The 72,089-nt window shown below is 37.2% G+C and overlaps 11 non-coding genes across 11 annotated transcripts; 1 reads left to right on the top strand and 10 right to left on the bottom strand.

Annotated features, from left to right (window-relative positions):
• Positions 1-30,940: 30,940 nt before the first annotated feature.
• On the bottom strand, positions 30,941-31,027 carry trnay-gua (transfer RNA tyrosine (anticodon GUA)). Its single transcript is given in 2 exon segments — positions 30,941-30,976; positions 30,991-31,027. It is a non-coding gene; the product is annotated as a tRNA-Tyr (tRNA).
• A 922-nt stretch (positions 31,028-31,949) lies between these two features.
• trnay-gua (transfer RNA tyrosine (anticodon GUA)) lies at positions 31,950-32,036 on the bottom strand. Its single transcript is given in 2 exon segments — positions 31,950-31,985; positions 32,000-32,036. It is a non-coding gene; the product is annotated as a tRNA-Tyr (tRNA).
• A 1,175-nt stretch (positions 32,037-33,211) lies between these two features.
• On the bottom strand, positions 33,212-33,298 carry trnay-gua (transfer RNA tyrosine (anticodon GUA)). The gene is given in 2 exon segments: positions 33,212-33,247; positions 33,262-33,298. It is a non-coding gene; the product is annotated as a tRNA-Tyr (tRNA).
• Positions 33,299-34,466: 1,168 nt separating this feature from the next.
• Positions 34,467-34,553, bottom strand: trnay-gua (transfer RNA tyrosine (anticodon GUA)). The gene is given in 2 exon segments: positions 34,467-34,502; positions 34,517-34,553. It is a non-coding gene; the product is annotated as a tRNA-Tyr (tRNA).
• Positions 34,554-35,450: 897 nt separating this feature from the next.
• trnay-gua (transfer RNA tyrosine (anticodon GUA)) lies at positions 35,451-35,537 on the bottom strand. Its single transcript is given in 2 exon segments — positions 35,451-35,486; positions 35,501-35,537. It is a non-coding gene; the product is annotated as a tRNA-Tyr (tRNA).
• Positions 35,538-36,688: 1,151 nt separating this feature from the next.
• On the bottom strand, positions 36,689-36,775 carry trnay-gua (transfer RNA tyrosine (anticodon GUA)). The gene is given in 2 exon segments: positions 36,689-36,724; positions 36,739-36,775. It is a non-coding gene; the product is annotated as a tRNA-Tyr (tRNA).
• A 692-nt stretch (positions 36,776-37,467) lies between these two features.
• Positions 37,468-37,554, bottom strand: trnay-gua (transfer RNA tyrosine (anticodon GUA)). Its single transcript is given in 2 exon segments — positions 37,468-37,503; positions 37,518-37,554. It is a non-coding gene; the product is annotated as a tRNA-Tyr (tRNA).
• Positions 37,555-39,183: 1,629 nt separating this feature from the next.
• Positions 39,184-39,270, bottom strand: trnay-gua (transfer RNA tyrosine (anticodon GUA)). Its single transcript is given in 2 exon segments — positions 39,184-39,219; positions 39,234-39,270. It is a non-coding gene; the product is annotated as a tRNA-Tyr (tRNA).
• Positions 39,271-40,454: 1,184 nt separating this feature from the next.
• On the bottom strand, positions 40,455-40,541 carry trnay-gua (transfer RNA tyrosine (anticodon GUA)). Its single transcript is given in 2 exon segments — positions 40,455-40,490; positions 40,505-40,541. It is a non-coding gene; the product is annotated as a tRNA-Tyr (tRNA).
• A 3,943-nt stretch (positions 40,542-44,484) lies between these two features.
• trnay-gua (transfer RNA tyrosine (anticodon GUA)) lies at positions 44,485-44,571 on the bottom strand. The gene is given in 2 exon segments: positions 44,485-44,520; positions 44,535-44,571. It is a non-coding gene; the product is annotated as a tRNA-Tyr (tRNA).
• A 445-nt stretch (positions 44,572-45,016) lies between these two features.
• trnay-gua (transfer RNA tyrosine (anticodon GUA)) lies at positions 45,017-45,103 on the top strand. The gene is given in 2 exon segments: positions 45,017-45,053; positions 45,068-45,103. It is a non-coding gene; the product is annotated as a tRNA-Tyr (tRNA).
• The last annotated feature ends 26,986 nt before the right edge of the window (positions 45,104-72,089 follow it).

The following is a 72,089-nucleotide window of genomic DNA, read 5'->3' on the forward strand; positions in this document are numbered from 1 at the left end:
AGGCCACAGGGAAATGTTTTAAAGAAGAATCTTTACTTTGTCAGTCGTAGTTTTTGTCACACACGTAAACATGCACCACACACTGAAATTTGTCTTCTGCCTTGAACCCATCACTATGTCATGCATCACACACACTGCATGCCAGGAGCAGTGGGCTTGCCATGTCAGGCGCCCGGGGAGCAAATGGGAGGGTTGAGTGCCTTGCTCAAGGGCACATCAGCCAACAACTCTCTGCCAGTCCAGGGAATCGAACCAGTGACTCTTCAGTCACAAGCCAACTCTCCAGCCATCTAGACCATGGCTGCCCCCATGGAGTTTTGAAATGCATAATTCCATTTAAAAAAAAGCAAAATATCACTTCTTTAAGGGTCATTTTTGGCATTTCACAAATTCATCCCATGGGCTGGAAAGGACCCTTTGGCGGGCTGGCTTTGGCCGGTATGTTTGACACCTGTGCTCTAGTATAAGATAAGATAATTAAGTAAGTAAATTTTATTTATAGAGCACTTTTCACAGACAGAGTCACAAAGTGCTTCATCAAATCAAAATCAAATCAAATTTACAGAAACCCAACATAATCCTCCAGGAGCAAACACTTGTCATTGGTGACAGTGGCGAGGAAAAACTTCCCTTTAACAGGCAGATAAGATAAGATAAGATAAGATAAGATAGACTTTATTTTGTATTTGCTGCTATCAACTGAGAAATTTCCCCATGGTAGGATCAATAAAGTGCAGGAAAGAGTTTGATAGACCAATCAATCATTTCGATGGGCCAGTTAAAAGGATTGGATGGTGTTTTTTCAGTCCTGTCCGTTTCCACAGGTGAGTAAAATATTTTATTTTTGTGCTAGGGCATTTAATTAATTGGTTGGAATCGGGGTGTGAAGGAGATTTTAAGCAACATAGTAAACAAAAAAAAAGCTCCAGGAAAACATCTTCTACGCTACGTTTAAGATCTTCAGTGTAGTTTTTCGCACTTTTTAAATTTATCCCACGGGAAAGATTAAACCCTTTGGCGGGCCGGTTTTGGCCTGTGGGCCACATGTTTGACACACCCCTAGCCTAACATTTCCACCCACTGACAGGTCCCATTGGAATGAGATAATAGAGAAGGTTAGTGTAGTTGTTCTTGGGATTGTTTTGTTTTTGTATACATGTAAAAAAAAAAAAAAAAATAGAATTTGTGCAACAATTCATTTTCAATTGATTTGTCACATATGATACACTGTTTGTATTGCCCAATTTCTGCAAAACTCCAAATAAAGGTTGGAATGAGACAATCTACATTAACCCATTAAGACCCAGTGCTACTTTTTTGTCAGTTCCCAAATGAATTTTGCATTATTTTCAGTGAAAATCTGGTATTTTCCTGTATTTAATTCACTGGTCATGAAGATCTCCATAAAAGCTCAGATAACAGTTAAGGGTTATTCTATCAAAAACAAAGAAAACTGAGGAAAAAGTGAGTTTTTTTTTAAAATATATCATTAACTAAACAAACCCAGTGTGTCCATCCACTGTCATCGATCCAACTTCATGGGTTCTACTGGTGAATCTATGTTGTAGAAGATGACGGTGTTTCCACGGTAACTATGGAGCCTCTGAATGTCCAAATGGGTCATATCTGATGACCATGAAAAGATGAATGAGTGTATGTTATTACACTAATTATTTACATGTATTGATAGGATTAATGGATGAACAAGTACTAGACATTTTAGATCAGTAAATGGTTTTGGTCGCTGGTGGATATCTGGGTCTTTATGGATTAAATATACAAAGGTGTTTCTGTTTTTGTTGTCAGAATTCCACACACTTCATTAAACGCCCGTCGTCTGCAGCAGACTTGACTTCATTTGGTTTCTGTCGCCTTTTCACCTGACTGTGTTTGTCATCTTGATTTCCTCTTCACTCTCTATCTTTTTTGGAGCGGGATGTTTTTAAGCCTCTGGGGGTTTCTGGGTCTACAGGCACAATAGTTTGCCTTTCCTCTGTTTTTTTTTTTCCCCATTTGCATTAATGTGGGAAACCTGAATCCAGAATTTATTTTCAGAGTGAAATAAAAATGTGTTTATCTGCAGATGCTTCATATTCACAGCTCAACTCCAACTGTAAGCGTCTGTGAGCAGGCGCTGGTTTGTTTGTAGATAAGGAGATGACTTCACGTGGAGGTATCAGCCCGTCTAAAACACTGCAGACATCCGGTATGATTGGCTGGGTCTCCATTTGCAGCTGCTGTTTTGGGTGTTTATGTGTACTCAGATTGTCATTTATAACAAAATACACCCACATGCTATGCAACAGTTAAAAAGTTTAGTGTAGAACAGCTGAGGTTTGTTTATTTTTTATTTTTTTTACAGGCGCCTCCCTGCAGTGTCGGTACCTTCACTTTGTTTGTTTAGCTTAAGTCAACAGATATTTGGTGGGTGACAATTGTTGCGATAATGCTTCATCTGTCTAGAACACAGGTGTCAAACATGCGGCCCGGGAGCCAAATCCAGCCTGCCAAAGGGTCCAGTCTGGCCCGTAGGATCAATTTGTGAAATGCAAAAATTACACTGAATATATTAACAAGTAGAAAAGCACTCGGAGAGCGCATACCTCCGCCAAGGCAGATCAGTGCCCCCACCCCCCCACCCCCGATCACCACCAAAATTTAATCATTTGTTCCTTGTGCCAGTATCAACATTTCCTGAAATTTTCATCCAAATCCATCCTTAACTTTTTGAGTTATCTTGCACACGGACGGACAGACAGACAGACAAACAAACCAACGCTGGCAAAAACATAACCTCCTTGGTGGTGGTAACTAGAAAAGCAGACCTCCGCCAAGGCAGATCATTTGCTTGTTGTGCCAGAATCAACATTCCCTGAAAATTTCCTGAAAAACCATCCATAACTTTTTAAGTTATCTTGCTAACAGACAAACAAACAAACAAACAGACAGACAGACAGACCCCAATGAAAACAAAACCTCCGCTGTTTCACTTGGCGGAGGTAATCAAGGATGTCAACATGATTTCAATTCCACATACAGACCAGTTAGATCTTAAGTGGGTCAGACCAGTAAAATGCTATCATATTAAACCTATAAATAATAAAAACAGCAAATTTTCTCTTTGATTTAGCATAAAAAAGTAAAATTACATGAAAATATTTATATTAACAAACTATTATTTAACAAAAAAATGTGAATAACCCAAAATGTCTTAAGATAAGTAAATGCAGTTTTACAAATATTCTGTCTGTTATGAAATATTTTGTGCATTTGTAACTAATGTAAGTTGTAATGGGGGGGGGGGGGGGGGGGGGGGGGGGGCTGATCTGCTTTGGCAGAGGTCTGCACTTTTCTAGTTATTACTAGTGTACATGGCAATTGCTATATTATCTTGATCACTGATTTATTTATGTATTTGCTCTGCTATTAGTTCCTTGTGCACATAAAAGCTTTGTTTTTTCTTCTCAACAAATAAATAAATGAATTAATGAGAAAAATTTAAAAACACACTGACAGAACAGACTTTGCACTTTGGATGGACTTCTGAGCATGCTCAGTGCACCCCTTCTGTGTAATGTGGGCTGTTCTTTGCGGGGGGGGTTGATGAAATTTTCAGGAAATGTTGATACTGGCACAAGGAACAAATGATTAAACTTTGGTGGTGATTGGGGGGGGGTGATCTGTGCTGTCTGAGTGCTTTTCTAGTTTCACTTTCTTTCTGCTTCATATTCTGTAAATGTTGCTGCAGACACTTTTAGAGCATATTTTCTCCTTTACCAGATCATTTTATTTCTTACCCATGTAGGCAGTTCACTTTGAATCTACAGTCTGACTGATTTCAGTCTGGTTGAACAACTGATGCTCATGTAACTCCAGCTATTAAGAGGTGATATTACCCAGCACTCAGCCGCCTTGCTCCCTCTGCACTCCGATCATTTCATCTATTTTTCCCTTACCTACATAAACACACCCTCACAAATGACCATGTTCCCAGCTCCCAGCATCCTTTGCTGCAGTGATCCTCTCTGTAATCATGTTGATTGGCACCCACTGCAGCGCCTTTGATTAACACTACAAATCCTCATTAGAGATGCAGGAGTTGCATGTTCAAAACGCAAACATTGAAATTTAATCGTGAGTGGTACATGACCCCCCCCCCCACCACCCCCCACGCTCACACAAACCCACTCCCAATTACTTCAGTGTTCTCAGTGTTAGTGTGGGACTCCACATAGCAGGGCCTTTAATGAAGCACTAAAAATAGATTTCATTTTTGGTCGGCATGGAGGATTAATTTGCTGCTGAGAGTGGAGGAGGAGTCTTGATCAGAATGTCCTTGAGAAAACGTCCACAACTACAAGTTTATGAAAATGCTTGTGGGGGAAATCAAACTGCGTATAGATTACTGCGTCTTCTCTGAGCTCTGTTATTGATAGTCGACTAAGAGGCTCCATCACAAACCTGGGTCAGTCTGGCTACTTTTCAGTCATCGATTGTTATGGATAAATGAATTCGAACCTCAGTCACAGTACACCTCTGTCAAATGACTAAAATCTCTTATTCCAATATCTATTTTTTTTATTCAGATATCAATATAGTATATCATCATACAGTATATCTAAGGCTGAGAGAAACAACTCGACTGTTTTTTTTAATCGATAATGTCTGGTCTTGTACGGTAAAATATTAGAAAATTGGAAAAAAAAAAGGTCAGTGAGTGTTTCATTGTTTGTTGTTTGCTTCCACAAAACAGATATACAGTTCACAGAAGGATCAAGACACTTAAAAATATTCAGATTTTAGAAGGTGGAATCAGAATTTTTTTAGTTTTTAAGGGTGTTTGTCGATAACCCTGTCAAGACTGATATAACAGGCCGCCTAGGTGTCTTCATGTTTTCTTTGCAATAAAAGTGTCAGAAAATTCTGTTGTTTTACATGGTATTTTTATTTCACTGTTTTTAATTGTACAGCTGTTTTTATGTCTTTTTAATCTATTCTTGTATTTTAGTCTGTCATTTTGCTTTTTTTATTCTTCTGTACAACACTGTTTTTAATTGTACAGCTGTTTTATGTCTTTAATCTATTCTCGTATATTATTCTTTTATTTTGGTTTTTCCCCTGTAAGTCGTTTTGGAAAAAAGCGCATAAAAGTAAATTTAATGAAAATGTCTTTTTTTTTTTTAAACAGTTCTTTTGCACCTTTGTTTTCAGGATGAATTTAACTTTCAATATCTGTCCATTAATTATCATTATCATAAATAATAAATGCTTAAAACAGTGCATTTGAATAAAAAAGAAAAAAACGGACTTGAAGTTTTTAGCATATTTATCATTGGAAAAACAACTATAAAATAAAAAAAAAAAAAAAAATATATATATATATATATATATATATATATATGTATATAACAAAACTTTTTGAGATGGAAAAATAAAGTTTCAACTATTTCACATTTGCTCAAACATGCTTTTCGGTTTTGAACATTCAGTATTCATATTATGGCTTCATATTTTTTGTTATTTCCAGGTGTATTTTAGCTTGTGTGGAAGTCTCTGACAGTTCTTTTCTACTTGTAATAGAGTCCCACATTACTGTCATAAAGTGTTATATAGTGTCGGAAAGCTCAGGATCTCAGCTTTCCAGTGCCATTTGAATTTTGTGGATAGTGGAAATGATTTAGGAGTAACAGTCATTTGAAGGCTGTGAAGCGCAAAATGTAGCGCCGGAGAGATTGCTGTTGTTAAAGGGTTAAAGAAAATGTTTGATCTCTGGAAATGTTTGATTTAGGAACCCACCAACATGCAGTCCCCAATGTGGTGGTGCAGCATCTACCTGAAAAATGATGGTTGGTTGAAGGTCATCCAGTTGTGATACCACATATTCAGTCCGAAGGTCAAAGTCAACATTTGCACTAATTGAAGAAAAATGGACCAATTACTTGATTACACACAATCCCACAATGTGATTAAAAACTGTGATAATTACTGTGAACATAGAACAAATCTGATGAACATACCTCAGCAGTTGGTTTTGGAATTGACTTTATGGACACCCTGTATATTCTTCAAAATAGTATAGAAAAATTTGGAGTTGTCATTATTTATTACCTCTGCCAAGGAGGTTATGTTTTCATTGGGGTTTGTCTGTTTGTTTGTTTGTCTGATGATGTCTTCAGGAAATGTTGATACTGGCACAAGGAACAAATGATTCAATTTTGGTGGTGATTTGGGGGGGGGGGACTGATCTGCCTTAGTGGAGGTCTACGCTCTCCGAATGCTTTTCTATTTTTTTTTTTTTTTTTTAATTAAACCAAGAAGAAATTTGGAGTCATTTATGGCTTATTATGCTATTATTTGACTTGAAATCACAATTGGGTTGAATGTAGTCCCTGAACTAAAACCAGTTCCACACTTTTGACTCTTAAAGGGGTCATATTTTGCTAAACCCACTTTTATTAGTCTTTGGTACTTTTATTTGTGTATTTGGGGACCCTAATAGTTTAAAAGTTTGAATTTCTAGTTATTTCTAGGTTATTATCAGTCATTACATTTAAAAGGATGTTTAAAAGTAAGGTATTCAATAAATATAAAATATTAGGATAAAGTTAGCCAATTATCAGTATATATCTAACATTTTGCTTCGATTATATTATTTGTTTAGTGTTTCAGTCAGGGCTCTATAAAGGGTTAACATATCTAACCAACTGCTTTTGTAATAAATATTTTAAATTGTAGATACTTTGTGGACCCCCTTTACAACAGCCCTGATCTGGTTTTTCTCCACCATATTCGTCTGTATATAATTTAGGCCATCAGACATGCAGTATACACCTCAGTAATAATGACATCAAATTAGCCTTTCTGCACAAGACTGAGCTGCTTTTCCTCTCCTCTTGTTGTTACCTTGAGAGAAGCACCTACTGGCGATCCAATTCCCTCTGCTCACCTAATTTGTGGAGCAGACTTTGTGCAGAATATTCATTAGCAGCCATAAATATCTTCTTTCTGAATATTCATGACTGCAGGGAGAACGCAAGAGGGAAAAACACAGAGGTAATTGTTGAAGTTTATTTTCCTCTAAAAAAACAGACGTTTACATTTGCTGTATGGTTACCATTTAGCGATTTGTCAGAATTCACCTTTTTGTAAAGTAGGACAATCAAGGTATTATCGCTCACTGGTTTTTGAAACATATAGTAAATAATGCGAAGGAAAACCACTCTGCTAATGTGGCTTGAAAAAAAAAAAAAGATCAATAAGACAGTACGACAGGGAGGCTTAGCGTAACCTTGAGTGTTTATTGGACCTGGACTTTCAAAGACTTGGTCTAAGCTCAAGGAAAACTGTTCTTAAGGCTTTGACAGCAAATGTGCTAATGTGGGGACGTTTTAATGCTAATAATTCACTTCTGAGGCGGTAAAGCTTGTAATTGATTTTGGATGACGTCAAAGATGCAATGAAAGACTTATTTTCTTTATTGATTATTGTGCAGGTTATTTCTTTTTTGTCTTCACCTGTCACTCCCTCCAGGAAATTCACAACGCCAAAGTTCTTCATTACTGATAGATTTATTCGTCGGAGCTTATCACCGGTAAACCCACCGTCAAACTAAGCAACACACACGAGTACACAATAAAACACACATACACATCGACTGAAACTAATATATGGGACACAATATAACATAAATAAATGTACCTCACTGGCTGCACAAAACCAAGAGGGAGTGAAAACGGCAAACACAAAATCCTTCAGGGAAATGAACAATGCAAAGTCTTATCTAAGTATAGAAAGACAAATTGCGTTTTTGTCTTATTCAAGTAATTTATACTATCTAACAAGCGCAGCAAAAATGTTTCATCATGGTCTTCATGGTCTCAAAAATGCTGCAACACAGACCGCAACAAAGTTCCTACCTATTAACCAAAGTCACAAAAAATAAATTATATACGTAAACATGTAAACAAACATAAAATTACATAATGGCTTAAATTTACTTAGGGGGTCAAATTTTTGTCAAAAAAAAAAAGTTGTAAGAAATGCATAGAACTGTGTTGAAATAATGCTAATACATTTGTGCACAGACTACTGATATTATTTGACAGTGGAAGCTCTATTTTCAGAAATATTGGATTTTGAATAGCACGTGTATGTGAAAACTTTTGCTGGTGGACGGACGTGACGTTACCCATGATGATCTGGTCAGTACCAGTACTTTATTAGGAATAAACTTATAGACTTAACAACAGCTGACACAAAAACACAAAATGTGGCAGTGGACGGATGTGACATGGTTGTTACAGATCCCATCATACTGATGCTCGGCAGCCATGTCACCGTTTCCACAAATGATCCCTGTGCAAAAACTAGGATCAGAATTATTTATTGTATAGTTTATCATCATACTAAAGAGTAAATAACAATATAGAATTGTTATTTCTTCATAAAAATGCTTATTATTAGAAAACTGTTGATTTAAAAAGTGACGTGACATTCTTAATGTATGTATTGGCGTAACATAAGCAGGATGGATCAGCACCATACTCCATATTGCAACCTGTAAAAATAAAACATGTGATATGTAGGATAGAATCAGGTAAGAAAAACTGGGGAATCTAAAAGAATAGAATATTTGTTTTTCAGGTAAATTCAGTTAAAATATAACTTGGCCATTTGTGACATGAAAATATAACATTAATTGTGATGAAATTGGACATTTTTGAGCTGAAAACATAGTTCATATGACCATCAACATGTTGCAACAGAACTGAAATCCTGTAAATTTGCAGAACTTGCATTTACCAACACAAAGTTCCTTTGGGGATTCACTTATATTGATTTCTTATGCACAAAGACAGAAATAAGACCTCTAAGCAAATTTTAGCTGATAAATGAACACCAGTGCCTTTTATGGCAGTTAAATAACCCATAAAGACCCAGTACTACTTTTGTGGTAGTTCCAAATGATTTTTCTTTCTTATTTTTTACCTTTCTTAAGTGATTTATCACCATTTATTGTAATATTATGTTTTGTATTTTGCATTTTTGAGTGAAGATAAGGTAGTTCCTATATTTAATTCACTGATCATGTAGATGCTGATAAAAGTTTAGAGAGAATAGATGTAAAAAAAAAAAAAAAAAAAAAAAAAAAAAAAACTATCTGGCAAACATTCTTAATCATGAGCTATTTTTTTTTTATAAAAGAAGCATTTATTTGGATAAGATGTAACAAGTTTAGATGTCAACTACTGTATGTTGTACATAGTGCATGTCCAACCCACAGACTGTATGAAGGTTAGAGGACAAAAGAACTGTGATGTCACCCACTGGCAGGGGCGCTGCTACAAATTATGGGCCCTATGAAAGCATAATCATTGTGAACCCTACAGATATTGACGTTTCCCATTTCACCATCTGTCGGAGATGGCAGATTAGTGTGTGTGTGTGCCCCCCCCCCCCCTCCCCATTCCTTGTGCCAGCATCAACATTTCCTGAAAATTTCATCAAACCCATCCATAACTTTTTGAGTTATCTTGCTAACAAACAAACAAACCCCGATGAAAACATAACCTCCTTGGTGGAGGTAATCAGGCCCGAGCCCAGGCACACATGCCGGCGAGGGCCTATTAAAATCTCATGGTTCCATTATTATTATTTTTCCTGGATACTTTGAACACAAATTTGACCCCCTGAACGTAAACAAAAAGTCAATTTTATTTGACCAAAAATTCAAGCCCAGTGAAATTTTTTTTATTTGAAGTTGCCAAGAAAAAATATCACAAAATGGCTCAGCAGCGCCCCCTCAAAAATCAAAACACATTACGCAGATGGGAGCCCTCCCCATTTTTTTTTTCCATGTAGAAAAATGAAACTTGGTACAGACATAGCCCATGGTAGGACAAGTAAAAAATTACATTATGCCCCGCCCTAAACCCAACAGGAAGTCAGCCATATTGGATGGAAGTGTGAACCTATAAAATCCCACCCTTCATACTTTCATCATCTCCTCCTAGGGGTGACATCCAATTTGAACCAAACTTGGTAAAAATCACCTACATACGTGTGATCAAAAGTTATCACTGGCATTTTTGATCAAATGTCGGGTGTAGCTGTGATGAGCCTGTGATGAAGCGTTCATTTTCAGGAGTATAAAACTGTGCTTATCTCGCAGAATGTTGGATGGAGGCAATGATACGGTCTCCTCTCACTGTCGGTGGCCTCAGCGGTTGCATGGGGAGGTGGGCGGGCGGGAGGGCGGGAGGGCGGGAGGGCGAGGGCCTTAAAACTACTTGCGGTTTTAATTATGCTTGTTTTCACTTGTAAATCATTGTCTTTTTGTTGTTTAACACCAAAATCATCTGTTGTTTGCAGTAAGAACCTTAATTCTGTTGTTATTTACACAGAATTACTCTCTCCATCTCGTCCGAGCCGTACGTCTGTTACCATTCAGGTAAAGTTCGACCTAGTGTACTTGATCACGTCCTCAGGAAAGATTCCTCAGGTGTAATCTGTAAATGTACGGTGAGCAGCAGAGTGTTTGTTAACAGGCTGAGCAGGACACTGTATCATTTCTCTGGAAGCTGCCATTGTCAATTAAGCAGGCGGAAAGTGCTGAGCGCAGGTCTGCAAGAAGGAGATATCAAAACAGCAGCCTGTAATGAGAAGCCTCTCCACGGGAACGCCGGCCAATCAGAGAGCACCGCCGCTATTGCAGATATCAAAATAATGTCATCAGCCATCACTGTGGAGCTGAGCCACGGCTAAAAAAAAACAAAAAAAAAACATACCTGTGTTTTTCCATTTTTATGATGAAATGGATCCACTTTTCTGCATCAAGCCCAAACACTCTGACATGAGGTGCAAAAACAGTGTGAATAATATACAAGACCCTGAATTTAATGCATCTTTCATGAAATATCATATACTGTAGCATTACAAAGAAATGGCTGAACTAAGCAACCAGCCTCCGTGTCGTCTGGCATCGACTTTTCCTGCTTTGGTTTCAGGCCTGAAATATAAAGTGTGATAAATTCTACCATAAACATGAGAAATGAAAGCACACACGTCTTCTACTAGCAAATGGGATCCAGGTTATCCCAATAAAAGAAAAAAAAAATCAACAAGCTAAAGAGTGACCAAACAGCACTTTCTAATTCTGTCCAATTCACATCAATATTAACATGATACTTATAGTTTCTTTAAAGTATTAAGGTATTAAAGTGGTGGTTGATGGCAACGAGGTGATTGGACGCAAGTTATTGTCATGTTTTTCCACATTTTAAACCAATATGACAACATCTGTTAAAGTAGATTATGGTTGTGATAGTGAAAAGTCTATTCACATTCAGCAGTCAGGTTCAAGGAGTTAAGGACGATTTTTTTTTTGCTTGTTTGTCTTATTGTAAGCAAGATAACTCAAAAAGTTATGGAAGGATTTTGATGACATTTTCAGGAAATCTTTATACTGGCACAAGGAACTAATGATTAAATTTTGGCAGTGATCGGGGGGTGGGTGGAGCTGATCTGTCTTTATGGAAGTCTGCGCTCTCCAAGTGCTTTTCTAGTAAAACATCACATCAGATCCCTCCCTGGTCATTACAGGTGGGCCCCAGGGCTCTGTCCTAGGGCCCCTTCTCTTCACTTACAGTACCTCCCCCCTCTTGACAATACTTTCAGCAAAGTCATTTAGTTAGTTTTCATGTTCCATACAGATTTTTGCTCTACAAAATGGCACAACAGCATGTAAAAATGTAAAGCTATGCTCTGGCAGACTGGTTCCACGGTGGGACATAAGGGGTACAAGTCCCAAGGTGCAGGACACAGCGTTATAAAAGTAGCTTTGTTCCTGTCGCCGTCACTGAGCTCAATAAGAAATAGTGACATTGCACTTTACTAACATATTTTAGTTATTTATTCCATTTCTTTGCTCTATTTATTATTACTGTGACTTCAAATTTTTAACTTTTACGTTCTTATCCTGGTCTTTATCCCAGACTGTTTTTATCTTGTCTGGGTTTTTATTATGTTCTATTGCATCTTGTTTTTATTTATTTGATCTTATTAATTTATTTTATTCTTTTACTTATCCATGCTGCTATATTGATGAATGGTGGAACACTGAGCACTTTTTGTCCTGTCTTTTTGTCCTGTCTGTAAGCTCGATCAAGTACCTGTCTTACATGTTCAATGTATGTCTTGTTGTAATATCAAAGCAATCACCTAGACTGCAAAATAAATCTACCTACGGGTACAAATAAAGTAACCTTGAACCTTAAAAGGGGTTTCCAAATGGCTTGGCTTCTACAGCCTTATACCGGATGTGAAACTCTGATGAGACTAATGCCGCATTTCCACTGCGTAGTACCGGCTCGACTCGACTCGACGCAACTTGTCTCAGCCTTTTTGCATTTCCATTACGAAAAGGACCTGGAATCTGGTACCCGGTACTAGTTTTTTGGTATCACCTCTGCCGAGGTTCCAAGTAATACTACACTATGACATACAACACTGCAGACCACTGATTGGTCAGACAGTTTTCTCTGTGACCCGCCGTTTTACAAAAAACAGATTCGGAAGTGGACAGTAAATATAGCGGTACATTAATCCACATGCTAACAGCCCAAAACTACACCGTGGTCGGTTGAGGAGATTCAGTCTTCAGTGGCCGACGTAAAAATTCAGACAAGACAACACGCAACGAGCGAGTTTTCAGCAACTCTTTGAGCAGACGACATGGAAATAATGTGCCGCATCACTATGACATCCAGGTACGTAAAGTCAGTAGTATCCTGTAATGGAAACAGTCTCCAGGAATACCAAGTCGAGCCAAGCCGAGCTGAGTCGAGCTGGTTCCACGTAGTGGAAACGCAACAGACCAAACAGACCAAAGTAAACCTAAATATAAGCTTTTAGCACAACTTCACCTACTTTCAAGGTTAATGCAGGAGAAAAACTTGCTACAGGTCAAGAACTCCAGCAGAACTTGTAACATAGGAGAACTTAATTTCACTTTGAATATCGACCAATGTATCTCCATTATAAACTGTCTTTTAGGTCAGTGAAAAAAAGTGGTCTGGGTCCAGATCTAACTGAATCATGGTTCATTTAAAATGCGGAAGAGACTTGAATAGATCATATTTTTAGACCATTCCTCTCATTATATATAAATATTCTGTAGAACTCATTTCTGGGCCAAACAGTGGAGCCTGTGTGTTCGTTTCTTTAATCCAACACCAGTTAAGGTTCAGAAGAGACTAAATGCATTTATTCAACTCAAACACAGCGAGGAGTGCAGTTTTCCTTATTCAGTCTTTTACCTGCAGCAGATTGATTTTAGGAGTCTTAAATACTGTTTAAGCTCCTGATCGCTTTACAGTAGTGCATCAATTCCTGCTCAGCTGTGTGTGTTGACATAAATCATTACTTTATTTACCTTCCCCTTGGCTACACAGACGATGTGAAGGTATTCAGTGCTGCATATTCCATATCAGAGGGATCCACAAAGACTTGGTTTGGCAAGTAACACCAATGAGCTAACACGCTAATGTTGGGTAGCATCAAAGATCTACGCCTCAACTCTTCATCATCATGTGTACATTTGACAAGGACAATGATATCAGGAGGAATGCTGCAAATTTGGCCATACTATCCTTGCAAAACACAAAAGATGAAAAACTAATATAAAATGGAAGTTTAAAATAACGCAAATTATTAACCATTTAAACACTAAGCCTAAAATGATCCTCCTGGACTTTTTTTTCTTATTTGGACAATAAAAAGGTTAGAAAATATGCTGTGAGCGAGTCAGTTTACCCATTTTCCAGAGTACTTTTTTTCCCCAGATCTTTCAAAATCTAGCAATCATGTACAATTTACTGCATGTTATAATACTGGCTTCTTCACCAGCTTCTAGAACAGACATGAGTGAAATTACTGTAATGACCCAGTAAAACCTATAAAGCACAATGTCTCAGGTTTCAGAATCCATTGGAATTTTTCCAATTGCACACACAGTGAAAGAAGTACAGCCATCCAAACTGCATATGTGTGCAGGGTGTGTCAGCGATGACACGTCAGGTTTTAAAGATTTAAGTGCCAAAGTCACAATATTGTGACAAGCAACATAACGACATAACTGAAAGAAACTGACAGTTTTTTGAAATCTCTGAGATTTTGGACAATTCCATACTTCCAGTTTTGTGGGAACAGTTTTGGGATGGCCCCTTCCTGTTCCAACATGACTGTGCGCCAGTGCACAAAGCAAGGTTCATAAAGACATGGATGAGAGAGTTTGGTGTGGATGAACTTGACTGGTCTGCACAGAGTCCTGACCCAACCCCATAGAACACCTTAAGGATGAATTAGAGCAGAGACTGAGAGCCAGGCCTCCTGTTCAACAACAGTGTGTGATTTCACTAATGCACTTCTGGAGGAACGGTCAAAAATTCCTATAAACACACTCCTAAATCTTGTGGAAAGCCTTCCCAGAAGAGCTGAAGCTATTATAGCTGCAAAAAGTGGACTGACGTCATATTAAACCCTATGGATTAAGAATGGGCTGTCACTTAAGTTCATATGTGAGTCAAGGCAGGTGAGCCAATTCTTAAAAAATAGGACCAATGGCCCTGTAGCTTACCGGCCAAATGAAAAGCCTTGGGAAATGTATCCAGATGCCATTTATTATCACCCAGTTATGTGTATTTATTATATTACAGAAATAGCCCATGTTTTGGTCATATTCCAATCAGATCTGTAAAAAATTCAAATTCCAACTTGATATCATTGATACTTAGTGATTTATTGGATCAATCCACTTCCTATCTGTTATAATGGGAAAATTTTTGAAAGTCGCACCAAATCCAGAATCAGATCCAGATCGAAATAATTTGAATACCTTGTGTTGACATCATCATAAATAAGCTGTATACCAAGTCTGAAGTCAATCAGAACTGTAGTTTCAAAGAAGACGACTGAAATTTCTTCCCCATAAGATTCCATGTTAAATTTTCCATAAGTTCCCGGATCCAGAAGAAGATCCTGATCAGCATGTGGCCATTATGTTTTGGTCATCTCCCCATCAGGGCTGTACTGTAGAAATTTCAACTTGATATCATTTACATTTACTGAGTTATTGCATCGATCCACTTCCTATCTCTTAAAACGGGGAAAATTTCAAAGTCGCACCAAATCCAGAATCAGATCCGGATCGGATAATTTCACTAACTTTTGTTGACATCGTCATAAAGAAGCTGTATACCAAGTTTGAAGTCAATCAGAATTGTAGTTTCAGAGAAGAAGACGACTGAAAGTTTTGTAACAGACAACAACAACGACAGACGACAACAACGACAGACGACAACGATGACAGATGACAAACGATGCCACCGGATGCCGCATGATGACAATAGTTTACAGCCTGTCAGCCGGTAAGCTAAAAAGCAAAACAAAAAATACTCTGCCTTGGCGGATGTCTGTGCCCTCCAAGTGCTTTTCTTGTTTTTTTAAGGAATGGAAGCAGTGAGCTGCCATTGAAGACACATGGGGACCAACTGCAGATCTCCATCAGTACTGTGGTCAAAGAGGAGAAGTCATCTACAAATATCTGTTTATGATAGCGGGAGAAAACTGGCATGGAATGGATAGAACAAGCAAAACTCAACACAGAAACACCACCATGTTCCAGTTCATTCTCCCAAATATTCAGTTAGCTAAAAAGTGAGAAACTCTTCTAGCTTCTTACTCATAATCTGATTACTGCTGATATCTGATAAAACGTATCAGATTATGCTGTTTATTGGATCATTTGAATAATCTGATAACTCCACAAATCGGATAATAATCAGTATTAGTGTGAATGTAAATGGGCTCATTTTGTCTGGTCTTCAGACGTGGCTGGAGTAGCAGGGAAAAATTGCTATTATTTTATGATAGCAGTGACTCATGTATGAGTAATATTAGTCGCTAAAATAGTTGAGTGAGAGGAAGTCTGAATAGGGAGTTTGAAAGAGTCCGTTTATATGACCATGAAAATCTGATCACATAACAACATAGAAATGTGATAACTGAAAAACCCTGGTTTAGATGTTTCAGTCCATTTTTGGAGTTCTGTTGGAGTACAGATGTACATGGAGATAGTAGACTCAAACTTCCTGTTATTTTCTTCCACTCACGTTTGGTGAGTTCCATTTTCTATCATTTTAATTGTGTATACATGTTTTTTTACTAGAATTAAGCAAAAAAAAAATCTTGAATTAAGCAAAAAAAATCTGCCAATAGAACAAGTGAAAATTATCTTGGTAAGATTTCTTGAAATAAGATTCTTAAGATCTATTGTCTAAAAATAAGTTCTTATATCTCACTAAAAAGTTACTCTTTAGGTGATTATGTCTTATTTTAAGTGAGATGAGATATTCTGACTAGAAAAGAGAAAAATACACTTGGTAACATTTGGATTTTTGCAGTGTAGAAAAGAAACACCTGAATTCAACATGTCCCAATACTTTTGTCCATTTGTGTATGAGTTAGGCAATTATGCTATGAGGCTAACGATATCAGATTATGCTGTTCATATGATCAATTGAATTATCCGATAATAATCAGAGTATTAGTGTGAATGTAAACAGGCTCAGTGGGATCTAGTTTAGTCTTTTAACTAGGGACGCACCAATACCGCTTTTTTCCAGACCGAGTACAAGTACTTACATTTGAGTACTTGCCAATACCGAGTACCGATATAAATACTTAATAATCCCATTACAGTTCTTAGTTCCTTTTGAAAATGTGCTTTATTGTCGTTGTCCTTAGTCTGACTGGAACAAAGTGCTGCTACTGACGTTTAATGCATTGGAATGAGCGTTTCTCAATCAATCCACCAGGGGGCGACACTCTTAATTAACCATACTGGACAAATACCAAGAAGAAGAGTAAAGTTTTTTGAGAAGAAGAAAGTCAGTAATAATAAACATGGAGATGACAGAGGTAACACTAATGTGGATACTGATATTGATGAGGGTAGTTGTCATAAATCTGTCAGTAGTTTTTCTCTAACTCACACAGTCGCTCTTTGAACAGATCCTCTACCTCCACGGTTCCTGGTGGTATTCTCCATCTGGGTAAGCATCTGCGAGCACCTGGAAAACAGATGGAATGTACACAGAGGACGTACATAACGCTCCATCCGTATTGTCTATGTCTTTAACGTTACTTGCAGTCACCGTTACTTTTATCACCGTCATTTATTTTGAAAAGTCTCCACACTGCTGACATTACTCCTCCACGGCGTACCTGCTGCACTTAACTGTGAATGTCACGCTGCCATAAGTGGTATCAGTGTGGTTGTATCAGAGTATTTTTAAAAGTACACGTACACATGCTGAGTATTGGACCCCATACCTGATACTGGTATCGGTGCATCCCTAGACCAGACCAGGAAAATAATAGTAAAATAGCCTATAAATAACTAGAAGCACTCGGAGAGCGCAGACCTCCGCCAAGGCTGATCAGTGGCCCCCCCTGTGGGCCCCCCCACCCCCGATCACCACCAAAATTTAATCATTTCTTCCTTATCCCATTTCCAACAAACCCTGAAAATTTCATCAAAATCTGTCCATAACTTTTTGAGTTATGTTGCACACTAACGGACAGACAAACAAACAGACAGACAGACAGACAAACAAACCCTGGCAAAAACATAACCTCCTTGGCGGAGGTAATGACAACTCCAAAGTTTTCTCTATGTTTTAGTGCAAAAAGGAAAATTACAGGATGAAACATTTGCAAACTATCCTAAAGAAAAGTGACATGAGATGAAAACCAGGTGATGTATAGTTTCTAAATCGTGTCATATGAGGGTGAAAGTTTAGTTTCTTAAAAGTACATTTTCAGACATTAGCGTGTGCGTGGAGCCTTGATGGAAGTGAAGGAGTAGGTCGATCACTTTGTCCAATCAAACCCCACTCAGAGCCGGTGCCTTATGACTAATTGCTCAGTAAATATCGTGAACCCAAACATGAGCAGCTGGGAGTCTAGTGGGCTCATTAGGATGAGTGGCATCACTGAAAGCGCCGAACAAACATGACCTGCCATTACTCAAATCAAGACGCCGGTGCTCCAATCAGAACCCAACAGAACTAACATTTACATTTTAACACCGCTTTGACGTTCATGCAGAGGTAGAACGACCAGAGGAACTTTTAGAACATGAACACAGACGTGAAGACTTTTTTTCTGCTGCAGCAAAAAAGGTAGAAATCTGTAGAAAACACTGTGGGGCATTTTTTACTCCTGTTCTAGTCTGTATTCTCAGCTCTGGCAGATCAGTACTACCTCATTAGCTGCTGGTTGTTGTTGTTGTGCATATGTGATGGGGAAACAATAGGGTTTTGATTGGTGTAAATTGTTGCACCATTGCCAGTGTTTCCTTCCCAGTTGTCGAGTATCTTCTTAGGCCCCATCGACTTTAATATGAATAGTTTGCAAAACATTCCCTTTTGTTCTTCATTTTTGGTTCTCACCCACACACAAACAACAATTTAGGTCACTGAAAATTAGTCTTTTTAATACACTTGTGTGTGTGTGTGTGTGTGGACTGCTTTGTGTAATGAGCATGCACCTACAACAACAACATCTAGATATATCATTTTATTAGTACATTTCTTTGTTGCTACAGTAGTAGTTAATGGGCTACAGACACCATGTGGGGAATGTTACATAAACTCAAATGAACCTTGTCTAAAGATGTGAAAACCATGCACACTCTCAATTAATGTCTCACATGTTATTGTTTGTAACTCACATTATCTAAATCATGGGTGTGAAACTCATTTCTGTTCAGGGGCCAAATTTGGTCTGAAGTGGGCCGAACCAGTAAAATAATAACATATTTATTAGGGGTGTAACGGTGCAGAAAAAAAACAAAAAACAAAAAAAAAAAACAGTTTGGTATGTTTTTGGTAAAGAGGTCTTTTGCTACGTTTTCGGTACAGTGATGGAGGCGGGGGGGGGGGACTGATCTGCCTTGGCGGAGGTCTTCGTTATCGAAGTGCTTTTCTAGTTTTATTAATACATTTCTTTGTTGCTACAGTTGTAGTTAATGGGCTACAGACACCATGTGGGGAATGTTACATAAACTCAAATGAACCTTGTCTAAAGATGTTGTGAAAACCATGCACACTCTGAATTAATGTCTCACATGCTATTGTTTGGAACTCACATCATCTAAATCATGGGTGTGAAACTCATTTCAGTTCAGGGGCCAAAATCAGCCAAATTTGGTCGAAGGGGGCCGAACCATCCATCCATCCATCCATCCATTGTCTGCCAATTATCCGAGGCCGGGTCGTGGGGGCAACAGTCTAAGCAGGGGTGCCCAGACTTCCCCCTCCCCAGACTCCTCCTCCAGCTCTTCCAGGGGGACCCCGAGGTGTTCCCAGGCCAGCCGAGAGACATAGTCTCTCCAACGTGTCCTAGGTCTTCCCCGAGGTCTCCTCCCGGTGGGACATGCCTGGGACACCTCCCCAGGGAGGCGTCCAGGAGGCCTCCAAAACAGATGCCTGAGCCACCTCAGCTGGCCCCTCTCGATGTGGAGGAGCAGCGGCTCTACTCCGAGCTCCTCCCTGGTGGCTGAGCTCCTCACCTTATCCCTAAGGGTGCGCCCAGTCACCCTACAAAGGAAACTCTTTTCAACCGCTTGTATCCAGCTGAACCAGTAAAATAATAACATATTTATTAGGGGTGTAATGCAGTGTTTTTCAACCTTGGAGTTGGGACCCCATGTGGGGCTGCCTGGAATTCACATGGGGTCACCTGAAATTCCTAGTAATTGATGAAAAAATTTAAATAAATTACTAATAAAAACAATTTTTTTAATGATTCAATACATATTTCATTATAATTTAAACACCACACATTTTTTTCTAATAAAAATAGAGTTTTAATAAAATGCAGAACATAATATCTCTGAGGGCATATCTTGATTGACCCAATCATGTGACTGCATGCGTTACTACGCTTCAACCTGCCTGGACACAGTCGAAACCAGAAAGAACAGAGAATGGACAGATTTCTTCACCTGTCTCGCCCCCCTTAAGACATCTCCAAGAGAAAAATGTCTCAGTTTTGAATGTCTGGAGCCACCAGAAATTTGTGACATTAAAATGGGGTCACAAAGCAAAAAAGGTTGGGAACCACTGGTGTAACGATACAGGAAAAAAATTGGTTGGGTACATTTTTGGTAAAGGGGTCTTTTTGCGCTATGTTTTCAGTACAGTGAAGGAGACCGGGGGGTGGGGTGGGGGTGGGGTCATGATAATATTTTTCCTGGTCTGTATGTGGAACCTGAGCTAATAGGACTTTCCAGGTGTGAATACACATTAAGAAGAATTAGAATATTAAAAAAAAAGGAAAATAATCAAAACTATAACTAGAAAAGCACTTGAAGAGCGCAGACCTCCACCAAGGCAGATCAGTTCCCCCCGATCACCACCAAAATTTAATCATTTGTTCCTTGTGCCAGTATCAACATTGCCTGAAAATTTAATCAAAATTCTTCCACAATTTTTTGAGTTATCTTGCTAACAGACAAACAAACCCTGATGAAAACATAACCTCTGCCGTTCCTTGGCAGAGGTAATTATAAAAACAGTACTAAAACAGGTGATTTCACATTAGAAATAAATGTAAAAAAAAAAAAATTAAGTAATGAATATAATCATCATCATCATCATCATAACAGTTTTGTAGTTGATCTGGTGCTTTGCTGTTCCACTCAGTTGCCAACAGCTATAATTCATAATAGAATTAGTTCTGTGTTCAGGTTCAACGTTGGATTTTCAGTGAAAATGCTAATGTTCTCCTACAGGTTCAGATTGTGTAATATCAGCCACTCTTGGCTCAGAAAATAGTCAGATGTCCGACTCAGCGCAGCACAAACTCCACATAAACACACATACATGAGGAAATCTCACAGAGGGAAGCTTCCAAACAGAACCCTGGTTCCACAGAACAGTGAGAGCAGCCACCACTTGTGAGAACTTTATTGATTTTTTTTTTCTTTTTAATGCTTAAAAATATGTTCCTCTGACTCATCACTGAATCTCATACCAGTACATTTTCTGATCGCCAGATATGGAGAAAAACATGAGTGTGGAACAGTTCTATTTTTACTCTTGTCATTGTCTGTGATGTCCCAGGCATAAACAAACCTAGGCTTAGATTAGATTTGAGCTTAAAACACAGCTGCCCTCATGTACATGCCGGCTCTGGGAGTTTTCTAGGCTTTTATACAAAAACAGAAAAGAAAACGGCTCATTGTTTATCAGTTTTGGGAGGAACACATTACAAAAACAATGCATTACAGTAACGGATTACTTTTTGCTGTAATGCAGTAATATAAGGCATTACCTGGGGTGCCATAAAGGGGGGGTGAACGTGACAAATTCATGGGCCCAGCATTTGTGGGGGGCCCATAGAGCAGTGTGTGTGTGTGTGTGTGTGTGTGTGGGGGGGGTCCAGTGGATACAGGTTAGAAGTTGGGAAAATTTCGTGTAAGATCCGCTGTATAATAGAAACACAGAAGCCGGGAGTCAGAAGTTGAAAGCAAGGTAATAACAGTTTGGGATTTTTCATTATAGTTTAGTTTTATTTAGTTTTGACTTTTTTTTTTCTCTAATTCAGTTAGTTTTAATTAGTTTTTCGAGCAGGTTTGCTAGTTTTTATAAGTTTTCATTTTTTTGTAAATGCTTAGTTTTAGTTTAGTTTTTTTTTTAATACCTTTTCTCTTCCTCACCGTCGTATTCAAATAAATCCCAGACAGGACTCTGCTGTTTCTCCCAACTTTAGTCTCCATGTTTCCAGGTACAGTGGGAACAAGAAGACGAGTCTAAACGACAAGTGATGAGAAGTGACGGACCATGAAGTGCTGTTTGGGGCCACTGGCTAAAATTGCTCGAGTGAAATAAGTCGATTTTGTATCAATCCGACATTGACAAAGACGAAAACTAAGGGAGTTATAGCCGTAATTTTTATACGTTTTAGTTAGTTTTGTAAACACACAATACAGTTTCAGTTAGTTATCATTTTTTTCTTTTAATTATAGTTTTTATTTGTCAGTTAACAAAAATGTTTTTTTCAATTCTAGTTTTCATCATTTTGTTAGTTTTGGAACGATAATAACCTTGGTTGAAAGCATGTTAAGTTGTTAAATATGGACCCCCCCCCCCTTACATTAATTTAAATGTGTACATTATTGAGCATTGTCATTATAACAAAATAATCAATAACAAAACAAAACACATCTACCATCTCCACTTAATATTCCTGAATGATCTTCTACTTAAAGCTATACCGTATGATGTGGCATTTTTACACTTTTCTTTTGTCATCTTAAAATGCTCCTAATAAGCGTGTATCAAACTAAAATGTAAAAGAAATCCACCAAGTATTGAAACTCAGAAATGTTTAATTCTCATATATTTCTGATAAAAGTCTGACCAATCATTTTATTTGGTCTGAATGAAATAATTGGCCGAACCTGGCTGAACCTCTTGTCAATCATCCATTACGGCCGTCCAGCACCTGATCCATTATCGCCGTCTCCGCATCCGACATGTGTCCCTCTGAATCTGACGTTTCACGCTGCTTCTGTCACTGACCACAGTCTCCTATCTAGGATGTGTATGGATAAAACTCAAATGCACATGTGGAAGTGAAAAAACGGATTTATTAACAGAAACAACCAAAGGGAACAGACAGGAGTCCGATGAATGAAGGATGGAGATCAAAGTCCAGAAGTCAGCTGTACTGGACTAAACAGGTCTGCACAAAGCTCAGCTTTTATGACCGTGGGGCTCATACAGGTACATGTACATAGTGTCACACAGTGTAGGATTATGTAAGATGATAAATGTATGGACTATGAAACCTCAAATGTCCACGGAAATTTCGTGGAGGCCACGCGTTCACAGTGCGTGCGCCCGTTGCCAGGGAACTTCATCTCCATGGTGCAGAGAAGACCCTGACCCAGCATTGCACAGACCAGACCCTTAAATACAGGGTCTACTGATGGAAAAGGGGCCGCGGGCCCTCGGCAGGTGGATAACGCATCTCATTACTGAGGGAGGGGTCCACGGACACACCGAAGTGGACCAGACCTCCGCCTCTGCTTCCTCCACGAGCATCAGGTGAGCAGAAGAGAGAGGAGGGGAGCCTCAGAGCTCAGGCAAAGGGTAGTGGGCGGGGCTTTGGAAGGAGGCGGGTTGTTCATGTTCAAACTTATACTAAGTGCTGTGAGAAATGCCACATTAGTAGGTATAGCTTTAAGGTATTTTTTAAACTTTATCAGAGAAGTGAAAAACTTAAATTCATCATCAAGTCCATCCCATAATTTCACACTCACAACCCAAATACATCTGGATTTCACATTTGTCCTCACTTTCATACATTCAAAAATATAAAGACCTCTTAAATTATAGTTACTCTCTCTTAATTTAAAGAACTCTTGAATAATATTTGGAACAAAATTATTTTTAACTTTATAAATCACCTCTAATATTTTAATATATAGAATATCTGGCAATTTTAAGGTATTAAGTTGAATAAATAAATTATTAGTTCAAAATATCCTACTGTATTAATTATTCTAATAGCTCGTTTTTGTAATTTTACTAATGTATCTGTACTAGTTTTTCCTGCATTTCCCCATATTTCTGCACAGTATGTTAAATAGGGCATAACCAAAAGAACAGTAGATCATGTATAGGCTGTTTTTATTTAGTAAGTCCCTTATTTCATTCAGTATGCTGATAGATTTGGACACTTTACTTTTAATATACTCAATATATTAAATCGTCATTGTGAAGGCCTTAGTAAACGTGTAGCCTCCAGCTGCTTTAACGTATCACTACAGCGTCCTCCTCCTCATTACGAGCCCCTCCTGTTCTCTCCTCACCCCCCACCACCTCCACATTCTCGTCTTCTTCATGGCTTCAGAGTCCTCATCTGCCAAACCCTGCAGGGTGTCAGTTTAACAAACCCACAGAGAATCCCACAAACACTATAAAACCACTGAGGCTGGAGAGCGCCGTTCATCAGTCCACGCTGACGGAGGAGGGAAAACTGATTTTGAAGGTTGGGGGTAAAATGATGGCGGTTTGATTCGGCCTGATGTTGAGGTTTGGGGGGTGGAGGAGTTCTCGTTCCCTACTGTGCACACTGCCTGATGAATGGGGAGGCATGTTTTGGTGTTGATTTGTTTTTACTCCATTGTGTTGACTTTTTCTGTGAACATGTTTTCATCTCAGTGGTTTATTGTTGTGGTTAAAAAATGAATGTGGGAGTTGAGCAGCTGGCATCTTAGCCTCCAGTGTCTTATTAAATACTGTCTTCCTAAAGGTTCCATATTTTCAACAATTACATTGATACCATTTGTGTGTATGTTACTTAGATCTCACTGCAAGGGAAACGTCAACATCCATTTTATAACAACATATTCTGATTGGCTAAACACAAATCTATTTACAAGGTGGGTGGGGCCAGATTTTGATATAAAGCTACTGTAAATGCATGATAAAAAAAGATAATAAATAAATACAGTAAAAGCATGATAAATACATATAATAACTAAAAAAGCACTTGGAGAGCGCAGACCTCTGCCACAGCAGATCAGTCCCCCCCATAAAATTTGCAAAAAAAATTTTACCCAAAAAATTACCATATTTTCCGGACTTCAAGTCACACTTGACTATAAGCCGCAGGTGTCCATGTTGTGACATGAGATACTTACAAAGATGGTAAACAGGAAGATTATTTAAATATTTATTTCCATACCTTCAATGCTTTTTTCCAAACAGTGCTTGTAACACGGCAGTAAAACGGCAGGAACACGGCCGGTTAAAAAACCCAGAAAAGTCATTGATCTCTATCTTCATCTTCCTTCTGCTCATTGAAACCACTGCAGTCGTCTCCTTCAGTGTTGGAGTTGAACATCCTCAGAAAGGCTCCGTCACACACCTTCTACGTCTCTCTTCCGTTGTCCCTCTCAATGGCATTTCTGTGCTGCAGCTCTATTTCCTTCTTGGACAGACACATCGATTGGGTTTAACTTAAAAGCTGCATCATATGCATTTCTTCATGTGTCTTCCATGATGAGAGTTTGTGCATGACACGCAAAGTGATTTTTAAGTTAAGCTTTAAACTTCTCCTCTCCGCATCACCTCTTCCACCTGTCTGTCTCACTTTTGCGCTTCCTGCTTGAGCGCCCCCTGGAGGCTGTTAGCCCGTAAAAATCTATACTTGAGCCACAACATTGTATGAGCTGCAGGGTTCAAAGCATGAGAAAAAAGTAGCGGCTTATAGTCCTGAAAATATGGTATTTGAAAATGCTGTTGCAGATAAATTAACACATCCAAAACTATTTTACCCATGAAGTAGGTCAGGATAAACTGTATGTCAGCCATTGTTTATTTTGCTACAACAACAAAAGCCCTTGAACACTAGTGGAAGGGATCATCTTCCTGTTAGCATGTGAAGGCAGCATTAATCCTCAAGAGGGTCGTGATCATCACATGGTCGTCGTATATGGATGAACAACGAGCCACAACACCAAAATGGAACCATAGATACAAATACTTATGATCATAAATATATTTCAAACTATTTAGAGACAGTCACATAGATTTGCTCCATATTCAGCTGTCAGTCTGTTTCTGAGTTGCTTTACTGGGACCAGAGTTAGTCATTTATTCCTCTCATGCTCCATGTACTGGTTCAGAATGAAAATAAAGTCTCCTTGAGACCTTGAATCTCTGTGAAACACTTATTTGTTTTTAAATGTGCTTAACTCCAACAACTATCTGTGAAGTCAAAGCAGTTCACTTCTTCACAATCAATAATTCATTATGAAGATAACCAATGATCTCAACATATTTAATTGCATATTTTGTTTTCTTGCCAGTCAATGTTTCACACGTGTGGGGGCGTCACGGTGGAGTGAGGCTGCTGCATCCTCCAAAATGTAACGCCGAGCAGAGAGCTGCCAGAGAACACAGTGAGCATCATAAAATAATTTGAAACCTCGTGAAAATCTCGGTGTGGATTTAAACTCATTTTCTCTTTGAACACCGCTCATACTTTGGAGTAGCATTGACTTGCTAAATTTCTATTCAATATATGCAAATCCCCGTACAATGGCTACTGTTGCAAAGTGTTGCATACTGTAAGCCAGCTAAAGCTGCGTGCTAGCGCCCAAAGCAGCGCTCCCTTCAGGTTTCACAGAGCTGTAGCTGCATGGGTAGCTTGACACCAGGGAGGCAGAATGAATAATAGATGTGTGTTACTTCACCCAAACGGATGAATAATTCAGGAAGGGGCAGGGAGGATGTGGAGAGAACAGAGACGCGTGATGACCGAGCTCAATGTGCCGCCATGAGCTGCCTGGGTTTCATCTAAAAATAAGATCGTATGTACTGTACCAATGCATCAGAGACATCCAAAAACATATTTCCTGTAGGGAGATATTGTGTATGGACACAAAAACATGCAGATACACTCAAACTGCCCACGCGTATGCAGCCAGTAATACAATGCACAGACATTTCACGTGTCCCTAGGCGAGACCAGGATTAAATTAGTTGAATAGGAAGCTTTAAGAACGGCTGCAGACATAGAGAGTTCCTCTACTCAGCCTCCAAATTACACTGTGCATCTAATCCAGTGACCGAACTGCTCAGTGAGTGCATGTAGAGGCCACAGAGGTTTTAGGGTTTTAGGCGGTTTTAGAGTTTGGCATCAGGAGAGCTACAACTTTTACTTTCAAAGGACACATGAGAGAAGTTTTGCCCTTTCCCTGTCATTGGCTCCTGCAGACGGAGCTGCACTAGCATGGGTTCAATTAAAGAAAAAACACGACTTCGAGCCTGGGAACCAGACACATCTGCTCTAGAACTGTCTAGGGTTCCTCCCATGCAAACTGACTTCCACAGGCCAGACCGATCACTACTGTTTATCGACTGAATGTCCAGCGTCGGCGTTCGTCTGTGTAGATATCCTCCCAGTCCGACTCCAGAACCCCTGAACAAACAAACACACTGTCTGTAACTGGGACACGATGAGCACAGGTTTGAATACCATGTGTAGAAACACCTGATGTGATGTTTTCATGAACAGTGTTTGGAGTAATGCCTTATAAAAGTAATGAATTACAGTAATGGATTACTTTTTGCTGTATTTGCGGTAGTGTTAGGTATTACTAAGCAATTTTCAGTCATATTTTACTTGGTACATGTTCAATAGCACTTGCATTACAACACACTTTTCACCCATAATTTAATTTAAAAAAAAGAAAAAAACACTAAGACTGTGAGACCTTAACAAATCAAAAATTGATTTGTAAAGTTTTCTTTCCTGTTCAGCCAGGGGGTGAAGATGGCAGAAGGCAGTACATTGGTTAAATGCACCCCACATATGCCAGATTCAAACCAGCAACCTCCTGATGCCTAGTAATTCCACTACAGTCCTCCACTCTACCAGCTGAGCCATCAAAGGAGATACACTAGAGTTTTTCAACCTTGGGGTCAGGACCCCACGTGGGGTCACCTGGACTTTAAATGGGGTCACCTGAAATTTCTAGTAATTGATTTTTTTTTTTTTTTTTTTAAATTACTATTAAAAAATATATGGTGAGACAGACAATCCTCACTGCTTTTAACAGGCGACATCATATAACCCCTGTCCTTGCATCCCTCCATTGGCTCCCTGTGTGTTTTAGAATTGATTTTAAGATTTTACTGATTACTTTTAAAGCCCGAATGGGTCTGGCCCCAAATTATATAGATGAGATGTTAGTTACCTACGAGCCAGCACGCAGCCTTAGATCCTTGGGCAGAGGGCTCCTGGCTGTTCCAAAGTCGAGGCTTAAATCTAAGGGTGACCGGGCCTTTTCCAACAGGGACCCTCAACTTTGGAACGGCCTGCCCGAGGAGATAAGGCTTGCGGAATCAGTGGCATCTTTTAAATCACTTCTTAAAACACACTTCTATAGACTTGCTTTTATGTGATGTTTGTCCCTTTTAATTTTAATTTTAAATTTTTTAAAATTTGAATCTTTTCCTGTTTGATTGTTGGTTTATATTCTCATACATGATGTTGTTTTATCTCATGCCTTTATTTTTGTGTTGATTTGACAGCATCATGTTACATTATCCCTGTCCTCTTTATTCTGATTCATTTAATTTATTCGAAGTGTCATGTTTCTGCATTGTTGTACACATCTCTCCTATTGTGTTGCTTCTGTTTTAGTGTTTTTACTTACATCTTGTATCCTGCTGTTGTGCTCTTTACTTGTCAAAAGCACTTTGTAAACTTTGTTTTTAAAAGGTGCTATATAAATAAAGCTATTGTTATTATTATATCATTAATCGTAATCAATAAAAGACATGACAAACTGTGAAGCTGAAACTGAAGCACTGTGGTACTGTTTATCTTTCATATGTTCATTGTGGTCAGTTTCAGATGCTGCAGCTCTTTCATAATTCATAATTTGAGTTCTTGTTTGTTCAGTATTAATTGTCAGCCTTGTAAATCCAAGCTGGACTGACTGTATGTATCCTGACCAAGGAAAATAAAATTCTCACTTTGTGCAGTAATCTCCACCTGGCTTTACTGCCTCCATCCATAATAATATACATTATATAGACTAAACGTTTAATAAAATTAATGTTTATTTGCAACATAGTATAGCAAACTATTACATGATCAAAAACAAATTAATTTTAGCAAAAACAAAAGTCTCTGTTTTGAATATCTGGGTTTGCCAAAAATTTGTGATGTTAAAATTGGGTCATGAGCTAAAAAAGGTTGGGAACCACTGGAATACACACTGTGAAAAACGTTCCAAACTTCACTGATCCACAGGGGAATTTACTTGGTCACAACAGTTCAGTTGCATATAAAAAAACACTCTTTGAAAAAAAAAAAAAAGAAAGCATTTTATCACTATAAAAGTAAACATACATATACAGGAGTGAATTTTTCCACTGAACAATCAGACCTGATTCCACTGACACCATTCTGTGTCTTCTATGTGCGTATTTTCCATTATAAATAAGACTAAACAATCACACTTTAAGCCTTTGTTCCAATATTTCCAAAAGAATTTGGTTTATTTTCTCAGCTGGTTCAACATTGGTTATAAGTCTGTTAAGTGGCATTTAGAGGCAATTTGGTGTTAAAAAATAAATAAATATAAAAAAAAATTAACGGAGTGTCACGAGAATTTGTCTGGTTATTTTTCATTTTGGTAAAAATATATGATCATAAATAATTAGACACCATTACATCTATGAGCACCTTTAGGAGGATTAGTATCAAAACCTGGTTCCAAATGTCCAATAACTATGGATCTGATAATAGTAATATTGGAAATTAAATCTACATAACAGCAAAACATGGTTCCAAAATGTTTTTCATTAAAATCCAAACACATTTAAAACACTTTGGAGGCTGATCCCAGTTTTGATCATATTCAGGATACGGTGTTTGCATGGAACTCAGACTAATCACATCCCTCTGTTTACATGATAAACATTAGTGTCCCAGTTACTCATTACTGCTGCTGTTTGTACAGGTGCCTGTGGCGTTTACTACATAATGTGTTCACTTTAAAGTTACTGAAGTTGTAGAAAATGAGACTGTTTGGTTTACAGCAGACTCAACTCTGGTGAACGTCAACACCGCGTCATGGATTTGATCTGTTGGGATTCAACCACAGTCACCAACAGATAAATACATCCTCCAGCTGTTATTCTGTCAGTAGTTGCTTTTCCACTGGACATCTGCGCAAAACTTTACAGATATTTACTAAATGTCAAAAAAACAGAAGTGTGTAACGTCTGTTTTTCCATTAAATCACAAATGCAATGATTTGTTTATCATTATCGCGAGATGACACGAGAAGTCATTCCATAAACATCGCGACAAACGTAAATATCATGTTGATTTACAGAAATATTCATCATTATTATATATTACCCCACTGTCTCGTACTAAATTAAAAAATGATTGGATTTCCTGGTGTGTCCACACATATTGTGACATGTTTCTTCTTCTTCTTCGCGTGTTGTAACGTACGTCAATATCCATTTTTTTAATTCACCTGAGTAGTCGCGAAAAAAGGTCTTTCCATTGTAGTTTTGCGTAATACACCATTTGCACTACACCAGAAAACCCACCTCTTGCCAGCGCAAAAACTTTTAATCGAAAAATGAGACTTTTCGCGAAATTGCCGTTTTTCCATTAGGTAAATTATTATGTGCAAGTTATGTTTGCGCAATTTGAGGGTCAATGGAAAAGCGACTATTGGCACCGTACTGTGAATGGAATTAATGTTGATTGTTATATAGCAGGAGTGTCATATTATAGTATATAGTATAGATATGCATAGACTAGGAAGATTAATACTGTTATTAATTATTTAAGGAGAAGGGATGGGAGTTTATAAGTTATACTTCTTCTCACTCCTTTTCGAATATGTATTATATGTCTTATGTTTAAGTGTTTTGTTAATTTATTTTCTTCTGTTTTGACATTCATATGCGAAATAAATACATCAATCAATCAGTCAAACATATGGCCCATGGACCAAAACTGGCCCACCAAAGGGTCCAGTCCAAGCCATGGGATGAATATGTGAAATGCAAAAATTGCACTGAGGAAATTTGTTTAAAGAATAGTTTATAGATATTAGCACTTTCACGATGTAATTTTACAATTTTCACTTGAACTTTATTCTTTAAACAAAGACAAACATTTGTAATTGTCATTATTTATATATTATGTTATTATTTTACTGGTATGGCCCACTTTAGATCATATTGGTCTACATGTGGCCCCTGAACTAAAATGAGTTCAACAGAATATATATATATGATTGATCGCACATAAAAGCTTCTCCTTCGAGCCGGATTTGAACCAGCGACCTAAGGATGCCTAGTATGTGCACTACAGTCCTCCGCTCTACCAACTGAGCTATCGAAGGGGATGCTCTACCCAGAAATTCTTAAAAGATAAAAAATAGCGATTTCTTTACATACGTAAATGATAAACTGAGACAATATATTGTTAAAATTGCACTTATTTTTTTGAAAAAATTTCAGGTTGTTCGTGTTGATCTAATTTTTACCCCGTCCCCAGAAGCAGGGGGCAAGGGGTATTGTTTTTGGTTTCGTTTGTTAGTTTGTTAACACTTAAGCAGCAAAACTGCTGGCTGAATTTATACCAAATTGGGTTTATAAATTGCCAGTGACCCAGAAAAAGACATTATTACATTGTGAGAAAAATAAGTAAAAGTTCAAATTTTTTATTAATTTTTAAAATCTTTTTTTCCCCATTTACTAATAATGGGCAAAATTTTAAATAACCTATAAAAACATCAATTTTAACTCAATTTACTTAAAATGTTGCAGAGATATAGAGATTAATTGTAGACATCTCTCTGAGAAATATCGAAGTGATAGCTTGTTTTTGACATTTTTTGTTACATTTTTCAATCTTTTTCTTTTCCCATTTCCTTATAATGGGTAAAATTTCAAATGTCTATAAAAACATCAATTTTGTTTCTGTTTACGTCAAACTTGGCACATATATAATTTTTATATTTAACAAATATTGAGTATGGATGAAAGAGTGGATCAATGCCAAAATAAGATACAATTTGTGCGAGGGGTGGGGTTTGTTGTGCCTGGCACTAATTGTTTATAGATATAAAAAAATTTCATTATGTAATTTTACTTTTTTCACTTTGAACAAAGAGAAACATTTGGAGTTGTCATTATTTATACATTACTGTTACTATTTTATTGGTCCAACCCACTTTAGATCATATTGGTCTGCATGTGGACCCTGAATTGAACTGAGTTCAACAGAATATACAGAAATGATTGATCCCACTTAAAAGCTTCTCCTTCGAGCCGGATTTGAACCAGCGACCTAAGGATGCCTGGCATGTCCACTACAGTCCTCCGCTCTACCAACTGAGCTATCGAAGGGGCGCATAAGGTGAAAAATGCTTGAAACATTAACAGTAGATTCATTGAAATCGGTAACAACATTTGACAACCTGCAACAGAGGATGGAAGATGATGAAGTTAATGCAATATCAGACACAAAACACAGACAAACTGGCATTTACCTTTAACATCAAAGGGAAACAAGTGATTTCCATAAATGATTTTTGATGTAATTTTCTTTTTATAAAACAGTCTTCACAGTCAAAATCAAATGCAGTGTCAATATTTCAGAGTCCAGCTATTTTAAACCTAGATAAAGGATTTATAACAAATCAAGTACCTACTTATCTCTGTACACGTGTTGTATAAATTGTCTTGGTTAATTCTACGGAAGTTTTTAGCTCAATAGTTCTCACTCTTGCACTTCTTTCCGTGTCTGGCTTGCTATTGTACGATTAGCCTATTTATTTACTTATTTATTTATTCATTCATTCATTCATTCTGTTCTCCTCTCTCTTCTTCTCTACTTCTTCCTTTGTATCCCTCATCTTCCATATATCTATTTAGAAACATTTTTTTTATACCTCTTTTTAAATATATTTATGTTTGTACATTCCTTTAAGTAGCAGCAGATGTGTGTAAATGACACTTCAGACCACTGAGTCGATCATTGGCTCAGTGTTTTAAAACATGTGGACAACAATCCAATCCCAGTGGATTGAATTTTTTAATAAATCGATCTTTGTCAGAAGGCAATAGCGACTCAAAGTATGTCATGACAACTTGTTAGCATTAGCAATACAAGTTCAAATTCTGTGTTTTTGCATTATAGCAGACTGGGGGGGGGGTGCTTTTCCCCTCGGATTTCTCCGCCCCCAGCTGTGATGTCATTGCCGACTGTATCTATAGACAAAGTTTTACTCAATGGCCACTGAGAAGGACCAAATGTTATCTCAAACAGAGTTAAATTCAGCTCCCTAAGAGTTAAACTGACACTCTGTTTTTTACCGTGTTCCATCTCCGGCTTGTGCCCAGAGGCAAGAAAAGTTTATTTTCATAGAACATGCACGTTTGAGTTCACCTTAAATCAACAGAATGTGTTACTGACCTATTGGTCTGCATGTGGACCCTGAAATAAACTGAGTTCGACACCTGTGTTATAGAGTAATCAAAGATGGAATCGATCCTACATTTGGAAGTGACAGAAAAGCTTCTCCTTCGAGCCGGATTTGAACCAGCGACCTAAGGATGCCTGGCATGTCCACTACAGTCCTCCGCTCTACCAACTGAGCTATCGAAGGGAGCGCACAACGTGAAAAATGCTTGAAAGATTAACAATATTCATTGAAATCAGTAACACAACATTTGACAAAATGCAACAGATGGAAGATGATGAAGTTAATTCAAAATCAGACACAAAACACAAACAAACTGACATTTACCTAAATATCTAAGGGAAACAAGTGATTTCCATAAATTATTTTTGATATAATTTTCGTTTTACAAAACAGTCTTCACAGCAAAAAAAAAAAAAATGCAGTGTCAATATTTCAGAGTCAAGCTATTTTAAACCTAGATAGAGGATTTATAACAAATCAAGTACCTACTTATCTCTGTACAAGTGTTGTATAAATTGTCTTGGTTAATTCTACAGAAGGTTTTAGCTCAATAGTTGTCACTGTTGCACTTCTTTCCATGTCTGGCTTGCTATTGTATGATTAGCCTATTTATTTATTTATTTATTCATTCATTCATTCTTTTCTCCTCTCTCTTCTTCTCTCCTTCCTTTGTATCCCTCATCTTCCATATATTGATTTAGAAACATTTTTTTATACCTGTTTTTAAATATATTTATGTTTGTACGTTCCTTTAAGTAGCAGCAGATGTGTGTAAATGACACTTCAGACCACTGAGTCGGATCGTTGGCTCAGTGTTTTAAAACATACGGACAACAATCCAATCCCAGTGGATTGAATTTTTTTAATAAATCGATCTTTGTCAGAAGGCAATAGCGACTCAAAGTACGTCATGACAACTTGTTAGCATTAGCAATACAAGTTCAAATTCTGTGTTTTTGCATTATAGCGGACTGGGGGGAGGAGGGTTTGCTTTTCCCCTCAGATTTCCCCGTCCCCAGCTGTGACGTCGTTGCAGACTGTATCTATAGAGTAAGTTTTACTCTATGGCCACTGAGTGGGACCAAATGTTATCTCAGAGTTAAATTCGACTCTCTAAGAGTTAAATTGACACTCTGTTTTTTTACCGCGTTCCATCTCCTGTTTGTGCCCAGAGGCAAGAAAAGTTTATTTTCATAGAACATGCACGTTTGAGTTCACCTTAAATCAACAGAATGTGTTACTGACCTATTGGTCTGCATGTGGACCCTGAAATAAACTGAGTTTGACACCTGTGTTATAGAGTAATCAAAGATGGAATCAATGCTACATTTGGAAGTGACAGAAAAGCTTCTCCTTCGAGCCGGATTTGAACCAGCGACCTAAGGATACCTGGTATGTCCACTACAGTCCTCCGCTCTACCAACTGAGCTATCGAAGGGAACATGCAATGTTCAAAATGTTTAAAACATTACAAATAATGATTTCTGAGACACTATATTGTTAAAATTGCACTTCTTTTTCTTAATAAATTTCAGGTTGTTCATGTTGATCTAATTTTTACCCTGCCCCCCGAAGCAGGGGGCAAGGGGTATTGTTTTTGGTTTGGTTTGTTAGTTTGTTAACACTTAAGCAGCAAAACTGCTGGCTGAATTTATACCAAATTGGGTTTATAAATTGCCAGTGACCCAGAAAAAGACATTATTACATTGTGAGAAAAATAAGTAAAAGTTCAAATCTTTTATGAATTTTTAAAATCTTTTTTTCCCATTTACTAATAATGGGCAAAATTTTAAATCACTATAAAAATGTCAATTTCAATTTAATTTACTTAAAATGTGGCAGAGGTATAGAGATTAACTGTAGACATCTCTCTGTAAAATATCGAAGTGATAGCTTGTTTTTGACATTTTTTGTTACATTTTTCAATCTTTTTCTTTTCCCATTTACTTATAATGGGTAAAATTTCAAATGTCTATAAAAACATCAATTTTGTTTCTGTTTACGTCAAACTTGGCACATATATAATTTTTATATTTAACAAATATTGAGTATGGATGAAAGAGCGGATCAATGCCAAAATCAGCTACAATTCGTGCAAGGGGTGGGGTTTGTTGTGTCTGGCACTAATTTTTTAGAGATGTAAAACAATTTTATTATGTAATTTTACTTTTTTCCCTTCAAACAAAGAGAAACGTTTGGAGTTGTCATTATATATTATTTTGTTATTATTTCACTGGTCCAACCCACTTTAGACCATATTGGTCTGTATGTGGACCCTGAACTGAATTGAGTTCAACAGAATATACAGAAATGATTGATCCCACCTAAAAGCTTCTCCTTCGAGCCGGATTTGAACCAGCGACCTAAGGATGCCTGGTATGTCCACTACAGTCCTCCGCTCTACCAACTGAGCTATCGAAGGGAGTGCACAAGGTGAAAAATGCTTGAAAGACTAACAATAGTTTCATTGAAATCAGTAACACATTTGACAAAATGCAACAGATGGAAGATGATGAAGTTAATGCAAAATCAGACACAAAACACAGACAAACTGACATTTACCTAAATATCTAAGGGAAAGAAGTGATTTCCATAAATTATTTTTATTGTAATTTTCTTTTATAAAACAGTCTTCACAGTAAAAAAATGCAGTGTCAATATTTCAGAGTCAAGCTATTTTAAACCTAGATAGAGGATTTATAACAAATCAAGTACCTACTTATCTCTGTACATGTGTGTTGTATAAACTGTCTTGGTTAATTCTACAGAAGTTTTCAGCTCCATAGTTCTCACTCTTGCACTTCTTTCCATGTCTGGCTTGCTATTGCACGATTAGCCTATTCATTCATTTATTTTTATTTTTCTCCTCTCTCTTCTTCTCTCCTTCTTCCTTTGTATCCCTCATCTTCCATATATCTATTTAGAAACTATTTTTTATACCTGTTTATAAATATATTTATGTTTATACTTTCCTTTAAGTAGCAGCAGATGTGTGTAAATGACACTTCAGACCACTGAGTCGATCATTGGCTCAGTCTTTTAAAACATACAGACAACAATCCAATCCCAGTGGATTGAATTTTTTTAATAAATCGATCTTTGTCAGAAGGCAATAGCGACTCAAACTACGTCATGACAACGTGTTAGCATTAGCAATACAAGCTGAAATTCTGTGTTTTTGCATTATAGCAGACTGGGGGGGGGGTTGCTTTTCCCCTCAGATTTCCCCAACCCCAGCTATGACGTCATTGCCGACTGTATCTATAGAGTTAGTTTTACTCTATGGCCACTGAGTGGGACCAAATGTTATCTCAAACAGAGTTAAATTCAACTCGCTAAGAGTTAAATCGACACTCTGTTTTTTTACCGTGTTCCATCTCCGGTTTGTGCCCAGAGGTAAAAAAAGTTTATTTTCATAGGACATGCACGTTTGAGTTCACCTTAAATCAACGGAATGTGTTACTGACTTATTGGTCTGCATGTGGACCCTGAAATAAACTGAGTTTGACACCTGTGTTATAGAGTAATCAAAGATGGAATCGATCCTACATTTGGAAGTGACAGAAAAGCTTGTCCTTCGAGCCGGATTTGAACCAGCGACCTAAGGATGCCTGGTATGTTCACTACAGTCCTCCGCTCTACCAACTGAGCTATCGAAGGGGGTGCGCAATGTGAACAGTGCTTGAAAGATTAACAATAGATTCATTGAAATCAGTAACACAACATTTGACAAAATGCAACAGATGGAAGATGATGAAGTTAATGCAAAATCAGACACAAAACACAAACAAACTGACATTTACCTAAATATCTAAGGGAAAGAAGTGATTTCCAAGAAATATTTTTGATGCAATTTTCTTTTTATAAAACAGTCTTCACAGTAAAAAAAAAAAAAATACAGTGTCAATATTTCAGAGTCAAGCTATTTCAAACCTAGATCGAGTATTTATAACAAATTAAGTACCTACTTATCTCTGTTTTTAGCTCAATAGTTGTCGCTCTTGCACTTCTTTCCATGTCTGGCTTGCTATTGTACGATTAGCCCATTTAATGAAATGATTAGCCCATTGGATGAAAGAGCGGATCAATGCCAAAATCAGCTACAATTCGTGCGAGGGGTGGGGTTTGTTGTGTCTGGCACTAATTGTTTATAGATGTAAAACAATTTTATTATGTAATTTTACTTTTTTCACTTCAAACAAAGAGAAACGTTTGGAGTTGTCATTATATATTATTTTGTTATTATTTTACTGGTCAGACCCACTTTAGATCATATTGGTCTGCATGCGGCCCCTGAACTAAAATGAGTTCCAAAGAATACATAACGATTACTGATCCCACATAAAAGCTCCTCCTTCGAGCCGGATTTGAACCAGCGACCTAAGGATGCCTAGCATGTCCACTACAGTCCTCCGCTCTACCAACTGAGCTATCGAAGGGAATGAGCTGTACCTAAAATGCTTAAAATATTAACAGCAGATTCATTGAAATCGGTAACACAACATATGACAAAATATATGAGGATGGAAGATGATGAAGTTAATGCAAAATCAGACACAAAACACAGACAAACTGACATTTACCTTTAATATCAAAGAGAAATAAATGATTTCCACAAATGATTACCTCCGCCAAGGAGGTTATGTTTTTGCCAGGGTTTGTTTGTCTGTCTGTTTGTTTGTCTGTCCGTTAGTGTGCAACATAACTCAAAAAGTTATGGACAGATTTTGATGAAATTTTCAGGGTTTGTTGGAAATGGGATGAGGAAGAAATGATTAACTTTTGGGGGTGATCCGGAAGAAATCCTGGATTCTGGATCACTTTGAAATTTTCGTTAACATTGTGGTAAATGGGGCCAAAATTTTCGTTTCCCAATATCTCGCTTAATTATTGACCAAAACTCATGAAATTTAACTCAGGAATTGACAATGGGGTCCTCTATCACATTTCAAAGGCTGATCCGGATCTGATCCAGAAGGCGGATTTTATTTTAAAAAATAAATGTAGGATTTGTATCACCGATTATGTGGGGAATTTTTGCGCTTGGCGGAGGTCTGTGCTCTCCGAGTGCTTTTCTAGTTTTTGATGTAATTTACCTTTTTATAAAACAGTCTTCACAGTAAAAAAAAAATAAAAAAAATACAGTGTCAATATTTCAGGGTCAAGCTATTTTAAACCTGGATAGAGGATTTATAACAAATCAAGTACCTACTTATCTCTGTACACGTGTTGTATACATTGTCTTGGTTAATTCTACAGAAGTTTTTAGCTCCATAGTTCTCACTCTTGCACTTCTTTCCATGTCTGGCTTGCTATTGCACGATTAGCCTATTTATTTATTTACTTTTATTTTTCTCCTCTCTCTTCTTCTCTCCTTCTTCCTTTGCATCCCTCATCTTCCATATATCTATTTAGAAACTATTTTTTATACCTCTTTTTAAATATATTTATGTTTGTACTTTCCTTTAAGTAGCAGCAGATGTGTGCAAATGACACTTCAGACCACTGAGTCGGAACGTTGGCTCAGTCTTTTAAAACATACAGACAACAATCCAATCCCAGTGGATTGAATTTTTTTAATAAATCGATCTTTGTCAGAAGGCAATAGCGACTCAAAGTACGTCATGACAACTTGTTAGCATTAGCAATACAAGCTGAAATTCTGTGTTTTTGCATTATAGCGGACTGGGGGGAGGGGGGTTTGCTTTTCCCCTCAGATTTCCCCGCCCCAAGCTGTGACGTCGTTGCCGACTGTATCTATAGAGTAAGTTTTACTCTATGGCCACTGAGTGGGACCAAATGTTATCTCAAACAGAGTTAAATTCGACTCTCTAAGAGTTAAACTGACACTCTGTTTTTTACCGTGTTCCATCTCCGGTTTGTGCCCAGAGGTAAGAAAAGTTTATTTTCAAAGAACATGCACGTTTGAGTTCACCTTAAATCAACAGAATGTGTTACTGACCCATTGGTCTGCATGTGGACCCTGAAATAAACTGAGTTTGACACCTGTGTTATAGATTAATCAAAGATGGAATCGATCCTACATTTGGAAGTGACAGAAAAGCTTCTCCTTCGAGCCGGATTTGAACCAGCGACCTAAGGATGCCTGGCATGTCCACTACAGTCCTCCGCTCTACCAACTGAGCTATCGAAGGGAGCGCACAAGGTGAAAAATGCTTGAAAGACTGACAATAGTTTCATTGAAATCAGTAACACATTTGACAAAATGCAACAGATGAAAGATGATGAAGTTAATTCAAAATCAGACACAAAACACAGAAAACTGACATTTACCTAAATATCTAAGGGAAAGAAGTGATTTCCATAAATTATTTTTGATGGAATTTTCTTTTCATAAAACAGTCTTCACAGTAAAAAAAAATGCAGTGTCAATATTTCAGAGTCAAGCTATTTTAAACCTAGATCGATTATTTATAAGAAATCAAGTACTTATTTATCTCTGTACACGTGTTGTATAAATTGTCTTGGTTAATTCTACAGAAGTTTTTAGCTCAATAGTTCTCACTCCTGCACTTCTTTCCATGTCTGGCTTGGTATTGTATGATTAGCCTATTTAATTATTTATTTATTTATTTATTCATTCATTTATTATTATTTTTCTCCTCTCTCTTCTTCTCTCCTTCTTCCTTTGCATCCCTCATCTTCTATATATCTATTTAGAAACAATTTTTTATACCTGTTTTTAAATATATTTATGTTTGCACTTTCCTTTAAGTAGCAGCAGATGTGTGTAAATGACACTTCAGACCACTGAGTCGATCATTTAAAAGTCGGTCTTTTAAAACATACAGACAACAATCCAATCCCAGTGGATTGAATTTTTTTGATAAATCGATCTTTGACAGAAGGCAATAGTGACTCAAAGTATGTCATGACAACTTGATAGGTTTAGCAATACAAGTTGAAATTATGCGGTTTTGCATTATAGCGGGGGGGGGGGGGGGGGGGGGTGTTTGCTTTTCCCCTCAGATTTCCCCAACCCCAGCTATGACGTTGTTGCCGACTGTATCTATAGAGTTAGTTTTACTCTATGGCCACTGAGTGGGACCAAATGTTATTTCAAACAGAGTTAAATTCAACTCGATATGAGTTAAATCGACACTGTTTTTTACCGTGTTCCATCTCCGGTTTGTGCCCAGAGCTAAGAAAAGTTTATTTTCATAGGACATGCACGTTTGAGTTCACCTTAAATCAACGGAATGTGTTACTGACTTATTGGTCTGCATGTGGACCCTGAAATAAACTGAGTTTGACACCTGTGTTATAGATTAATCAAAGATGGAATCGATCCTACATTTGGAAGTGACAGAAAAGCTTGTCCTTCGAGCCGGATTTGAACCAGCGACCTAAGGATGCCTGGTATGTTCACTACAGTCCTCCGCTCTACCAACTGAGCTATCGAAGGGGGTGCGCAATGTGAAAAGTGCTTGAAAGATTAACAATAGATTCATTGAAATCAGTAACACAACATTTGACAAAATGCAACAGATGGAAGATGATGAAGTTAATGCAAAATCAGACACAAAACACAAACAAACTGACATTTACCTAAATATCTAAGGGAAAGAAGTGATTTCCATGAAATATTTTTGATGTAATTTTCTTTTTATAAAACAGTCTTCACAGTAAAAAAAAAAAATACAGTGTCAATATTTCAGAGTCAAGCTATTTCAAACCTAGATCGAGTATTTATAAGAAATTAAGTACCTACTTATCTCTGTTTTTAGCTCAATAGTTGTCGCTCTTAGGGGTGGTAAATCCGAAGGTCAAAATTCAAAAACGTCCACTTGGGATATGATTAACACCTGTCATACAGATACATTGCCACCAAAATTAAGGCTGTATCTCTAGAAAAAAACCCCACCTCTTGCAAATGAAATACAGCCCCTAAATCGTGATTTCTGGGATTTTCACGAGCGATATTGCGGATATGAATAAACTTTACAAACAGCCATTGATTTGATAAACTTCATTTATTTCGGTCAAATACTCAACAGATTGACACTAGACACATGTATCAGGGTCTACAGAGCGTCTTTAAGAAACTGACAGCTTGTCAAGACTTTGCTGGAACCTTTCAAACTCCAGTGTCGTTCTGTCACTTCTTTTACCCAAGTACGACATAAGGGCATCTCCAAACTCTTCTGCAGTTTTCATCCTCCTCTTTCCACTTGGCAGTGTCATCTGGATGCGAAAGATGGGATCTACCTTAGGAAGAAGTGTGGAACTCTCCCTGGCAAACTGTAGCTCCAACTTCATCCTCTGTTGCTTTGCGCTGTCGCTCAGAGTATCGTTTGCAAGATACTTTTCAACTTCCCCACTATCGGTGAAAGGACCACCACTGGCTTTGAGTTTATCCAGCATATCTAGCCTTTTCCGCTCATTCCTCTGAGCCATTTCCTGTTTCTGGTCTGCTCCCTTCTCAAACTTCTCCTTTGTGTAATTACTCCACTTCAGTTCAACCTCCCTTTTGGCTTCGACTGCTGCCTTGAAACCCCTGAACGAAGGTATCTGACCAGCTCTCAATTCCTGACTTTTCTGAAAGATGATGGACCTGCTTACTGCATTGAGCGTGCCTAGTTTCTTCAGCCTATAGTCTACCTTCCCACACTGACGCTCCATGCCAATATTGTGGACAGGGGTTTCATCAATGTTCGTTGCCTGCTCACTCACTGGATAGTCCACCGGGAAGGTCTCCTCGTCGAGTCCATAGTCTCTCCTTTGCCTGGCTAGAACAGTTTGTAGATGAGGGAGCATCAGGTTGGTGAGTTTTCGCACTTCATCTGTGTGCTCATCAGCTACATCTGACACAGCCTTCAAGACTTGTTCTTTGTATGTCTTCTTGACACCGAGGAACAGTTCATTCGACACGACAGGATACTCTGGCTTTGTGAACGTTGTATATTCCTCGCTGATTGGCTGACCCAGGCCGGCATGCAAACCTTTGTAGAACTCCTTGAGCTGGGAATGAGTGGCGTCTTTCTCGATCGTTCTCGCATAGAATGGTTCCACCACATGTACACCCAGGCAGGCAAACGTAACAAGCACTACCTTGAGGTACGGGAGCTCCATCACCTCTCTTACTAAGCAGGCTAGTCTGTTGTTGATGTGAGGGTTCTGTCTTAGGAAATCTACAAGGTGATCATAGTTGTAGATCAGCACTGCTGCTGCCCTGGACAGGCATCCAAACCTGCTGTCCTTGTATGCAAATAGCACACTGGATACTTGTCTTTGTTCGAGAAAAAGTTGGAATTGTTTGTAGCGGTTCCATGGCTTATGAGCATACTCAGGAGCGACTAACTTGAGACACATGTCAAGTGCTTGTCCAGCCAAGCTGTCATTCTTACTGTCCACCTCAAGATCCACCATGAAACCTTTCAAAACCTGTTCCATCTTCATGTCCGCTTCCACAAGCCTCATAACTTTGTTCATGGCACTGCTGAAGCCCAGTGTAGTGTGGGTGCCACAAAACAGTTGGCCCACAGGTGTGTCAAGGTTATACATCTCAGCGAGCAGTTTTGCAAACCCCTTGTTGTGCTCGGTGCTATCTGTCATATGTGTATCTACAAGCTTGTACACGTCTTTTGCTTCAACTCCCCTGACAGACGCCAGAATTTCGAAGCCCATGTCCACTTGCATAGCTATGTCCTCAGTTGTCTCGCCATGGATTGACAGAATAGGCCGAGGAAACGGGGTATTCTGACCAACGTGCAATCCCTGGACGATGAATTGACCTACACCTTTCTTCGTGGTACTGTCTGACGCGTGCGTTACCATTTTACCCTTCTGTTTCTCCTCCTGAAGCTTATCAACAACGAGTGACAGACTCTGTGCTTCAATTTGCTCCAGAGCCGTTCTGATGTTCCTGTTAGTTGGAGTGGTATTTATGTCAAAGTTCTCTTCAGAATCTCCAGCATTTTTCCACTGGTGTCCAAACATTGTGTTGCCAACTTCAACAACAGCGGAGCTGGATTCATTCACTGAAAGACCCTTCCCAGAGAGATTGGCCACAGTTTTATAAAATTCATCGCAGACTTTTCTCTCAGAGATTCTTATGTGCTGAAACTCTTTCGGAAGTGGATCATTTGTGTCTTGCTCGTCAACGTCTTTAAAGAGTATTTTCTTTTTTCTCTTAGTGTCAGCAGAATGTCTCTCTGTCATTTGTGTTTCTCGTGTTTCAGTTTTTTGTCGCTTATGGGCCTGGTCGTTTTCATCCTCGTCACTACTGCTGCATGTTGTAGGAATTTCGCCAGCCTCCACGAGCATTTCAGTGATACTTTCGAGGGTCTTGTACTGAAACTGTTGCTCTCTCTCTCTCCTGTATTCCTCTTGTCTTTCTCTCATCCTTTGGGCTCGCATTGTACTGTGATACCAGACAGGGTCCACTCCTTTGGAACAGATCATCTTGCGTTCTGTCTTCTGGTCCTCGTAGTACTGACGTTCCATTATACTCATGCTGACTCCCCACTCCTTCTGCAAAGATTGCTGGCGCATGGGATCGTCAGCATACACATCGAAGAGTTCGCCTTTCCTCTCAAATAGCTCTTTGTATTCTTTCACAGCCTTTGCATTATCTTTTCCTTTCTGTCCATACCGCTTTCTTCCTTCACTGAATTGCTTCCTGAGAGCCTCCACTCTCCTCTGAATGGTACTGATCGACACGCAGTACACAGTGTCATGATAGTACTTGGCGTATATCTGTTTTGCCACTTCTCGTACCGCAATATCTGTAGTGACCTTTGCCTTGCTCACCTCCAAGTGGTACCTTAGCAGTCCTATCACACTCTGAACAGTGGGCAGTTTTGATGGAGGTTGGAAATGTTCACAAGGAGGAAAGTCTCTATCAGCATTAAACTCTTTAGTTTTGGAGCGGGTTTTAGGCTTGGTAACGGGGTTGGGTTGACTACTTGCCATGGTAACTTACTATTGGACTGCTACAAGTTCTGGTGAAACTGCAAAATATAAAATAAACACACGCTAAAACCATGTTCAACAACTGCATTTTAGTTATCCACTGTGTGTTTCACCAACATTTACCACACATACCAGCATTAAGTTCCGGCTGCAGAAACAACCGATCGCAAGGTTAATACCACGATTTGTTCTTCGCAAGGGGTGGTTTTTTTTTTAAAAGGTAGATACGAATTTCTTGTGCCAAATACCTTTAAATAGCCTTATGCATCACTCCTGAAGTGGACGTAATCAAATTCCAAAATTTTAATTTTCATCCCAATTATCACCCCCCACTACTATTGGTCTGCATGTGGACCCTGAAATTAACTGAGTTTGACACCCGTGTTAACCAAAGATGTAATCGATCCTACGTTTGGAAATGACAGAAAAGCTTCTCCTTCGAGCCGGATTTGAACCAGCGACCTAAGGATGCCTGGTTTGTTCACTACAGTCCTCCGCTCTACCAACTGAGCTATCGAAGGGGATGGACTCTGCAAAGAATGTTTGAAAAATTAACAATAGATTCACTGACATCAGTAACACAACATATGACAAAATGCATCAGAGGATTCTTTTGCTTTGGCTTTCATTGTTCAAACTGTGTTGTTTTTCTTCTCTGGATCTTCCTTCCATTCAATTAAGGTGAACTCAACCGTGTATGTTCTATAAAAATAAACTCTTCTTGCCTCTGGGCACAAACCAGAGATGGAAGGCTGTTTCATAAAAAGAAAATTACAATAAAAATCATTTGTGGAAATCACTTGTTTCCCTTTGATATTAAAGGTAAATGTCAGTTTGTCTGTGTTTTGTGTCTGACTTTGCATTAACTTCATCATCTTCCCTCCTCTTGTATTTTGTCTTATGTTGTGTTACTGATTTCAATGAATCTATTGTTAATCTTTGAAACATTTTTCACCTTGTGCACTCCCTTCGATAGCTCAGTTGGTAGAGCGGAGGACTGTAGTGGACATGCCAGGCATCCTTAGGTCGCTGGTTCAAATCCGGCTCGAAGGAGAAGCTTTTATGTTATTTCCAAATGTAGGATCGATTCCATCTTTGGTTACTATATAACAGGGGTCTTAGTTCAGGGTCCGCATCCATACCAATATGATCTAAAATGAGTCTGTAAAATAATAACATAATAATATATAAATAATGACAATTCCAAACTTTTCTTTTTGTTCCAAGTGTAAAGTTTGAGTGAAAAAAGTAAAATTAGAATATGAAAGTGTTTACATCTATAAACTATCCTTAAAAAATTTGATTGACATGAACAACCGGCAATTTAATAAGAAAAACAAGTGCAATTTCAACAATATTATGTCTCAGATTACAGTGGATCTACAAATTTACCAAACATTTAATAACAGGCACAATATCGGTAAAATTGCAGTTATTTTTCTTAAAGCATTTCAGGTTACATGTGGTTGTTCATGTTATTCCCTTTTTTGTAAAAGGATAGTTAGTAACATCAGTATTTTTATGTAATTTTCCTTTTTTGTTTGTTTTGGAGTTGTCTTTATTTCTAGGTTGTTACAATAGTATTTTACTGGTCTGACCCACTTTACATTGAATTGGTCTGAATGTGGAACCTGAATTAACCCATAAGGATCCATTGTTACTTTTGTGTCCGTTCCCAAATGAATTTTTCTCTCTATTTAAATTTATCACCATTTATTATAACATTATCCTCTGTATTTAGCATTTTTAGGTCAAAATCAGGTATTTTCCTATATTTAATTCAATGATCATGTAAATATTCATTAAAGCTCAGATTAAAGTTGAGGGTTATTCTGTCACAAACAGAGACGTTTGAGTGAAAAAAGTAAAATTACATAATGAAAGTGTTTAAGTAAGTAAATAAGTAAGCAAATTTTATTTCTAGAGCACTTTTCACCGACAGGGATTCACAACGTGCTTTACATAATATATACATTAACATATACATACATATATACATTAATTAAAATACAGATTAAAACACAATTTAAGATGCAATTAAAATATAGTTGAAATTGCACTTATTTTTCTTAAAACATTTCCAGTTACACATGGTTGTTCATGTTATTCCCTTTTTTTGAGAAAGGATAGTTTGTAAACACAAATATTTTAATGTAATTTTCCTTTTTTGTTTGTTTTGGAGTTATCTTTATTTATAGGTTGTTATGATAGTATTTTACTGGTCCAACCCAATTTACATTGAATTGGCCTGAATGAACCTGAACCTGAACTAAAATAATTTTAACATCCTTGATTGTTAACCCTTCGGGGTCTACAGTCACGGTACCGTGACTCAATCACATAACATATTCAACACGTCGTAGCATTGAAGGTCAGTCACGTAGACCACTGGGAACAATTGCATTTGAAAGTGCGGACTTGAAAAACTCTAACACTTTTTATTTGATGTTGATAGAGTAAATAAAACCAGAGATGTGATGGTTTGAAACTGGAGCTAACAAATGTGAATAAAAGTATGAAAATGAGGTGGGGGGGGCATTAGATTTCTGACCATATCTTCGTTATTATAAGTCCGTTTTCAAAACGGAAACAACCGGCCAAATCTGCGGATTCTAATCCACAGACTCCGTTAGCATTATAGGTAAAGGTGAGAATGACCCCCACCTGAACCGGATGCGGAACCCAGAAGGACCGGGGGCGTGATAAAACCGGAGAAAACGCCTATGTAAAAATATGCTTTTATGTCAAATATTTGAGTATAGTTTTAATTTATTACAGTTTTGATTTTAATACCTAATACTTGGAACCAATATTCACTTTAAGTCTTTGAAAAGGTTCATTAAGCATCTTTGTGTCATTAATGTGTAGCACCCTACCCATGTGACTAAGAATACTTATGATGAATTATGTCAATTTATCACTCTGGGCGGGCTCTAGGTTCTTTAGTTTTGTTTTTTGTGGTGCAGTATCAACTTAAAATAACAGCTGCAACAGATGATATACTTTTAACCTTCAAGAATAAGGTAAGTGGGTGAATTGTTTGGTGCCTCCACTTAGCAGAACATGAAACAAAAACATGATGAATCCTACTAAGAATAATTATGAATTTAAATAGTTTGATGTGGGCTGGTCCCTACTTTGTTTCACTCAATATATATTAACTCTGAGCTAGTAATAATTGTTATTTTAAATCAACCAATATTTATAATGAATTCTAATAACCACTCAGACACAGTACTTTAAAAATAGGACCAATGGCCCTGTAGCTTACCAGCCAAATTAAAAGGTTTGGGAAATGTATCCAGAGGCCATTTATTATCACCCAGTCATATGTATTTATTAGATTACAGAAATAGCCCATGTTTTGGTCATATTCCAATGAAATCTGCAAAAAATTCTAATTCCAACTTGATATCATTGACACTTAATGATTTATTGTATCAATCCACTTCCTATCTGTTATAATGGGAAAATTTTTCAAAGTGGCACCAAATCCAGAATGAGATCCGGATGGAAATAATTTCAATACCTTGTGTTGACATCATCATAAAGAAGCTGTATACTAAGTTTGAAGTCAATCAAAACTGTAGTTTCAGAGAAGAAGATGATTGAAATTTCGTCCCCATAAGAGCCCATGTTAAATTTTCCGTAAGTTCCCGGATCCAGAAAAAGATCCTGATCAGCATGTGGCCATTATGTTTTGGTCATCTCCCCATCAGGGCTGGACTGTAGAAATTTGCACTGGATATCATTTATATTTACTGAGTTATTGCATTCATCCACTTCCTATCTGTCATAATGGGGAAATTTTTCAAAGTTGCACCAAATCCAGTATCAGATCCAGATCCAAATAACTTCATTTACTTTTGTTGACATCATCATATAGAAGCTGTACACCAAGTTTGAAATCAATCGGAATTGTAGTTTTGGAGAAGAAGACGATTGAAATTTTGTAACGGACGACAGACGACGACAGAAGACAACAGACGCCGCATGACGACAGACAACGACAACGACGACGGACGCCACATGACGACAATAGCTTACGGCCTATCGGCCGGTAAGCTAAAAATAAAGTCAGTGTATTGTGTTTAAATGATCAATATCACTTTTTAAAGGCAATGAACCCACTTAATACCAGGTCCATAATATTCACTGATTTTTCAGTGATATTCACAATATCTTTAACAAACACAACACTCAATATTCTAGAACAAACGTCTGTGTACACTGTACGTAACCCAAAGTCTCCAAACAAATGGTGCTGGCCTGAGTCCATGCTTGGGGTCGGCAAGGTCAAAAACTTCACGACCGTTTCGCTTAGACAAGCAAAATAAAATAAAATACATGCACGTGCAACTGTTCTGTTTTTTTTTGTTTTGTTTTGTTTTTTTACTCACACTGTTCTCAGTTAGCGTGTGGTGTGTGTGGATGATGGGGAAAGGATGAGGAGGTTGATGGATGGATGGTGAAGAAAAGGGAAGACCGGAGATCCATGACCCTGACACACGTGACCTCTGGCTCTTCGCAGACACCTGCCGCCCACAGCTCCGACGGGAAACAAGGTCCAAGAAGTGTGTGTTGGTCCTGTCTTCTGACAAACAGACATACATCCTGTTTAACCCGTCATATCGACAGCCTCTATGCACTGTTATGAAATAATTCCGAGTCCACATAGCACACCACATTCATACATTTAACACAAGTACCGTGAGGCTACTACAGTTTAGTGTGTGTAAATCACCGTTAGCATGCTAGCGCAAGCTAATTCGCTAATCGCGTTTAGCTTTACATTACAACATTATCAGCAGAAACACAGTCCGTGATTACCACAATATAAATATTTACCTTCTGTATGCTTTTGTATGCCCATTTACCACCGACAAACTCTGCACCTTTCTTGGTAGGGGAACAATACTTTGGCATTACAGCACAATCACAGGTAGTTTCTCTGACGTTCTCTCAGTCTCTTTTCCGCGTCGATCTAACCTGCCTCCCGTATGTCCCACCCCCATATCTTACGATTGGACGACAGTTAAATGACAACTGAGCAGGTAAACCAATTGACAAGCTCCACAAAATAAATGACATGTCAAAACATTTTCTTACACAAGCAAAATCCAACAGACATTATAAAAGCACTAACATTAATTAGTGTCTTATTTCTTCTAAACAGAAACACAAACCAACTCCTTATTACAAATACAGGAATTACAATCAAATGAACATGTTTTGTTTTTATGAACTTATTTGTTATTTACTTATTTATGGAACAGATTAACTTATTCATATTTATTACTTTTTAAGACCAGGCTACATATGCAATAGATTATATACATTTTTCAAATCGGATTTTGTATTTTTTTGTGTGTTTTTTTGGCCTTTTGTGTTGATATAGTAGGTTAAAGTGAAAAAATAGTAGACAGATGAGATAGATGAAGTTGTGCTGAAAAAAAAAAGATTCCAAACATGGGTATAGTAAATATTTCTTTATATAGTATATAAAGGCAAAATCAAAAGTACTCAAAAAATGGCCGAAAGAGGCTCGGACCCCTACGGGTTAATATCTTCAGTGTAATTTTTGCATTTCACACATTGAGTAAATAAGTAACTAATTTTATGCATAGAGCACTTTTCACAGACAGGGAGTCACAAAGTGCTTTACAGTGCAAGACAATTAAATTACAGTTTAAAACACAATTTAAGATGCAACTAAAATACAGTTAAAATACAAGAAATACATTAAGTTAGGGGTCTCAAACATGAGACCCTGGAGCCAAATGTAGCCCGCCAAAAGTTCCAATCCGGTCCATGGGATGAATTTGCAAAAGGTAAAAATTTCACAGTCAAGGCTGTGGAACTCATTTTAGTTCAGGTTCCACATACAGACCAATATGATCTACAGTCAAATAATAACAGCATAATAACCCTCAAAAAATAATGACTCCATATTACACTAAATAATGACAACTTCAAATTTTTGTCTTTGTTTTAATGCAAAAAATAACATTAAATTATGAAAATATTTACATTTACAACCTATCCTGTAACAATAAAATGTGAATAATCTGAACAAACATGAGCAACCTGGAATGTCTAAAGAAAATTAAGCACAATTTGAACTATTTTCTGCCTGTTATTCAGTGTTTAGTGTCTTTGTAGATCTGATCCATAATGCACATGTAGAAATGATAAGTTGAGGCAGAATATTGTTAAAATCACACTTAATTTTCTTAAGAAATTAATTTTTTTCTTTTAGGTTATTCACATTTTATTTGTTTGGATAGTTTATAAAACTAAGTATTTTCATAATTTTGTGAGGTTTTTTGCAGTAAAACAAAGACAAAAATTTGGAGTTGTCATTATTTGTAGGTTATTATGCTATTATTTGACTGGTCTGGCCCACTGGAGATCAAATCGGGCTGAATGTGGCCCCTGAAAGAAAATGAGTTTGAGACCCCTGCATTAAGTGCAATTGGTTTATAGTAGCCCTGAGTCAGTTTGGTTTTGGAATTTCAATGGATTTTGGATTTTCTTTTGGACATTCATCCCATGGTCCAGATTGGACCCCTTGGACCCCAGTTTTGGTCCGTGGGCCGTATGTTTGCCACCTGTGGTCTACATGGTGTCATTCCTGTGTTTCCATGGGAGTAGGAGCTGCTGCTGTTGGAGCAGATGTGGCAGTTGTTGGTGCCTCCGTTGCTGTTAATTGCTGCTGGGGGTGTCTGCGCCCATGCTTCCACCGTGGGCTGTTGGAGCAGCGCCAGAGCAGGGCTGTTAACCTTGGCTGTTTTCCTGTCGTCGTCGTCGCTGCTGTTGTGTTTCGCTCTGCTGACTGTTTTCAGGCAGACGTGTTGTTGTGACTCATCTGTCTCCTGTCAGCAGTGATGGGGAGGAATTTAATCTCCGTAAGAAAAGCCCATCCTTCATACCTGTCTGTGGAAATACTCATCAGCACATCCTCCACTCACACCTCCACCTCTCCAACGGCTCCTTTCCCTTTCATGTCCTTCTCTGGGGGCTTTTATTTCCTTCCCATGTCTGTCTTCTGTTATTTATTTTACATTTTCAGTTTTTCCTCTTTTAATTTTGCTTCATTTCTTTTTATTTCTTTCAACTCCCTTCATCTCTTCCTCTTTATATTTCACCTAAAGGATGAGAATTTATTTTTTTTTTAAAAATAAATTTTCTTTTTTTCCCCCCTTTTTTTATTTAGAAAATTTGTGCATATTTTCAATGAAGAAGAGAAGAAAATAATTAATGAATAAAATGGAAAAATGGTTCAGTCCAGGGTTAGAATGGAGGATGAGAACTGATAAATTTTTTTGCAAAACATATATTTTTCAGTACTTTGGATTTTATTTATTTATGTATTTATGTATTTATTTATTTATTTATTTATTTATTTATTTATTTATTTATTTATATCTGCATCAGTGTGGACAGGACATAAAACTGCTAGTGAAAAAGTATGTTGTTTAACTAAAATAAAAATATAAAAGTCTACAAAAAACTAAGACACTACAATAAACATTGCAACAAATGGAAAAATTATTACCTCTGCCAAGGAGGTTATGTTTTTGCCGGCGTTGGTTTGTCTGTCTGTCTGTTTGTCTGTCTGTGTGCAAGATAACTCAAAAAGGTATGGACAGATTTGGATGAAAATTTCAGGAAATGTTGATACTGGCACAAGGAACAAATGATTAAAATTTGGTGGTGATTGGGGAGGGGGCACTAATCTGCCTTGGCGGAGGTCTGCGCTCTACGAGTGCTTCTAGTTTTCCATTGTTTTCTCTTTTTTCCAGTCCATCTTTATTTATAAAGCACTTTAAAACAGCCAGTGGACCAAAGTGCTGTACAGAAGACTAAAAGCACAATAAAATTAATGAGATTAGTAAGAATTTTCTTTTTTTTTTTTTTATTTCTTTCACTTCCCTTTACTCCCTTCCCTCTTATATATGTCAACAAATATCAACACAGTCTCATATCTTGATATTGGCTGTTTCATATTCAGATAACGATACATATCATAATAATATGGGCCATTTTCTGTCAATTCAGTGAATATGAAAAGACCTCATGTCTTGTTACTCAACACATAAAGGGCACTTCCTTATTTCCTGTTTTTATACTGACAGTCAATAGAAACTTTGAGGTAGAAATGTCTGCATATTTCTACTTGTAGGGGGGTTGTAATTATTCATTGTGGGTTTATTGATGACTTAGTGCTCGGGTAGTTGAGATAATGATGAGTCGTCATGTTGTCACGGTTCATTGCACATGGGTTGGTCTCTTTGCAAAAGTGGACCAAATACACATTGAGCAATACTCAGTGGGGATCTGCACATTTTGAGGATTGGTTGTGAAGGCCTATATAAAGGCCCAAAAAAGGCCACCATTTGTTAGTCCAGTGAACGGCATCATGCCATGTCTATCATGTGAACGACGTCTCTGGGCATTGGGTATGGTGGAGGCCGGTTTGAGCTACAGTGATATAGCCAGGCATATGTATGGGCTGTTCCCAACCCACAATCAGAAACCTGGTTGAACGCCACAACACCACAGGCTCTGTTGATGATAGACCATGTCCAGGGAGAGAGAGAGTGACAACTCCTGACCAGGACCGCTACTGTTGTGACTTTGTGTTTGGGAGGTGCCATTTTCTTTTGTTAAGTTTTTTGTTTTGAAATTACTCTTGAAACTTTAGATTTTGGTTTCTGTATGCCAATATCCTAAACAAATGATTCATATGAAAAAATTCCAGTTTAGGGTTTCAAAATAAAAATTATGTCGAAAAATATGGTCTCAAAGTTTTCATTGACTGTGTGTGTACTAAGAAAATGTGTTTACATTTTCAGTGAAGCAGTGAAGAAAATGAATTAATGAATAAAATGGAAAATGGTTCAGTCCAGGGTTTTAATGGGTAATGAGAACTGACATAAATTTTTTGTAAAACATATTTTTCACTACTTTGGATTTTTTATTTCTTTAAAGCCTATATAATGTTTCTACTTGTTCTTTAATGTATCTTAAATATTTCTTTAAGACTGTCAATTTTACAAAAACAAAACTTGTGTCATTCCCAAAACCTTTGGCCACAAGTGTAAATTTTATTTAATGTTATGCAAAAATAAATGCAACACATCATCTTTGTTACTTAAACATAATAAGTAACATTTGTACATTAATCACCTACATTCTATATATAGTTTCTGCACTAATCCAAAGCATGGTCTATTTTATTTAGCTCTACTATTTCCTATTTCACATCGTATTGAAATAACCAATAAAGTCATTTTTAACATAATCTGAAAAGACTGAAGGATGAACAGACAAATACACCTGAAATCTGGACAGATCAGAACCCTAATTCTAAATAATAAAAAAATAAATACAAATAATTTAGTATATAATTTAATAATGATTCATTTAGTTCTTTTATATTATATATCATATTATAATCTATTTTAATATAATTTTTAAAATTATAATTTACAGTATAATAATAATAATAATAATAATAATAATAATAATAATAATAATAATAATAATAATAATAATTTAATTATTTATAAAATAAATAAATAAATAAATACAACAAAAACAGCATAATTTGACAAATCATTTTTTTGTGTCGGACTAGTCAGACCTGAACCAGGTCCATATGATGCAGATCTGAACTCCTTCATGTTCTGGGTCACATTCACTGTCCTCCATGTTTGTTTGTGTTGCCTTTATGCAAATTCCCTGCATGAATCCATGTGGAAAAAACACAAAGCGGCTTCCAAACAGCAAAAAATATTGCTGTAAATATGCGACAGTACATTCTAAACAGCAGAGCATCATATGAAACTGTAGTTCAAAACAACTAATATGTTTTTCAATCATGAGATAAATATCATCATAAAAACACAAGTCTAATTTCAACTTTTGCTCGTCTTTAGTTCCATTTCAGTCCATTACAGCTTTAACTTTCCTTTCCATTTACTTCCATTTATTATTTACAAGTGCTGTTTTTTCTGACATATTTTGGAATTTATCACTCTTCAACATCTTATTAAGATTATGACAGAGGGATGATGGTTATGATGATGATGAATAGAAGCGTTATTGTCACATTTTTCATTGTTTTCAGACCACAAATATTGAAAACTTCCTCTTAAAAAGTATTGTGCGAATGTAGGAGGATAATGTTAATATTTTAAAATGAATGAAAGATATTTAAAGGGCCTTTTAATATTAATGATAATCTCTGTCGATATGACTGTGATATATTCTTTGTTGTGAACAGTAAAAAAAACTGACAGGAGCGTGACATTTAAAAAAGGTCAGAGGAAGGATTTTAACTGGTGGTATCGTCTTAAGCATCATCGTCGCCGTGTCACCAAAGCCAAAGAGAGGCCTTCCTCCTCCTCTTCCTCCTCTTCCTCACTGACTGACGGACTGAAGGTCAGCTGAAGATTAATGAGCTGATCAGTGGCAGAGGAAACGTGTCTGACACCTCGGCCTTCTTCCTGTAATGATCATCATTTTCTCTTATCTACACAGCGCTGACTGTCGAACAGCAGGACGCTCTGAACCGTCTGGAGGACACACCTGCCGTTCACCTCCATTTTTCAACAGGCTCTGCTGTCTGTCACCCCTCGCATGAGGTTGGAACATTATTTTACACTTAGAATAGGAAATACAGAACCACACTATACAATTCAGGGTATTTTTGTTATTATTTTCAGGTTTTAACCCTTAGGGGTCTGAGCCTATTTTGGCTGTTTTTGAGTACTTTGGATTTTGCCTTTATATACTATATAAAGAAATGTTTACTATACCCATGTTTAGTATCTTTTTTTTTCAGCACAACTTCATCAACCTTTGACGGGCCGCATTTGGACCCCGGACCGCATGTTTGAGACCCCTGACTTAATGTATTTGTTGCATTTTAACTATATTTTAGTTGTATCTTAAATTGTGCTTTAAACTGTAATTTAATTGTCTTGTACTGTAAAGCACTTTGTGACTCCCTGTCTGTGAAAAGTGCTCTATACATAAAAATTTACCTACTTACTAAATGTGTGAAATGCAAAAATTACACTAAAGATATTAATCATTAGAGGTCTGAGCCTATTTTGGCCACTTTTTGAGTACTTCTGATTTTGCCTTTAAATACTATATAAAGAAATGTTTACTATATACTATAGCCATGTTTGGTATCTTTTTTTCAGCACAACTTTATCTATCTCATCTGCCTATTATTTTTTTACTTTAACCGACTATATCAACATAAAAGGCCAAAAAACACACAAAAAATATAAAATCCGATTTGAAAAATGTATATAATTTATTGCATAAATAACATAAATATGCTTAACGGATCTTTTTAAAGACTTTAAAAGTGAATATTGGTTCCAAATATTAGCTATATAAAATCAAAATTGTAATAAATTAAAACTATACTCAAATATTTGACATAAAAGCAGATCTTTACATAGGTGTTTTCTCCAGCACTTCCCTCCATGGTTTTCAAGTAAAGATTCCGTCCTCACATAAAATATTTCATATACACTAAAACACCAAAGTGAAACCAAAATGACAAAGTTTTGATAATTTAACAGATAAAGACCCAGTGCTAGTTTTGTGACAGTTTCCAAAGGAATTTTTCTCTCTACTTAACCTTTCTTTCTTTTCTTTCTTTTTTTTTTTTTTTAAATATATATTTATTCATTTTTACAAACACAACAGAAGAAAGCATCCCTCCTGCACATCAGTGAATTTACAGCAACACAGTCCTGACAACAATAAATTAATATGCTACAAATTAGTAATCATATATGAAACTAGAAAAGCACTCGGAGAGCGCAGACCTCCACCAAAGCAGATCAACCCCCCCACAGTATTTTGCATTTTTAAGTGAAAATAAGATATTTTCCTATATTTAATTCACTGATCATGATTGATGTTTATAAAAGCTCAAATTAAAGTTGAGTTACGATATCAGAAACAGAGAAAACTGAAGAAGAAGTGACTTTTTTTTTGGAAAATCTATCATTAACTGAACATAAACCCAGCGTCTCCATCCACTGTCATTGATCCAACTCAGTGGGTTTTACTGGTGAATCAATGTTGTTTCCACTGTAACTGCAGAGCCTCTGAACGTCCAAATGGGTCATATCTGATGACCATGATGACAAACTGCATTTTACACCAATTATTTACATGTATTGATAGGATTAGTGGATCAACAGTTATTTAAGTTTTTATATCTGTAAATGATTTTGGTCACCAGTGGCTGTTTAGGTCTTTATGGGTTAATTATAAAAGTATGTATAAATAATTATATAAAGTATGGTAAAGTATAATAATAATGTAGGTATGTGTGTCATTCTTTAATATCTTCATTTTCGTCATGGATATACCAAGCAGCACATTGCAGGGTTGAAAATGAAGCCAGTGTGGAAATATCAAACACTGCAGTACACTAAATGTCCACTTGGGGGCTGGTTCCAAATGTGAGTCGATTCCCATAGACCCTCAGGGTAAAGTGAGTAACTTTACAGCAAAAATAAACATATTTTCAGCCAAAAAAGTCCCCCATTTAGATCCAAAGCCAAAACGTTCTGCATAATCCATTATTAATTGTTATTTGTGCTTTACTACTGTTAGCTCTGCTGCTCTGTCGGACATTCACAGCTCTTGTTTATCGAATAAATCTTATTTTTCTCCCCGACAGGCAGCTCTGCAGTAATGCTGCTTAGGGAGTTGCATTAACGACACAATCAGAGGGTCCTGAAGTTTACTGGTGATTAATTACAATAATCAGCGTAACGTAGCTGCATTAGCTCATGTTAGCATTAATTTGTATCTAATTACATAGTCTGTCAGTTAGCATGCTAATTAGCTCAGGTAGCCCTTGTTGGTGTGTTTGTACATTTAATGATTTTCACATCACTGTTATCAAATATTTATTAATGAGCTGAAATTACTTGATGATGTATATTTTTACACCACTGATGGATGTAGTTCATAAAGTTCCTCTTTAATCTCTCACATTTGTCTCCACCAACTGGTTTCCATAAAACCAACAAGCAACATCATTGAGGGTTCCGCCACTATTTTCGATTCTTTCTTTTAAAGGAGTGATATTTTGCTTTTTTTAAATGGAATTATGCATTTTAAAACATTTCCCTGTGGTCTACATAAACTGTAAATGCTATGCTTGGGTCTGAATTCTTCATTAACCCATAAAAACCCAGTTCTACTTTTGTGCCAGTTCACAAATAAATTTTTGTATCTATTTAACCTTTCTTAAGTGATTTATCACCATTTATTTACAACATTATGCTCTTTATTTTGTATTTTATCAGTATAAATCAGGTAAAATAAATTTGTTTTTGATCATGTAAAAGTTAGCTATACTATGTTCCAAATGCACCTTAATTTTAGATGACATTTAGTCTATATAATGTATATTATTCTGGACGGAGGCAGAAAAGCCAGGTGTAGATTACGGCACAAAGTGAGAATTTGATTTTCCTTGGTCAGGATATGTACAGTCAGTCCAGCTTGGATTTACAAGGCTGACAATTAATACTGAACAAACAAGAACTCAAACTATGAATTATGAAAGATCTGCAGCATCTGAAACTGACCACAATGAACGTTTGAAAGATGAACAGTACCACAGTGCTTCAGTTTCAGCTTCAGAGTTTGTCATGTCTTTTATGGATTGGGATTGTCTCTGTCAACTCACCATACATTTTTTTATTAGGAAGTTTCATAAAATTTTTATCAGTTACAAGAAATTTCATCTATTAGCTATCAAATGGCATTAAATAACATGTGAAAGGATGAAAATGTGTACGTATAGCACATCGAATGCCATAAGAACTGGTGTGACATTAGGGATGTAACGATTACTGGTATAATGATAAACTGTGGTAAAATGGCAGACGGTTAGTATTACCGTTTAAATTCCAATTATCATGATAACCATGTTTGATTACTGTACTTTTAGGGGAAAAAACCCTATGTAAAGATCTGCTTTTATGTCAAATATTTGACTATAGTTTTAATTTATTACAATTTTATTTAATATACCTAATATTTGGAACCAATATTCACTTTTAAAGTCTTTGAAAAGGTTTGTTAAGCATCTTTGCGTTATTTATGCAATAAAGTATATACATTTTTTCAAATTGGATTTTTTTTTTTGTGTGTGTGTTTTCTGGCCTTTTATGTTTTTATAGTAGGTTAAAGTGAAAAAATAATAGACAGATAAAATAGATGAAGTTATGCTGACAAAAAAAGATACCAAACATGGGTATAGTAAACATTTCTGTATATAGTATATAAAGGTAAAATCAAAAGTACTCAAAAACGGACAAAAAAGGCTCAGACCATTAAATGTTAATATTTGAATGTTTCCGTCAACAGAAAGTACATTGTGCCTTTTATTTTATTTGTTTTTTTGTTTTTTGTTTTTTTCTTTCAAAATACAACTTGGTTAAATTATTTCAGTGTGTGTATTAGTACTTTTTGAACATTTTGAACACAATTTCAACAATACCGTGATAATAATGATAACCATGATAATTTTGCTCACAATAACCGTGATATGAAATTTTCATATGGTGACATCCCTATGTGACATACAACACTATTTCATGCGATCAGTCTGAGAAAAATATCATTTGTCCACATTAGTCTGGACAAAGCATTTGTCTACAAGGATGGGTCGGAAAACTCTGTTCGAGAATTATCAGTCAGGTCAAAAACCATCCACCATCTACAGTAAATAATACTGTGAAAAGATACAGGGCATCTGGGGAAATGTCAGTGTCTAAAGGTCAATGATGGAAACAACTGCTGAAAGTGTGTGACCTTCCAGCCCTCAGGTGTTACTGCATGAGCTATATGAACTACCATGATAAATAGAAAGCATGTGTTCTGGAGGACTTTGGAAAACCACTGTTCGTTAAAGGTAGATCCTGGAGAAACGGTTCGAGCAAGCTACCTTTTGAAAATACGCAATTCAAAAGTCCAGACCCCTTTCTTCAGACATCCCCCCGAAGCCACACCTCCAGAGTAATGGAGGAAGGGGGGAGGGATAAATAGCGGTTGAACTTGATAGACACATCACCATGCAATCATTTCGATGGGCCGGTTAAAATGACTGGATGGTGTTTTTTCGGTCCTGTTCATTCAACAGGTGACTAAAATTTATATTTCTGTGTTAGGGCATTTAATTAACTGGTTGAAATCAGGGTGTGAAGGGGATTTTAAAGGTGGGGTGCAAAATGTTTTCCTGGAGTATTTTTTACTATATTACTTAAAATCCCCTTCACACCCCGATTACAACCAATTAATTAAATGCTCTAACACAAAAATTAACCCTTTCATGCATGAATTATGAGAACCTTAGTCAAGATTTTTTTTCTGGAGTGTTTTTATTCCTCTTTAGGTATAGAAAAAAAAACTGCGATTGAGTTTTTTTTTTCATGGAGTTACAAAAATGTCCATGCATTTAATTTTTTAAGTAAAGAAACATGTATTTAAAACCCAATATCCGAAAGTAAAATGAAAACAATGAAATAAAAAACATTTTTAAGGCTGCTAATTTGATGTTTTCTTACATTTTAACATATTCTAATGCTAGTTATTACCTCATAAAATATGCAAAAAACAACTCTTTTTGTCTAACAAATAACAACTGATTTACACTTAAACATGTTACTGCAGATCAGGTTTATCTAGAACAGCAAAGTTATAGTAATGGTATGAATTGCAGTGTATTATGGGATGTTGCGTAAGTGTCCACTGTGTCGGCTCATATGAAACTAAAACAACAAAACCTATAAATATACAAGAGAACAGCTGGAGAATAACTGTCCACTGTAGTGACCACAATGCATGACAGGGTTAAAAAAAATTACTAACCTGTGGAACGGACAGGACTGAAAAAAACACCATTCAATCACTTTAAGTGTCCAATCCAAATGATTGAACGGTGATATGTCTATCAAACTCAACTGCCATTTGTCTCCCCCCCCCGCACATACCCCTCTTCGTACATGAATGGTGCGTTCTCAGAGGCTTGAAGCACTCGTACAGGAAACGAAACCAGAGCCAGAGCTTGGCTACATTAGGATGGAAAGGTCACCGGCAAACTGTTTAGTCATGAACATAAATCAGTAGGAAATGTAATGTTTGCCAGATAGGTATGAACTGGGGCTGTTCTGTAAGAGCGGGGGTGTTGGAGGAGACTGAAGGAGGTATGCATGGATCGGGGCCGCTGTAGCCGGGCGAATTGTTACTGTGTTAAAGTGTTAAAATAGCATCTGTGATGGTCTGGGGTGCATCAGTGCTCAAAAAACAATGCAACAATCCTAAAAGTACGATTCTACCTCATCATGTAAGTGGTGAGTTGAGCTGTTTTCATCCATAAGATGCAGATTTTTATGTTTGTTGAATTTTCTGTGTGTTATCATCAGCATTTATCTGTTTTATGACAAATGAATCATATGATTAGAACACAGTTTAGTTTACAGCATCACTTTAACAAACACAGATGAGGTGAGATGTTTTTGTTCAGTCTCCTCTGCTGTGTTTTGTTGTTCTTTTCATGTGGTTTTCTGTTCCGAGGCTCTGCTTTAAAGGCTAAACTTAGGCTGTGAAAATCTCTGATGACAAGTTAACACCACAGACTACAAGGAGTTCATGCACAAATATGATGTTTATGTCTGATTTTGTTTTTGTATTAACCCTCAAAGACCTACACAGCCTCTGGTGACCAAAACATCTACTGAGCTATATTAATGCACTGAAATATTTGAGGTAAAATGCAGTTTCCCAGCTTGACATCTACATCAGGTGTTTTTTTTGTTTGTTTGTTTGTTTTTGTACTTTCAGAAGCTCCGTAGTGAAAATAGAAACACCATATTTTCCTGCAACATTAACTCACCACAAAACCCATGGAGTTTGACAAATTGCAGTGGCTCCAGACAATTATTTTTATGTTTATATAATGACAGATTTTACTGAAAAAGTCGCCTTTCTTCAATTTTCTCTGTTTGGATATAATAGCCTTTGAATTTACTCAGAGCTTTTATAAACAGCTACATAATCAGTGAATTAAATACAGGAAAATAGCTGATTTTCACTAAGAAATGCAAAATGCAGTGTATATTAGAATAAATGGTGATAAATCACTCACAGAGAAAAAAGAAACCTTTAGGAGAGGCCACAATAGAGTTCTAAGTTTTAACCACTTTAATTTAAGCGAAAAATTGTTAAAATTAAATTAAAAAATAGTTCTTGGTCTTTAAGGGTTAAAGCAGAGTTTTTCAACCTTGGGGTCGGGACCCCATGTGGGGTCGCCTGGAATTCAAATGGGGTCACCTGAAATTTCTAATAATTGATAAAAAAAAAAAAAAAAATACTGATAAAAAATATATGGTGAGTTGAGAGAGACAATCCCAATACATGCTTGTTAACACACTTTTTTTTCTTTATATTTTTCCAGTAACACAAAGCATCCATACAAACTATTCACATACACTTTTTTAGTCACCTCACACACACTCAGATTTGCATAATCAATCATTTTTAACATAAACTATAATATGTATATGTCATGGCCCAGCTCTAGGCATGACAAAAGGACGCCGACAACAAAATGTGCAATAAAGAATGAAGTGATTTATTTACAATAAATAAAGAGGAATGTGCAAACAATGTAACTCGTATGTGATGTGGCATCTGTAGCATCAGTAATGAGGTGAATGAATGTGATAAGTCTGAGTGTTGTATGGTGTAAAACAAAAGACAAAGGTAACAAAAAATACTGTGGTCTGGCGCTGGTGTCGGCCTGCGTGGTGAAGGAGAGAGAGTATCCGGCGCTTTACCGCCAGTATAAATAGGCGTGGCGTGTCGGGCTCAGACGTGCCACGCATGTGCGCTGGTCCGCCCCTAACTCCACCTGCAGACAAACGTTAGGACAGAACAGCAGCCCACATGACCAGAAGGGAGGGGTCATGACATATATGCACTTTAAATATCACAATCCATACAAGACATGACAAACTGTGAAGCTGAAACTGAAGCACTGTGGTTCTGTTTATCTGTCAATTGTTCATTGTGGTCAGTTTCAGATGCTGCAGCTCTTTCATAATTCATAGTTTGAGTTCTTGTTTGTTCAGTATTAATTGTCAGCCTTGTAAATCCAAGCTGGACTGACTGTACATATCCTGACCAAGGAAAATAAAATTCTCACTTTGTGCCGTAATCTACACCTGGCTTTTCTGCCTCCGTCCATAATAATATACATTATATAGACTAAATGTCATCTAAAATTAACATTTATTTGCAACATAGTATAGCAAACTATTACATGATCAAAAACAAATTAATTTTAGCAAAAAAAATTCTCCGCTTTGAATGTCTGGGGTCGCCAGAAATTTGTGATGTTAAAATGGGGTCATAAACCAAAAAAGGCTGGGAACTACTGGGTTAAAGCATCTAAATTAAAGGGTAAAAAAGGTACTGGATACATGCATAAGTATTATTATTATTACTGAAAAAGCAGTAGAGAAGTTTTCCAAAATCCCGCCTACTTTACCTCCTCTGCGACGCCCCCCAAACAGGGTCTGAACCCAACAGCGAGCACAACACCAACTGAATTTTATGTGAAAACCCCATAAAAACATAACACTGCTGACAGTCATTAGTCCCAGTGAGAAAGATCTCCAGGAGATAATATATATATATATATATATATATATATATATATATATATATATATATATATATATATATATATATATATATATATATATATATTTAAATAAATCTATAAAATACCAGGCTTGGAACAGCTCCACCTGCAGCAGTGAAACAAACGCCGCTCACATGAATGCATCAGTAAACAGATATAATAACTGCGGCAGAGTGGCGGACTCATCAGTAATACCAGGAAATATCTGTTTTCACATGACAATATTATTATATCTCCCAGCTACATTAGTGTCTGTGCATGTAAAGGTCAATAAACCAACTGTCTGCTCATTACCGACCCTGAGATCAAGAGAGAAAACACAGAGGGAAAGTTGACACGTGGAGGAGTTCCCCTGCTACATTTGTCACATCTCCTCCTGCAGAGCTGTCAGCGCTCTGCACAGGAGAAGGAGGAGGAGGAGGAGGAGGAGGAGGAGGAGGAAGAGGAGGAGGGAGCCCGGCACATTTCCAGAATAAACCCAACAGCACAAACCTCTTAATTACTGAATAATTTATGGAGTCTTTAAAGAAAGGAGCAGGAGTGTGTTATCAACAGGAGCCCCCGGTAATGAGGCTGGGCAGGAGTGTGAGCAGATGGGAGGATTCTTGCATGATAACCGTGTGTGATGCAAGCTCACTAATGACTTACTGTAAAAGACAGTGTGGCGTGAGTGTGTGTATGCGTGTGTCTTTGTGCGTGCACTTACAGTTACTGGAGTGTGTGTTTGCGTGCGTGCAGTCATCAGTTATGCAGTCGAGTGTGACATCTGGAGAACAGAAGCAAGAAAAGCCCTCGAAGAAAATTTGCAAAGTGAGCCGACACTCAAACTTCTCCAACTTTACACCAATGCAAACACACACACACACACACGCACACAAACATGTACAGTATTTCCTCCATCTGCCCAATGAAAAGTCCTGGTGTGTCTTCAGGAACTATTGTGATGTGACATGTTTGAAGAGTTAGCATCATGGATTTAACCCTAAAAGGCCAGCTCATGTATTTATTCTCTTTTTCTATCATTTGGCATTAGTCTGTATCAGATGTGAACCCAAAAAAGTCCACATTTTCCATTCCCTTTGTCTGGAAATTTATAATTTTAGTGAAATTAAAAAAAAAAAAAAAAAAAAAAAAAAAACATGACATACTGCACACTTTTAATACCCTTCGGCCAAATATAATGTAAGATTCGGTTGAAACTTACTGCCATAGGTGACCTAATTTCAATAGGTTTCTGCTCCATGCCCAGATGCATCCACGGTATAAAAGTGGTGCCGATATCTCAATGCAGTCTTCAGATAATGCAATTAATCTACGACCTGAACTTCAATCAATATCTTCTTTATCATTATTTAAAAAGCATCTGAAAATGATTCTAATTTATGAAAAAATGTAAGTTTTTTTTTTTTTTTTATGACTGACTGGCTGGGGGAGAGGGGGGATTGTGGGAGAAAAAGGAAAAGGAAGGGTTGTTCCTTCAACATGGACATCTTACTAATGTGTGTTCTTCCCAATTTAGTGCAAGATGCAATGTGTTCGGCTCTGTGTTAGGGCTGTGGACTAACTGTGATGTCCTTGATTTATTTTCTTAATGTGACTTGTGAACTTTTGAAGGATTCAATAAAATTAAAATTTAAAAAAGAAAAAAAAATGTAAGGTTGTTTATCATTTCCCACTCCTTTTCAAGTGCTGAAAAATTTTGTTTGACCATGTTGTATGCAAGGTTAAAATAGTTTTGGATTTTTCATTATAGTTTAGTTTTATTTAGTTTTGACTTTTTTTTCTCTAATTCAGTAACTTTTAATTAGTTTTTAGAGCAGGTTTGCTAGTTTTTATTAGTTTTCATTTTTTTCTAAATGTGTTGTTTTAGTTTTGTTTTAGTTTTTTCATATCTTTTATCTTTCTCACCATCATATTCAAATAAATCCTATACAGGACTCTACTGTTTCCTCCCCAACTTTAGTCTCCATTTGTCCAGGTCGAGTGGGGACGAGAAGACGACTGTAAACGAGAAGTGAAGAGAAGTGACGAACCGTTAAGTGTCATATGGTGTCACCAGATAAAATTGCTCGAAAAAATAAGCTCAAAATAAGTCAATTTCATACCAATCCGACATTGACAAAGACGAAAACGAAGGGAATTTTATCCATAATTTTTATACGTTTTAGTTACTTTTATAAGCACACAATACAGTTTCAGTTAGTTAGCGTTTTTTCTTTTAATGATAGTTTTTATTTATTTCAGTTAACGAAAATGTTTTTTCAATTCTAGTTATCGTCATTTCGTTAGTTTTCGTTAACGATAATAACCTTGGTTGTATGGTTCTTTGTTATCTGATGATTCTATGTGCTCGAAATAAAAGTAAACTAAATAAATTGTCTCTCTCAACTCACCATAATTTTTTTTTCTTTTTATCAATTACTAGAAATTTCAGGCGACCCCATTTGAATTCCAGGCCGACTCCACAGTTGAAAAACACTGAACTGAGGATTGCACTCGTTCACTCAGTTTCTCTCCCACTTCTGTCCCCGATCGGGTCAAAACACAACACGGCGCTAATTACCACTTAGCTCCGAGAGGCCCCGACCCGGACCAACATCTCCGACTCCATCGAAGTTTAACTCAAAGGAGATCGGCGGCTAATTACCGAGCCAGAGACGAGAAACCTGAGGCGATGAAAGCAACTGAAAGGAAGAGGAAAGAAAGTCCCTGCTGTCACACGCAGGCGTCAGAGTCACGATAAAGAGGTTATAATTGTGTTAGAATTTGTCAAATCGCTTTAATGCAATTTCTCAATTTGTGACTTTATGTGAATAAATGTTGGGCCTGTTAATGATGACTGATGGTTAAATAGTGTTTCAACCATGAAACAAGTACAAATTATTCCATCTACATGTGTCAGTCAGTTGGCAGCTGTCAAACGCACTGAAAAACTGAAAACATCTGTTCATATGGAATTCGCTCCGTTTGCTTCGGGTATCTTTTTGCAGCTGCCAGTACGTGTTTTTGAGCCTCATCTGAAACAAAGAATATGTCATAATAATACCAACCGGCAAGATTATTACTAATGTTTAAAAGTAAATAAATCATCAAGTTAATTTTAGATATTAGTGTTTTCTAAGGTTCTGCCAAGAGAAGATGGAAAAGAATGAAAATTATGCTACGTTCAAGGCCCCCCCTAACTTTCCAACCATTTTTCCAACCTTCTACCAATGAAAATGCACTGGAATGACAGTCAAACCTGTGACATCCCACTCGTGAACTCGTACTAGATCCATGTTCTCCCAGTTCCGAGCTCTGACGTCACGTAGCCCGTGAAACAACAATGGCAGCCACCATGGATGCGGTGTCTATGCAAATTGTTTGTTAACCCTCCGGTATCTGGGTGCACTTTTTAGGCACACTTTGCACTTTGTGTTAAAAAAACTTCATATATTTTTCACAATTTAAATAAGGTTAGAATTCAAAAGTTGTTCATTTTTGCATGATCTTTAAAATTCTGGCCACCAACTAAAATGTGCACATTGTAAACAAAAGAAAATTACAAGACTAGCATCTGTCTCCCAAGTGTGCCTAAAACGCACTATTTCTTCCATTATAAACACTGTTTTTGATCCGTAAGCCATTAAGGCATCAATCATGCTTTTAGTGATATCTGGGCTTCATTTGAGAGGTGAGGGTCTAAATTAATTTATTAACGTTGTTAATGTTGCTGTTAATCATTGACGTATGCCAGGCTGCAAAAATCAAATAATATGTAATCCAATTTTTATGTAGTATTTTGAAAAAAAAAAAAAAAAAAATCATATTTTGTGTTTTTTGCATCAAAAAAATGTAGTGACATCATGATCAAAAAAGATTGTTTAAAGGGTTAAAAAAATGTAAAATGAATGATTATTTGATATGTATGATTAGGGCTGACCTTGATTTACAAAAATAAAATCAAATTAGAGCAGAAAAATAAATCAATATATAATATTTAACAGTTTGATTTATAGTTGTGCATTTTTTGTACACTTGGTGACAGATGCTAGTATTTTTGAACACTTGACCTAACGCCAAAAATAATAATGCAAATTAACCAGTGTTGCTGTTAATCATTGACATATGCCAGGCTGCAAAAATCAAATAATATGTGATCCACTTTTATATAGTATATTGGAAAAAAAAATAATTTTTTTCTGTTTTTTGCATAAAAAAAGAAATGGTTTGTTTACATTAAAAACACGGCATTTAAAGGGTTAAAAAATATGACAATTATTTAGTATTTGGTATTTTTATTTATGGCTCAAGTTGATGAAATAGAAAAAAGTGTAAAATAATTAAAAACAAACTGTATGAAATTTTTTTTGACATTATTCCACCAGTGTGTGCCAAAATGGCACACTTGGTGCTTAGTAAGGGCTTCGGTGGATGGGATGCTGCAGGCTTAAAACAAGGCATTGCTCTGATGTTATTTATCCGCAAATGTTCTGCATAATCAGCAGCTGCTCTAGCTTTAGGACAAGAATAAATCAATACCAAATACATATCCAAATATCTAAATGACATAACATAAACAGTGTAACAGCTTCTCTTGCCTCATGCACCGTTTTTCCTCCTCTGTTTCCCTCAAATAAACAAAGAGCAAACACCTTTGGCGATAGAAATGACTGTAAATGAGCAAAACATACGGTCCGCCATGCTGGTTTGTTTACATCTAACTACCACAATTCCTTGCGCTCAGGCAGCTTCACGTGACTTGCCTGGAACGCTAAGAAGTCGTGGTTTGAAGTTGTGACTTACGGGCTCAAAAACCGGTCTGGAACCCAGCATTAGTTTAAAATATTTCTGGTTTAAATGCGAAAAGTAAGAATAGATAATCAGCGTCACATCGTCACCTGAGATAACACCTGTATAAAGGGATGGAAAAAGAAATGCAAATAAGAAGAAATAGAATGGAAAGAGAGAATGAAAAGTAAAAATGACAGGAATGGAAAATGAAATAGAAATGAAGCTAATATGTTTGTTTTTTTTTTACGTTTGTGTCTTTAACCCTTTATCGAGCAAGTGACTATTTTTCGTAATTACCTCCGCCAAGGAGGTTATGTTGTTGTCGGCATTGGTTTGTCTGTCTGTCTGTTTGTGTGCAAGATAAGTCAAAAAGTTATGGACGGATTTGGATGAAAATTTCAGGAAATGTTGATACTGGCACAAAGAAGAAATGTTTCAATTTTGGTGGTGATCAGGAGTGGGGGGGGTGGGGGGGCCACTGATCTGCCTTGGCGGAGGTCTGCGCTGTCTTTTCTAGAAAAGCACTTGTAGAGCGCAGACCTCCGCCAAAGCAGATCAGACCCCTCCCCCGATCACCACCAGAATTTAATTATTTGTTCCTTGCGCCAGTATCAACATTTCCCTAAAATCTGATGAAAATTCCATCAAAATCCGTGCCCCCCTATCCATATACTGTGTTCATATTTTGTGTTATTTCCAGGTGTATTTCAGCTTGTGTGGAAGTCTCGAAACAGTTCTTTTCTACTTGTAATAGATTCCCACATCGCTGTCATAAGGTATTATATAGTGTCAGAAAGCTCAGGATCTCAGCTTTCCGATGCCATTTGTATTTTGTGGATAGTGGAAAAAATTCAGGAGTTACAGTCATTTGAATGCTGTGAAGCACAAAACGCAGTATCGGAGAGAATGCTGTTGTTAAAGCGTTAAAGACTAGAAAAGCACTTTGAGAGCACAGACCTCCGCCAAGGCAGATCAGACCCCTCCCCTGATCACCACCAAAATTTAATCATTTGTTCCTTGTACCAGTATCAATATTTCCTGAAAATTTCATCCAAATCCATCCACAACTTTCTGAGTTATCTTGCTAACAAACAAACAAACAAACAAACAAACAAACAAACAAACAAACAGACAAACCCTGATGAAAACATAACCTCCTTGGCAGAGGTAAAAAAAAAAAAAGGGGGGGGGAGGTGTATATATGTATGTAGGTGTGTATGTTTGTATATGTATATATGTAGACATGTATGTGTGTTAGTGTAAATGCATATGTATTTGTTATTGTAAACATATGTGTTTGTGTATACGTGTGAGTATATATACAGATATTTTATTTTTCTTCACTATTGTGAACATAGGCAATTGGATATTTTTATGAGTGGGTGTACATACGGGTGTGGGGGTATGTACACGTTATTAAGTACAGATGGGTATATTTGTGTGTTTTGTAATACGTTGTAAAATTTCCATCAATTAAATAAAACAAAAAAAGTAAAAAAAAAAAAAAAAAAAAGTAAAATGCAGTTTGTCATCTTTTCATGGTCATCAGATATGACCCATTTGGATGTTCAGAGGCTCCGTAGTTACCGTGGAAACACTGTCATCTTCTACAACATTGTTTCACCAGTACGACACTTTCAGTTACTGATAGATTTTGCTGAAAAAAAGTCACGATGTCTTCAGTTTTCTCTGTTTTTGGCATAATAACCCTCAACTTTAATCTTAGCTTTTATGAACATCTACATGATCAGTGAATTAGATATAATAAAACACCTGATTTTCACTGAAAAAACACAAAATACAGAGGATAATTTTTTTTTTGTTTTGTTTCATATTTTTTTTATGTGCGTCCAAGAAAACAAAGGATACATGCCAACACCATGGCACACTGATGTCAACATTAACCAAGTTTGTAAACACCATTACTTTCAGATTTGCATATTTTTTTAGTAACAAATAACGATGAAACCAGACAAACAATACAATGAAAGGAATACTAAGACATTGTCTGCATAAAATAATTAAAATAGTGACATAAACATAAGAAAATAAATAAGTAAGTAATAAAGAAAGAGGAAAAAAGAAAAAAAAAAAAAGGGAGGGGGAAGGGAATCACATTGTCTCAAAAAAATCCATAAACGCTTGCCATTTTTTATAGAATTTGTTCAAGTTTCCTCGCTTCGAACATCTAATTTTCTCTACTTTTAAAAAAGACATTACCTCATTAATCCATTATGTACTGGAAGGGGCTATTGTAGATTTCCAATTAAAGAGGAGGTGGTGTTTAGCAATCAGGGAGGTAAAAGCTAATACTTGTAACTCTTTTTCAGAGTATTGGGTATACTCACACAGAGGATAATTTTTTAATAAATAGTGATAAATTGCTTAAGAAAGGAAAAAAATATTTGGGAACTGACATAAAAGTAGCACTGGGCCTTTATGGGTTAAATCTCTTATTATTTACAAAGGAAAATGTAAAGACGACACAACACACAACACTGACTAGAAGGTCTGAATAAAACATGTTTCGCATAAAAAGCTGCGATCGGTCCGACCTGTTCCTCAGACTGCGACAAACTGATTTAACTGGTCAAAGGTCAAGGACTCTGTGATCTATTAAGACTCATTTTGGGGCGTAACTGAAGAATTTATTTACAAATTCTAACAGAATTCCACATAAATAAAATAAAGAAACGGTGACATTTTCAATCCAAAAGGTCAATTTCACTGACATTATTGAATTGTTTTTGCAAAAGCACTTTTTAGTCTTTAATGTCAATGTGAAGACAGCGTCTCAGTGAGATACATGTGAATAGTCAGCTGAACACATTCCAAACACCAACACTGAAGACACGACTGCATGTCCACAGGGAACGGTGAAACTGTCACAGACACTGCACAACACATCCACACTCACTACAGGTCAGTCAGGTTTAGGCTGTACAGGTGTGACCGTAAACAAACGCACGTCAGCTTTGAATAAAACTCAGTGTGTTTTTAACAACTCCTACGACTGCAACGAACTATGTCTGCCTGTAAATAATCTGTCATTATTTCCTCTGTTTTCACCTCCTCTCTCCTGTTTTCACTTTCTCTCTCCTTTCTCTTCACTTCCTCGCTCCTGTTTTCACCTCCTCTCTCCAGTTTTCAGCTCTTCTCCTGTTTTCACCTCCTCTCTCCAGTTTTCAGCTCTTCTCCTGTTTTCACCTCCTCTCTCCAGTTTTCAGCTCTTCTCCTGTTTTCACCTCCTCTCTCCTGTTTTCACTCTCTCCTTTCTCTTCACTTCCTCGTTCCTTTCACCTCCTCTCTCTTCTGTTTTCCCCTCCTCTCTCCTCTCCTCTCTCCTCTCCTGTATTTTCACCTCCTCTCTCTGTTTTCACCTCCTCTCTCCTTTCTCCTCTCCTCTCTCCTCTGTTTCCACCTCCTCTCCTCTCTCCTCTCCTCTCTCCTGTATTTTCACCTCCTCTCTCTGTGTTTTCACCTCCTCTCTCCTCTGTTCTTGCCTCCTCTCTTCTCCTGTAACCTATGATCAGAGCTGACACTGATCTCGTGGTCAGGTTGTGACCTGCAGCTCATGCTCTGTTAACGCTGTGTGTGTGTTCAGTGTGTATTTACGTGAGTGTGTGTGTGTGTGTGTGTGTTTAGTGTGTGTGTGTTCAGTGTGTGTGTGCGTGTGTGTGTGTTCAGTGTGTGTGTGTGTGTGTGTGTGTGTGTGTGTGTGTTTAGCGTGTGTGTGTGTGTGTGTGTGTAGGTGTGTGTGTGTATGTGTTTAGTGAGTGTGTGTGTTCAGTGTGTGTGTGTGTGCGTGTGTGTGTTCAGCATGTGTGTGTGTGTGTTTAGTGTGTGTGTGTGTGTGTGTGTGTGTGCGCGTGTGTGTGTGTGTGTTCCCAGTTTAACCCCAGTAGTGGGTTCAGGTCAGAACACAGGCCAGGACCATCCTCCACCTCCACTTTTCTGCTCCTCCTCTTCTCTTTTCTTTTTTTCCTTTCTTGCTCTTTTTCTTCTGATTGTTTTCAGACTTCAAGGCTTTTGCCTTTGTTTTGTTTATTTTTTCTCTCTCCTCTCTTTTCCATTTGTTTCCTCCTGTTTTCTCTCATTCTTTCTCCTGGTTCCTCCTCTAATCTCCTTGTTCTTCCTTGGTTCTCTTGGTTCTCCTTTTAACTCTGTATCTCTGTTTCTCCTCTTTGTTTTATTCATTCCTTCTCCTTTCCTCTCATCTCTTCTGATTTTTCCTACTTTTTTCTCTTCTCCTCCTTCTTCCTCTCCTCTCCTCCCTTCCTCTTCTCCTCCTCTGGTTTTCCCTCCTTGTTTCTCCTCTCCTCTGCATTTTGTTCATTCCTTCTCCTTTCCTCTCATCACCTCTCCTCATTTTTCCTCCTCGTTTCTCCTCATTCCTCCCCTCCTCGTTTTTCCTACTTGTTTCTTCTTTCCTTCTTCCTCTCCTTTCCTCTCTTCTCTCCTCCTCTCCTTCTTCCTCTCCTCTCTTCCTTGTTTCTCCTT

Source organism: Sphaeramia orbicularis, chromosome 22 (assembly GCF_902148855.1).
Source record: "Sphaeramia orbicularis chromosome 22, fSphaOr1.1, whole genome shotgun sequence".
Classification (NCBI taxonomy): domain Eukaryota; kingdom Metazoa; phylum Chordata; class Actinopteri; order Kurtiformes; family Apogonidae; genus Sphaeramia; species Sphaeramia orbicularis.